The sequence below is a fragment of the Ursus maritimus genome, unplaced genomic scaffold (assembly GCF_017311325.1).
Source record: "Ursus maritimus isolate PB19 unplaced genomic scaffold, ASM1731132v1 scaffold_13, whole genome shotgun sequence".
Lineage (NCBI taxonomy): Eukaryota > Metazoa > Chordata > Mammalia > Carnivora > Ursidae > Ursus > Ursus maritimus.
The window spans coordinates 4,287,716-4,359,804 of NW_024423675.1; positions in this window are offsets into that span (position 1 = coordinate 4,287,716).

A 72,089-nucleotide genomic window follows, 5' to 3' on the forward strand; every position below is an offset into this window, starting at 1 on the left:
GTGCCATATCCTGCAACTTGGTGCTAATTGTCCAACTTCAGCTCTCCCTGAGGTCTGGGGCCAGTGGGCAGCAGCAGTTGCTAGGTGGGGACAGGGAGCATGCAGCTAAGAATCCTTCTTGGGAAGGTCAAGAAGCAGTGAGTGGTGGGAGGCCCCAGTATATGCTCCATTGTCTCATCAGCCTTCATTGACAAAATTCAAAGATAAAATTATTAAGAATTTCAAGATGGTGGTATTCTGAGTATGGGAATTAGTGTGACTCTATAGTATTGGTATAGGACTATTTTCTTACATTCTAGGGATAAAGTGTAGACATCTATATATAGATATATAAATATATATGATGCCAAATTAATGGATCATTTGAGTCACTTTAGCGAGTCAGTTTTTAAAAAAATATTTAAGAAAATTAAGTAGGAAATACGTAAGCAAACAAACAGGGAAAAATGTGGAAGGTTTAAATGGTTTCCTCTGAGTGGGAAGATTATTGTGTAATTAATATATATATCTTTTCACCTATCTAAACTTGATAATTATTCTAAAATAAACATTGATTTTATAAAAAGAAAGAATAAATTATAATATTTTTTATTAAAAAAAGCCCTCTGGAAGGGTTTTTCTGAAGTACTGCTCAAAAAAAAGAAGGTTGTAAGGATGTCTGTTCATAGCAAAAATGGGTATATTGAATCATTAGTCTGGTATTTCCAAAATAAACCCAACTTAGCAATGATTAAACAAAAATATAACCTAAAGTATTTGAATTTGTTTGCTAATAATTAATTTTTTATTTTTGTTTCTAGGTTTATAACTGAGATGAGAAAATTTATAGACTATTAATATTTTGTAGTAGAAAAATATTTTGAGAAGAGTGACATCAGCAAGATGGCAAAATAGGAGTATTTTACCATTGTCCCCCAAGAGAACTGACCTATTTTAGGAGGTGTATAGTTTGATGAGCTTTGACAAATATACAGTTATGAATCCATTACCAATATCAAATACTGCTAATTTTTGTTACCCCACAAAATTCCCTTATGTCCTTTGTGATCAATCTTCCATCCCCTAGCTTCTAGCAAGGAGATATCTGATTTCTGTCTCTATAGTTATTGATTGATAACTATTGATTTTAATTTAGTTGCACTGTGGCTAGAGAACACAGACTTTATTATAATGATTATTTGATATTTGGTAAGATTTACTTTTGGCACATTATGTGGTTAATTATCATAAAGCATCTTCAGTTTTGAATTACTATATGCAGAGTCCTATATATGTCAGTTAAGCCAAACTTATTTATAGGTTTTTCTAATCTTCTATCACCTTACTCATTTTCTGTCAATCATTTTGTCAATCATTTTCTGAGAGAGGTATATTAAAATTTTCCACTGTTGTGGTGGATTTGTTAATTTCTTGTTTCAGTTTTGTCAGTTTTTTTGTTTGTCTTGTACATGTTGAGATTAGGTGCTTACAAGTTTAGAATTGATAAATCTTCCTTGTGAATCAAAATGTTTATTATTATATAGTAACTGTCTCTTACCCCTAAAATGTTTTTTTTTTTAAATTTTTTTTTCTGGTATTAATCCAGCTTTCTTCTGGCTAATATTTGAGTGACATATTCTTTTTTTTTAGCCTTTTATTTTAAATATTTCTGAGTCTTATATTTTATGTGATCTTTGTCCAAAACCTAAAGCTGTATTTATATTTTAACACAGTCTAACAATTTTTGCTTAGTAACTGAACAGGTTAGGCCATTTACATTTATTATTACTTATATTTTTAATTTATTTCCTCTTTTTGCTTCATATTTTTTTTCTTTTTCTGCCACTTTTGAATCCTTTTGAGTTTTTTGTTTGTTTCATTCCCTATCCTCATTGCTTTGGAAGTTATATACACCTTTTTAAGTGATTACTCATAAAATTACAATATGTCTACTTAATTTGCCAAAGTTTAAATATAATATCTCTATTTTCTTCATGAGCATTAGCTTTAGAATTCTTTAAACATGATTGTACCCTTCCCATCTTCTATGTTATTGTTATATAGTATTTTAGTCCTCACCTGTTTTTGAATCCCTCAAATCAATTGTTTTAAATAATCCATTTAGATCTATCCATGTATGTGCCAGATTCTTTATTCAGTACCCCTAGCATCTCAGACTTTCCTCCTGAGATCATGTTTCTTCTTCCTAAGGTATATCTTTTATAAGTTATTTTAATGATACTCTGTTGCCAGTCAATTTTCCTATTTTGCTCTTGTTCTTTTTAGCTATGTATACAACAGTTGTTTTCTCTGGATGCGTAATGCTATTACATCACTGTCTTAGTTTAGGGTGTTATAACAGAATACGGTAGACTGGATGGCTTATAAACAGTAGAAATTTATTTCTCACAGTTCTGGAGGCTGGAAGTCTGAATGAGATCAGGGTGACAGTATGGTTGAGTTCTGGTTGAGGTTCCTCATCTGGCTTGCAGACTATAGTTATTGTATAGGATGGAAAGGATGAGACCTAATGACTTAATCATCTTTCAAAGGTCTCACCTCCAAATACCATCATACTGGGGGTTAGGATTTCAACATTTGAATTTGGGGTGGGGACACATACATTCAGTCCATAACAATCACTACCTTTTGTTTTCCATTGTTGTCATTAAGTCTTAAGATTCACTTATCTACAAATTCAATTTTGGAGAACCTCAGTCATAATTTCTACAAATATTCCCTCTTTTCCATTCTCATTATGCTCTTCTAGAAATCCAATTTGACATATCTTGGAGCCTCTCATTCTGTCCTACATGTCTCTTAATTTCTCTTTCATAATTTTTGTTTCTTTGTATTGCATTTGGAACATTTTCTTTAAGTTTATCTTCCAGATAATGCCTATTTTTTTCACTGGGAGTATAGCTTTTCAAGGATCCAGGCTTTATGAAGGCACTTTACTGCTCAGTTTAGGGACTGACCAGTGCTTAGGTCCTCCGAAGAGGTTGTTAAAAAGCAAATCTAAACCTTAAATTAGGTTATGGATAAGAGCAAATGCCCAAGGAAGCCAAATCTCACATTATTTTACTATACTGGTTTTCAGTTATCTTTTCTCTTTTTTCCCCCAGTCTGTGGGTATTTCCTTTATATTTTATGATCTCAGCTATACATTTCAATGGGTATTCATTGTATTTTATCCAGTATTTCTAGATGTTTCATTTGGAGGAATTTTTAGTATATTTATCTGCCATATTGCTAGAATTGGAAGTCCAGAGTTTATTCTTTACCTGAATTTCCTTTATACTTGGTCAGATTTTAATGCGTATGTACCTTAGTTTTCCATATCTTTGTGTTTTGCAAGAATACAAAGCATTCCACAATCCTGCTGTCTTGTAGTCACTGTTCTACACCTATACCCACAAGATCTTTTTGATCTATATTCTTTCTTAGTTTCTTAATTTAAATTTCTAATGACACTTTTTACTAACTAGCTCAATGTGGGGATACAGGCATTCTTAGATGCCATATAGCTTGAGGCAGAGTCAAGGGAATGAATGCACTGATCATTAATCATCCCAGTTAAGGGGTTATTTTTACTAATATTGAGATTGACATGAGAAGTGGGAAAATTATAATGTCTGTAAGTGTTTCCTTAAATGGAAATTCATAGATGGGCAAATTATTTCTACATAAGTATATAAGCCTTTAAGTATAAAAAGACCATGATACCATGCAAAATTAAGCTATATGGAACTGACAAGTCCCCATTTTGCTTGGACAACATCACTGGTAGCTATGGATCATTTTGGGGGACTAGGAGGGACTTGGGAAACTGTGAGGAGACATCCTGCATCTCCTACTGCTCTGTGTGATCCTCTCATTTCAGGTGAGTTTCTATGTCCTTTGCTTCTTGAAGTCTTCGTGATTCTTTGTCACCAAGCCAAGTTCACCTCAGATGGTACATTAACTTCCTTCAATGTAATAGGCTTTCTTTCCAACCATCCTGTCCATTTACAGTATGGATTTATAATTGTTATAATAAGACTTCAGATAAGACTTTAGATAAGACTTCAACTAGATGGTAACCTCTTTAAGGACAGCATTCTTTTCTTGTATCTTTCATAAATTGTATCACATTGCTATGGCTGGTGCTTAATACATTCTTGTTGAGTAAATGAATGAGCACATACATTTCTCAGTGCATCTTGAGTGGTCTGTCATGGAAATTCATATCTAGAGACTTTTGAAAGTGAATTTTATATCCATAAATGAAACTGTCTTAGCCCTAGTGGCCTATCATTTCAAGAGTTTTAGTACTTAGTGACCATTTAATATATGGATTATTGACCTGTTCACTCATATTGCAGATGCTTTGAGCTGTCCAAGTCTGCCAACAGAAATCTGATACAGACTTCAAGATAAATGACTTAAGAGTCTTTAATGGTTGCTGTTATGGATGGCTGTGCCCTTAATTGATAGTTTAGCAGATTAACAGCTCACTGAATAGATTACCTTACTCTGCTATACATTTTAGAGAATGAATGTATCTCTAATGGTTCAAGTCAAATCAAATATTTGCTGAACTTCCACTATGGGCAAAACACTGTTTAGGTACTAGAGTGGGGGTGATGTGGGGCTGAGAATCAACTTTTAAACACACAACAACAACAAAATGCGTGCAGTAAAAATGTCAAAATCAAGTGTAGGCATCTATAATGGATGCTTTCTATGAATATTTGCCAATTTTATATCAATGGAGCACTAACAAGAAATGATATCAGTCATTATTCTTAAGAATCTCTAAAACTGATATTTGTTGAGTAAATACTCAATGTGCATAGGCACATTTAATTGTTCTAAAAGAGGGTTACTGAATATTATTGTTCATAAAACATGAAATTTACAAAAACATTAATAACATTTGAGTAATTAAGAGATGTGTTAGCAGCAGCAGCAGCCGTGGTAATCATGGCCATGGTTAAAAATAAAAACAAATTGTCAAATACCATCCTATGTATGTTTTCTTCCTTGCTAGTAATGTCAAGTCTAAGAAAAGATTTGTTGCAAATGAGAAGAGGGGGGACTCCACTGTCTATTCATGAGATTGTGTGTAATGGTTAAGAAAATGGCATTGTTACCAAACAGACCTTATTTTGAATCTCCTATTTTTGACTATTGGCAGTATGAAGCTGGGCAAGTCACTGAACCTCTTTGTAGTTTTATCAGTTAAGAAATGAGTGTAATACCTACTTTTATGTGTGGTTAGTTTACCAGGTAGTAATGAGTGCCTGGCCATAGCTTACACACTCAGAGTGTTCAAAACATGGTAATGGGCTCCTGGGTGGCTCAGTTGGTTAAGCTCTGACTCTTGGTTTCAGTTCAGGTCATGATCTCAGGGTCATGAGATCAAGTCCCACCTCTGGCTGTGTGCTCAGTGCAGAGTATGCTTTGGATTCTCCTTCCCCCTCTACCACTCCTCCCACTCATGTGTGCTCTCTCTCTCTAAAATAAATAAATCTTTAAAGAAATAGCCACGATTATTATTCTAGTTATTTTATTTGTCCCAAATTCATGTGTCTGCCATGATCGTAAAAATCTAGCAAAGTCATTAACTGTTAGGGAGCAAGTGTTTGGAAAGTCAAGGTGAACTTTGATGATGAAGTGGACATGGGCACAGCTGGGAAGTTGGACTGCAAAAAGATAGGCTGTCTGTAGGACAAGCTGGTGAAAACTGGAGATCGAAAACTGTGGTTGCAGAAATTCAGTGTTGGTAATTGTGGAAAGAAAGGGAGGATTATCAGTGTTTTCTCCCAATAAGCCCATGAAGACTGTTAAATCTAGTTTAAAAGACAGAAACATTACCAGAGAGAGCACACTGGAGTTTTCTCTCTTTAGTCTGTCTTATAGAAATAATTACAATTGCAATTTAATACCTGAAAAATATTTCAGGGCAGAAAGATGCTTGCACTGAGAAGGACAGTAGGTGTGAAGTTTTCTGAAAAAATGAAGAAATACTATGCAAGGTTATAATATTATTATTGTTCTTCCTCACATCTCTGTGCATGACTTTTTAAACCTAATCAGGACTTACTTTTCTTGACTCTTTGGCCTTCGTCAACATTGCTGCAATTTACTGGAAGGTCAGAGGTCACAGAAATTCATGTGGTACAGAAAGTAAAATGAAGAAAGACTTTAGTTTCTCATTAATTCATTTTACTTACATAGAATGGAAACACTTGATAAATACAAATAAATCTTAGAGAGAGAATTGGCAGAGTGATAACCAGTTTTCCTCCCACCCATTAAAGGTGCATTTTGGATACTACAGAGGAACCCACTCACAAACTGTTGGCTCCAGCACCTCTCACCTAAAGCAGGAGCTGCGCAGCCCGGCTTGGCTCTAAGATTTCAAGTCCAGCGTCAGCTTACATTTCCCATTAGGCAGGGTAGTCTTGTGATTCATTGCCAGTAGCCTGCCCCTGGAGGGATAGTTAATGAGGTTTGAAGTTTCATTTAACTTTTCTTTTCAAAATCTTTTTCTTTCCATGAAGATGAAAGCCAAGAGTTTCCAGATAAGCTTAGCTGGAATGCATTCCACTTCTCTGAAGTTTAAGAATGGTGAAAATAAATGTGGGTAGAAATGCAGGGACCGTGTCTGATTTAACTGGGTGGGACTGCTCCAGTGTTACCTGCTGAGAGGTTTCTTGGGCAGGTACCAATTTGCCTCAGGCATTTAGAAGGTTTATTTCTTCAGGTGGGCTGGCCCATTATCTCCTCAGGGCACAAGCCTGCTTTCCATTAGTGCTGATGTGAAGGGCGTGCTCACTGAATCATGAGTGCACAGACACGAGTGTGAAAAGCAAGACTGGTGCTGTCGGAAGGGGTCAGCAGGGCAGGAGGAGGCTTTCTTGAAATGGTGGCAAACATTCTTGCCAGCAAGTATGCACTTCTTGAAGTTTCTATTCCTGTCTTTAGAAGTGGAATTGGGAGACTTTTAAGACATTATGAAGCCAAATGTAGAGCATGAAAGTTTTTACTTGGCCCACAGGGATCAACAGAGTAAGGAGAGAGATTTTTCAAATTGCCAGAAAAGCAGAACACAAAGAAGAAGAGCAATGAAGATATTATGGAATAGCTAGTCTTAGCCAAGCGAAGGAGTAAGAAACACAGGATACACTGTGAGTACAGGTATGGCTCGATGCAGCAGAAATCTTCTGACCTTGATCTGGTGGGCCACTCTTCACCAGCCCTGGAGAGCATGAAAGTTTGTTGCTAAGTAATAATTTGTCACAGTTGGAGGCTCTAATAAAAGTTATATAGATGCTGTTCTTTTGAAAAAGGTTGAAGTGGGGATGAATAGGGAGGGTCTGTAGACAAATTTTAGGTTGTTATGGCTTGGGTTTCATTATAGCTTACTTGGTAACCTTGATGCTATTTCCCAGGGACTTTTGTGTCAGCCTTCATTTCACTGGGTCAATTAGTATTTCAACCAACACAGATTAAGTTGACTTCATAGCAGGAAAGCAGTCTTCAGACTATAAGAATAATTATGGCCAGTGTCATCCTGTCATGTCTAGGTATGTGTTTTTAAAGCGTGAGCCCAGTTATCTACATCAGATATCACATGGTGTGTTTGCAGAAATGCCCCACCCCAGATCTGCCACAATAGAACTTGATGTGCACACATGAACACACACTCAGGGGACCCCTATAAATCTAATGTTTGAGAACCACTGTTTTTGTAGTTATTTATCAGTTTTAAAATATAGGTGGGCAATATGTATATATAGGCAGTCTTTCTTCCATACCTACCTTTATGTCAGTTAAGGTGAAATGCACAGACGTGGTAGCAATGATCTGTAATTCACATGGCCTCTCTAGAGGTTCAAACTCAAAGGCTTGTGCTTTCCCAGAAATCCAAACTGCAATAGCAAAATTTTCAGACTTAACAGTAATAATAATAATGTCTTTCCAAGTACTGGGCCTATCAAATATATATCAGTAGATTAAATAATCACCTTGAACAAGTCTTAAAAAAAAGAAATGACTTTTTCACCCATATTTCTTTTTATAGTTTAATATAACCATACTCTTCCATTTAGATTGATTTTTAAAAACTTGAATGGTCTTTCTATCTTTTTGGAACTGCATTGAAGAGGCATGCCATCATAACACATAATATGTGTAAAGCATGTAGCAGGATGCCTGTCATACAATGATGCTCAGAAAATGAGTCTGGTGTTTTGTTCCTTCCCCCCTTCTCCTTCTTTCCCCTCTAGATGTCTCCAGAAATTCATATCAACTTTGTGGTAACCACCTTTCTGATTCGTGATTTCCAATTTATGCCACAGGCAGTCTATTCATCCTATTTATAACATTGGAGGTAATTACAGGTACCATTTGGTTCTTAATTAAAAGCATCTTCTTTGCCTGACTTAATCCTTCATGTAAACTTGGAGGTGTATACTTCCTACTGAGCCCCTCCTCTCAACATGGCCAATGGAGAAAGAGAAGATAATTGTGGGGAATCCCTTAATGGAAAGTGTACAAATTCCACTTCCTTTTTGTCCCAAGTGGGGAAAAAGTAATATCCATGTTTTCTTTTTGAGAAAATGAAAAAAGCTGTATCTTCTCATCAGTGTGATTGCAGAGTTTTGAAGATTTTAACTAGACTAAGGACGCCTTCATTTATCTCTTGTGCTGACATTATTGCTGCCCTTGGATCAGTTTCCCAGAATCTTCTAATTGAGCAGCTCCCATTACAAGGTTTGAGGGAGAGCATTACATATTACCCTTTACTTTCACAGATATAATCATATGTAATCACACAAAAGCTCCTCAGGAGGCACAGGGAAACCATTTTTCTTTGCTGGGACAACCGCTCAGTTTGCCAAAGATCTTAAATTTCATTCCCTTCACTGTTACACAAATACTCATGAAAGTTACCATTTATTTTTAGGGATCATTTGGAAGTGTTTCTGGATTACAATTTTAAATCCGGAATATAGGTTACTGGCAGAATGCTATCAATACAGCTGTCTATCTCTAGCTCTATTTATATTATAAATAATTTTAACCCCATTCATGCTGCTCCTTTAAAATTATCTAAATTTTCTAGAGCAGAGTTAGGCAGATTACAGATCTCAAAGCACACCCATCTCTTTCACATGCTGCCTTTGCTCTTCGTGATCTCTAATTTATGTATTGGAAAATCCTATTAAACCAGACTTGACAAAGAAAACAATAGTAATTTGCTTTTTCTGTTGGTTGCAAATGTGGCTTCTGGGTTACCTGAGTACTAAGAGTTTCTTTTCTTCAGTTTGAGTTGCACTGGGATTTTAAATAAAAAAAGTCAATTTAATTTCCAGTGCCATTTGTTTTGAAAACAAAAAACAAAAAAGACAAGGGAAGTTGGGAATCTCTGAGGTCTTTACACTCGGAATTTCAATCTGAATTTGAATTTACAGTTTTTGGGGAGTAGGACCTTTTACATTCATTTAGAAACAAAGTTAACATTAATGAAAAAATTAAAGAAACACAGTGGAAGAGACCCAGAACAGTGGGAGAATTCTGATTTAGATGTCAACTGAGCTAATCTTGGGGTTTTAGATTTTTACTAGAAGCCAACTGGTTCATCATTTACAATTTAAGCCACTTACAAAGGTGAAAAATCACTTATAAAGCTCGTGATTTGGGTATGAGGCTGGAGAGGCTGATGTTCAGAGAATATGGCTAAATGGCAGGGGTTCTCTGAATTTCATATGCTTTAGGATGGTTACTTCTTCTTCTTCTTTTTTATTTTTTTAAGTAGGCTCCACACGCAGCATGGACCTCAACATGGGGCTTGAACTCACAACCCTGAGATCAAGACCTGAGCTGAAATCAAGAGTTGGGTGCTTAACCAACTGAGCCACCCAGGTGCCCCTAGGATAGTTACTTCTAAAGACTACTGTCCTTGAGATCACCAATGAGTCGGTGGAAACTTGTGGGAGAATGTCCTCATAATGATCCTGAGTCTTCAAAAAAAATATATTTAAAATCTTCTTGGCTTCTCTCCAATCTACTGTTTCTATTTATTTCTCCCTTGACTCTTGGTCTAACCTCCATGTCATTTTTTTGTTAACCAAATTCTGAAAACCATAAAGTTTTAAATAAAGTTTTAAGTAAAGTAAATAAATAATAAAGCAAACCATTATTTTTATTTCCCCACTGCCTGGTCCAGTATCAGGCATAAAGTTGGTTAGTTGTTGAAATTGTGAATCATTTTGTTTTCAAAGAAAAAATGCAAAGACTTACTGGAGTACCACCCATTTTTACTATACACAGTTGGAATGTCTTGGCTTTTCTCAGTGAGGACTTTGGGGTACATAGCTCTGTATATATGGTACTCTATACATGTCTTTCTGTCTCTAATGGGGGACTATCTCTCCCATTACTCTATATCTCTTTAATCTCAGCCTAGCCAGTGCTGCTCAGTGAATGGTAATGAGTGGTATGGAGAAGATATGAATGTCCCATGGGCCATTTTATTTGGCCCTTCCAGTGCCCTCTCTCTATCGTGGATACTGGAAGATGCTTATACTCAAGGGGTCTGCTAATAGCTGCCTGTGGTTCAAGTGTTCCTCCATATTTTATGTAAATTTAATCCAGTTGTTAAGACCATTCTCTAGAGTTAAAGGTGCTGGGCTTATTGCTTCTAACCCAGAGAGGAGTATTCCTATGGTAATAGATAACTTGGCCCGAGAGGAGAGCTGGGAGCTGAATCCAGAGTATGTTTCTTCTGTTCCAGGCCAAACTGTTTTCCTAAAGTAGGAGAAATGTTGTATTGGGGATAAAGTGTCCTCTTAAGTGTTCTCACCTCTAGTAGGAAAAATTCAATTTCCCTGAAAGATATGTCACCACTTTTCCTTTCCTGAGACTTTAATCTCTGTATCACAGTGGAAAAGGTGCTGAGGATCAAAGATGCAATACAAATTACTGGGTTACGTTTTGAACCCTACTTGTGTGGTCATCATCAGAACGTCTAGGAGCAGGAGGAGGCTGGCGGCAGATGGAGAGCTGTGGGAGTGTCACAGGAACAGCAGGGAAGGTTGGTGAAATTATCTCAACACAGAATGGTGATTTTGATACTGTGTTCTGCCACCAAGCTCAGGTTATTAGCTGTAAAAAATCAATTTTCTTTGATAGTGTCTCTATGTTCCTTACCTCTTCTCTGAAATTTAGGCAATGACCAAAGTAACTTGACAGTATACTGCATAGCGCATTATGTGTTTATTGCATTTAGTTGCTCTGGACATTATAAAATCAATAGATTATGATGCTGAAGCCAAATTTCAAAGTGTATACTGTATTTTTCCTATCTCCCTTGTAATTTCAATCAGATAAGGTTTTTTGTTTCTTGTCCAATGCCATTTGGTGAGCATTCAGTTTCTTGCAAAAAGCTAAGTGTAATATGTGGATATGCTTCAATCTAATCACAACATATTTATTTAGTTCATAATATGTGCAAGTACATAGAAGGTGCTGTGAAAGAAACAAACTTTGTATTAAACACAATGCTCTTTCTCTCTTAGAAAATTTACTCTTGTATGTTAAATTCCCTTGCTCTTTTTTCAATTTACGATCTTATCCTTTTTATAACAAAATTAATATAACTACATTATCAACAAATTGGAAGCAAGTGAATAAATATTTTAGTAAGCATAGTAAGTAGTAAGTAATATTGTATTCTAGTAAGAACTCTGTTTTCTTCCAGCCTTTTTTTCTGGGCATGTGGGTTAGAATCTCTTTGTTGCAGTGTACATGTATGCTTATAGCTGCTTTACCTTACAATATTTACAATATTATAAACACTGTCCATTTTATTACAAAATCTTCACATTTTAATTGTGAAAGGTTATGATACTTTGAAGAATAGATGAGAGACACTGTTTAAGTAGTCCCTTGTTTTTATAGCTGTAGCAGGAGCATGGGATGGTGAAGTGAGCATGGGCTTTGCCCAGAAACTGGGCTTGGGGACAGACTCAATTACATTTTTGCACTATGATCAGAGGCAAGTTATTCCTCCTTTATGAGCCTCAGTTTTTCTGCCTGTTAAAATCTGCCATGTATTTAGTGAATGTGTGATCTGGAAATGATAGTTATTATCACTTAGGCTCTTTCCAGTTTTTGTCATTATAAATAGTGAAATGTGGATCATCTTTGCATGTGTAACACTTCCAGATTTTATATTATTTCCTTTGGCTAGAACTCCAAAGTGGAATTTCTGGGTTGATTTATTTAAGGATTCTTGACTTGCTTTTTCATGTTGCTTCCCAAAAGAATTTACTAATTTAAATCATACTGTCAATGTATGAGAAAACCTCATCTCACTTCTTATTTTTCAGGTGAAACTTAAAGTCATCCATTTAAATTTCTGCTAATGCAAATGGGATTTTGATTATAATATTCAACCTTCTCAACTGGGAATATTGTATGTCTGCCCATTTACTAAAATATTTTCCATTTTTATAAACTTTTATATTTTTTCATATATCCTACTTTTCTCATCCAGAACATGCAAAAAGCTTTATGTGTCATTGCTATTGGGAATATACACATATTAGAATAATTACAGATTATATAACTGTAGATACTTATGTGATATGATTATTTCATATAATCTATATTTTTCACATTTCTTTAATATTCATACCTATTTTGTGTACTTTTGTGTCACCCTTCTTTTACAGTTAGAATTTCTAAGCCAATATAAGTAGCAATAGAGATAATAGGCATCCTTGATTTATCTGAATGTAAAAGGAACTTTTCTAGGACGACATTTCCCAAACTGTTCTGAGGCGACTATGCTTTGAGCAGAAAAAAATGGTTGCAGTCCATTGAGATTTGCAATTGGCAGTACTATATTAATGTTTTCAAGAAGTCCTATAGTCAGAAATATGTTTAAACTTTATTCAGCTCAGCATTTCCCACACTTTTTTGGACAAGGAATCCTCATACCCCATCCCCCACACCTTTTTTTTAGAACTGCTCTTATTAATATTTTAGATAACAGTATTTCTGAGTAACTCCCATTTGGGAGAAATTCTATAATATACCCCATGAAATATAATGTTGGAATTAATTTGGAAAAGATTTTTTAATAATGTCAAGGAAGTAGCCATTGATTCCTTTAAAAAAATGTCATTAACAGGAATGAGTATTAAGTGTCTTTTAAGTATCTGTTAAGCAATTTAGTTTTTGTTATTTAGCCTACCAATAGGATATAATAAAAAGTTCCTCAAGATTGAACCTTCTTTAAAAATCCTGGCATGATAACTACTTGGAATTGGTGGATTTTTTTTTCAATACTCCTTGGATTCTCTTTGCTACTATTTTACAGTAACTACTGTAATTTCAGTAATTTTTGCATGTACAGTCTTAAGTGAAATTGGTCTATGGTTTTTATTTTTGTGTTAATGTCATTAAATTTTGGTATCAGGAATATATATTCATTCCATTGAATGATATGAGTACTGTCCTATCTTTTCTCAATACAGTAACTGTTTATATTCAATATGGGAATCCTTTGCTCTTTGAATGTTTGAAATAATTCCCTGGTTAATGGGCTGAAAGCTTTTATGGGAGATATTCTTTAATAACCCTATCAATAATTTCCCCAGTATTGCTCTTGTCAGGTTTTCTTTTCGTTGTTAAGTCAGTTTTGGTAATTTATATTTTTCATGCAGAAAATTGTTTATTTTGTTGGGCTTGCCTAATTTATTTGCTTCTATATAAAGTATCCATAGTACACTTTATAATTTTCAAATATTTTCTGTACTAGTTTTTTATATTTTCTTTTTTTCAATTGTGCTTTATGTATTTTTTCTAAAAGCTATGCTTGAATTTATTAACTCTACTCTTTTTCTTTTTTTCTTCTTTTGATATTATTATATCTTTCTGTTTTCTGAAGCCACTTGTATTTCTTTTCCTAAATTATGAATTTGATTATTTTTCCCTTTCTTTTCTACTTTCTAAACAATGCGAATACTTGACCATAAAATTGCCTGTGAGTAGATCTATGAATTCTACAAAATTTAGTGTGTTTTATTACCATTTTGTTGTATCAAAATAAGATTTTATTGTATTAATATTTGGCCTATTGAAGATGTCAGGAAAAATCCCCTAAATTGGCCTGAGATTTGTGGCTGCCATTCTTTCCCTTGTTCATGGCTAGATTTCACAGGGCTAAGATGGCTGGTCAGAAACAAGCTATGCTAAAGTCACTGTGACTCGTGAAAGTTCTACTCCTTACCTACTCAGAGAGAAAGCTAGCTACGACCTTCAAACTGTCTATTTAAAGCCACTTTAAATTTATTTAACAAATATTGATAAATCAATTACTATATGCCAAGCATCACTTTAAGCATTTTGTGAATATTAAACCAATTAATCCTGTAACAGTTTTGTGCTATAGATATTATTCACCTCTTCACAGATGAGAAAAGTGTAAGGCACAGAGAGGCTGTTGAGAGTCAGGACCTGAACCCAGTGGGTCTGGCTCCAGAGACTGCAGTCTGAACAATTAAATTAAACTGCTCTTTTGTTTTGGAATTCTGCCTGCTTGTTCCTTTGATAAATAAGTTAGAGAAAAACGTCTCACTTTGTACCCTGTTTAAAATTTTTAAAAAGGTTATACCTGCATAGAGTTCAATACTTGTCCCAGGAAGGTAATAAAAAGGGTGAAGGGAATCAGGATATGCCACCCCAAATATCTCCCCTGAAGCTGATCACAAGACCCTCTGGTGAGAGGTGTTCTCCTTATATGGGGAGGAAAAGAACATCTTTATCTCAGGAGACTGAGGGATCCTGGGAGGAATCAAAACCTACAGTCCTTGCTAATTTCCCCCAGTTTAGTAACCTTAGCTCATACCCTTTGTCCCAGCATGTTTTCCCAAGACTTTCCATTCTTCAAGTCTGGTTTAAAAAGGCTCAGACTTAACTGTGTTTTCAAGTCTTCATTTCCTTACGAATGCTCCCATGTCACTGAAAACTTAAATACATTTGTGTGTTTTTCTCATGTTAATGTCTTGTCAGTTTAATTTTTAGGCACAGCCAGGTACCCCAAGAGGGTAGAGGGAAAGTTTTCCTTCCTCTCTAGAGGTCAGAACACACCCGCCTTATTCTACTTCTTGCTGGAATGACCAGAAAGTTTGATCATTTCCCTCCCTGTGGTAGTTGCAGGCTACAGACAAAAACCTGCATCCATGCTTATTGCCAAACCAGTCTTAACAGCTGCAGAGTCAAAAATGTTCAGATCATTGAAAGCCCCACCATTGACAGGAGGTTGCAAGCAAGATGGACTATGCTGAGACTGTCTTTGGCACTACCTTAGGTAGGGAATTAGAGGAGAGGAAACACAGATTGGTCTCTATTCTTGGTATTCTGAAGTTGTTGTCTCAAATGGATCAAAAGAATGAAAGCAAGATGTAGTTCAGTTAAACAAGTGGCCCTGAGTTTGGAGGTCTGACAACAGGAAACACTTACATGGCTCAGCAGAAACACGGGAACCTTGCTTCTGACTGTGGGTCACTTCGCACAGGGTGCCCCACAGAGCAGTTATGTCCTGGCCAGTCAACATCTACAATTCAGTCTCTCTTCCATATTGTAAATGAAGTTTTGAAGTTAATGTTTAAATGGCTGCTTGTTTTCTCTGACCAGGACATCAAAGTACACAAAGAACATCTCATCGGTCTTTTTATTGCTCTTCAGTTTCAGCTCCTCTGGAGGAAATAATTTATTTCAATAACGTGCTGCCTAGTAAACCACAACCCCCCCATAGCAAATTTTAGGTATACCTTATAGTATGTATTTCACTCAAGACCATGCCACATATAGCCTTCAAATTCTATAATAAACACACAGAAAATTAGCTTTATTTATATAGATTGAGTTCCTTCTTGGCCCAGTTGTTTGTAAGATAATTCTGTCTTTTTCCAGTGAATGGAATTTTAATTTAAAACTATCATTACTTTTAGTTTTAGTGTGTTGTGGTCAGAGAATATGTTCTCTTTTCTCTCTGGGTTTCTATACACATATCTTTTCTTTTTAGTGTCAGTATTTAACAAAAACATATAGCTTTTTAATTAATGGGGCAGTGATAGTAACATCAACCACACTCAATGAAACTACACAGCATAACAAATGTTAGCTGTGTCCTACTTAGCTAGCGAAGTTTTGCATCAATTGCTAAAATGATATGATCTTACATTGAAGATATAGATCATGTAGTCTTATCTTCTCCCAAAACAGTTACAGGTTTTAGTAGGCCATTTGTTTAATTTCAGGTTTTACCTAATGTCACTTGCTTGCGAATCAGCTCTAACATATGGAAGCTCATATTTCATAATAAAAGCTTCATATATTAATTGTAAATCATGTCACAGCTCTCGAGACTTTTTTGTATCATCTTAAATACTTTAAGTCATAGAGAACCATTCATCCATTTCAGCCAGTCAACCATTTCACTTTCATCCTTTGGTTCTTCATGATATCCAATTTCTGAACTACAATATTCTTTATAATAGACTAGAATGGGTTAATTTTTGTCCTGTGATTCTTCTGGCTAAGGGTGACTACTAACACGGTTCTGGAAACACTTGAGTGCCATTTCCCTACAACAGAGGTTTTCAAACTTCAGCAGGCATTAGACTCACCTAGAGGGCTTATTAACAAAAAAAAAATGATTGTTAGGCTCTACTCCCAGAGTTTCTGGTCTGGCAGATCAGCACAGTGCCCGAAAATTTGTATTTCTAACAAATTGCTGGGTGATTTTGATGCTGTTGGTCCCAATCTGTACTTTGAGAACCACTACTCTAGAATCCTATAAGACATGTACAGAACCCTTGCTCTAATATAAGCTAAAGGGATATTGTCAAACTTGACAAGTCCCAAGTCTCAATCGACTGGTCTTGATTGTAAGTCTGAAAAATCTATTCTTCTCCAATAAGTGCTTTTCAGAGTCCATCTTCTCAGCTTTCTGGCTGGCTGAGTCTTAATCTGGGAGGGTTATCCTGCTCAGACTTGGAAGCACAATCATGTACAGCCAGTGCTTGGCATGCTTTATTCCTGTGGCAGGCATCATTTGAAATACACAGACTCTTGCTCTCTCAAGCACCTGAAAAGAACTTTTCTATACTTTGATCTGTTTTCTTGCTTACAAGAGTGAGATAGACAAGAGAATGCAGAAATGGTGCAGCAAAGACAGATGCTCCTAGAAGCCAAACAGAACAAGTAAGAACGTTTAGGGCTGTCCAGGCTTTTGTTGAATTCCTTTGAATCTCTATTGCCTCTGGGTGTGCGCATTTTTTTTCATGCTCAGATTATATGATTTATTTTTCTAGTCTAGACAAGGAAGAAGAATTAAAATTCTTTTTTGGGGTCTTTTTGCTTCGTTGTATGCCAATCACAACATTTCTTGAACTTTATGGAGAATTAGGAAGGGTCCCTCATAGTAACCAGTTCTGTGTCATCCACAAATATGGTTACAAAGAGAGACTTTCAGGTTATATGACTAAGAGCATCTTAAACATGTTTAGGAAAAGATATTCCAGTCTAGGTAGCCTATTTTAGTGTTCATTCATCTTTATATTGATGACATTCTTCTCCTGAATTTATACAAATCTTTAAAATGTCAACCCATTTTTTTTTTTCTTTCTGATTCCATTTTTCTATCCAGATGGGAATCAGGTTAGGTGTCTCCTCATGGTAATGTAATTAAATTATACTTTTAAAGGCAAAACAAATTGAGATTCTTTAATTTTTTTAAATGGGTCTAGCTCCTAATCCTGTTAATGCTTTTTTTAAAGTCTTTGTCATCTCCTTAAATATTCGTAAGCTTAAAAAAATTGTTTTTTGTAATAACAACATGTTTTCTTACTTGCTATGTGTCAGACAATGTCCTAAGCATTTCACATGTCATTACATGCTTTACCAAATTAGTAGATATGCATTACTAAAACCTCATGGGTTTCTAAAAAATTAATCATTTTGCATAAAGATTCAGACATTTCTCTCAAGCGAACAGAAATAATTTTTCCTGGTCATTATTTCTTGTTTTCCTATCTTGTAAGGGTTCTCTGGAAATTGATTTTTGATTTGCACCAGTTGTTTTAATATTCTAGTGTTTTCCAATTCTGTCAGTGTAGTAGCTTCGATGAATACTGCAATTTTCTCTGGCATTCAGGGAAGCTCAATATGCTAATTAAAAGATGCTGATCAGGAGACGTTAAAATTTCTTTTAGGATCTCAGTTAAATATAACACAAAAATTTCTGACAGAAAAGAAATGGGTGATAATAAATATAGAAGCAGGTGGCAGAAACTGTTTAAAAGATTGCTAGATGTCACTCTGGAAGAGTAAGCAAAATAAGAACACTCTCCTGAACAGAAAAGTTTAACCCTTGAGAGTGATTGCAATCTTTGTGCCTAACCTAGAAGTTCATTCATTCATTTGGCCGCTCAAGCAACAATCAAGAGCAGTCCTTTACTGTGCACGTGGCCCTGCACTGAGGTGAGGCTATAGCCACAAAGTCCTGGTGCTTGTCCTTGAGGGAGAAACTCCCAAAGGGCAGGATGGTGTAAGCAGTGCTCACCTCACCACTGCATTTCACTTGTAGACTCTTAAAATGCTGGAGAAGGACATTTTCTCTTGGGATATTGTTATTAAGAACAAAAAGGAAATGTCCTCAGGGAAAATACTTTTTCTCAAGGGGCTCACGATAGGAGAGAGTATGAGGAAATTTGGTGGTGGTGGGGAGGAGTGACTGCCAGTGTAACGTGGGTGCTTAGGAAGTTCTGTCCTCACCTTTGGAGGCTAAGAAAGGTCTCCTCTTCCAATCTGCCACAGGTCCAGGGATGAGAGCTAAGTGGGTAACCCGAACCTAAGGCAGGGGGCAACATCTGGTCCTGGGGGTCTTGGGGACCCAGGGTTAGGTGGTGTCTGCTATATGAACGTGGGTGAAGATAATGCTCATCATGAGCTGAGGCTATCACACTCTTTCCATGTCAAATAAGGTGGACGGCTCATTGCTGCTTTCTCTTAATAAAACCTCTTCTGACATCATTTTCTTAATATGCTTGGTGGAATTATTCTGAAAGGTGGAATTTGTCAGGTTGGACAATAGCCTCATCCTCTCTCAAATAATGTGACTCCAGATCTGCCACAGACAACCCTGGCAATCGGATTATATACATATCCAGTAAATTATCATGATGCTTTCAGTTATGATACCGTTAAACTTTGAGTAAGAATTCCATAAACTGAACTTCATTGCACTGTATAACACAACATAATATAAAATAACACAGCTAACATAACATCCCTGTTATATCCTTGTCAATAAATAACAAGATTAAAAGAAAAAAACCCCGTTATCTTCTCAGCCATCTCAAAGTGTAAGATTTGAGCATATCAGCATCATTTAATCTTGGGCACCGTATGTTTCAGGTCTCCCTCTCTCTCTCCCTCTCTTTGCAATTCCTCTTCTGACCACACTTGATTGAATGTTATTAATAGTATTAGGAGTAGCCACATACTATGTGCCCCTTATGCACTGGGCATTTCGTATATGTTATTGCTAATACACAGAAACTCTACCAACATAGGTATTATTATCTCTCTTTTACACTGAACTCAGATTTGTTGGGAAGAGCGGAAGTGGGATTCAAACCCAAATCTGACAGGTGCCAGAGCCCAGAGCCGAGGCTTGCTCTCCCCAGTGCACAGCCTCTTCTGGAGAAGTGCTTTCTGCTCATGCTCACAACACATCTAATCAGGGTCATTGCGAACTGTCCTTGACACCTGATGAGACTGCAGATATGGTTATAAGGATCGAAAAGAGTAACTGTAACAGCAAATACAACGCTTAAAAAGGAAAGCAATGTTGTTAAAAATGATAACATGTTGCCAGTATTGTGATTTAAATAACCCTACTCTAGTATGGTTGTATTGAAGGTAGTGTAGCAGGAGTTCAGTAGTGCCAGGGATCAAATTTGACATTTACTTTGGAACCAGAGTATATATGGTTCAATTCTCTTCCCCAAAGAGACCAGTATGACAGGTTGCATATCCAGCCTAAAGATAGTTGGCCTGCTATCAGTAAAGATTTGCCCCAAGCCGGTGGTCTAGGAGATTTGACCATGCCCCCACTCAGCCGGCTCCGCAGCCCATGGTGTCTTCTAACTTCCAAATGCGGCTCAGCATTTGGCTGTTAGATCCATCCTCCTATGTTGAATCAGAGGGGTCAGGGAAGTCATTTGGAATGTTTTGTTCCAAATCCCTGCTGCTGTTACTAAGCATAGACGCAAATGCAGTAGAGCAGAGTCGGAGCTGGCCTCGATGCTTGTACTATGGTGGATGAGGTAAGTAGGACAATGCCAGGGATGGTTACCTGCTCATCACTTTCCTGGAGACTCGAAATTAGCATCATGGTCCCCCCTGTTCCACGTCATCTCCACCTGAGGGTGGCTTGGACCCAGGGTCATCTGAGCCCAGAGACAGCATGCCCACATCTTTAGGAGTCTGTCTTTTGTGTGTTTTTATGTGGGCCAGCCTCTGTGCCCTTCCCTTGCATCGTTAGCTAATACTCCTGAGATAAAAATATCTCAGAAATCAAATCACTGCTCTTCAACAGCACAAATGACTTGGTGGAGATAACCCTGGACATAGGACTTTTTTTTAAAGGCAGAAAAACAGTATGTTAAGAACTAATAGCACAAACGTTTGAAGATGTTTTGTCTTGTAATATGTGTGCATCACACAAGGTGGCAGAATGAGCATAAGGTGATCCTCCAGCGAGGCTGGACGCTGCATTGTTTGCAAGGCAGGGACGGATTACCAGCCCCTACCTTTGCAGCCTCAGCTTCAGCTGCTACTTCTTTCTGTGTATGCTCACACATTTGTGTTGAAGTAGAGTGTGGCGCATAGTTTCATAATTTGCCAGCACCCAAATCCTTTGCTTTCAATGAGAAGCTGTGTTAAATGAGTACTTCATTGGCATCTTGAAAATATGCACTGACTTCTGGCTCCGATTTATATGCCTTCTTTTGATTGAAAACACAAGCTTATTCTCTATCAGCATTCTAGTTCAACTCAAGGGTATTGTAAAAGCTCAGCCACAAGACAGTTTTATAACCTATGATATCAAATTTTACTTTTTTTCTTCTCCATATAGGATGTGAACGTGAAGTTAAATATTTATTAAATATTTGTCAAGCTTATTAACTCTGTTTGTTTTTCTCCATAAGGAGAATTAAAAGTCCCTGGATTTATTTTTAAATTTAATTGAATGGTTAATACTTAATTTTAATCATTATTAATTCAATTTTTAATGTAGTCATTTTTATGGCTGAATTAAATATTTTGCCAGACTCAGGCTTGTGAACAAGGCCATTAGTAGTGGACTACATAGGACTGTCACACCATGCATCGGAAATACTATAGAACAAATTTATTTGTACTATTAACCTATTCATTACAAAGAATTGGGTCATCTCTCAAAGTCATGAAACAAACATTTGATCTCTGGAATAAAAATATAGAAGCTATGCATATACCTCATTTCTCATATAAAAGTCACATGTCTTACTTAGCCTTAGATGTTTTAACTGATATATTTTCCCAAGTTCTTTATAGAAAATATTAGGCTGGACTATGGGATGGTGAAATGCTCATCCTTAATAAAGTGGGTCATGTAATTTACCAAGCTAGACCACCAGGTAGACCAATAACTGTGGCTGATCACCCTTGGTCAAGTCTCTCCTATGATCACTTTTCCAAGGGCTTTCAATACTTCTGGAAGTCCTGTTGGTTCCTGCATCTGTGTCCCTCCTTTCCTCGAGCTTAAATTATAATCCTTATTTCTAGGCCTCTTGCATTTGGCTGCATCTTGTCATTTCCTCCTCCACCTAACACCCACCAGAAAGTGTTAGAGCTAGCTCATAATGGCTTGGGAGAGTTGATTTTACACATCCTTCCCAATTCTGAGGTTAGTGACACCAGGTTGATAGCTTGGAATTGGCCATGATGGGAGAATTTACATCACAGAAATCAGCAAACACTACAAAAAATCAGGGCTCTTCCTCCTCTCCTTCTGAGCCAGTTTACCTGCACAGCACAGAATAGTATTGTGGATTCGAATGAATAACCCCAACTCCAAGTCAATTCTGTCGTTCCCCCCACCATCCCAAATTTTTAGTTAATGGCACATTGTATATAGTTACTGTTCAATGTGTTAACTTTCATAACTAGGAAATAAATATATTTATTCACAGAACTGATGGTATTCTTGTCCATGTTTAGGAATGACAGATGACTGTTATGCAGTTGGTGTGTCATTTGAGCCATCGTGCATGCAGCAGCTGGGCAGAGATTTAAATGGGAAGTGTCTCCACCTAAAGACCATGCCGAAATTGAACTCCGAATAGTTTAAACACCACCCTGAGTTTAGTGAAATGTCTAGCACTTCTTAAATTTACTGGCTACTCCTGGAGTGCTTGGCTCAGTAGAGCAGTACAGAGTATTACAAAGTCACAGGTTTGATTTTTGAGGGACTTATGAGCTACTTTATCTTTTTTTTTTAAGATTTTATTTATTTATTTGAGAGAAAGAGAGAGGGAGGGAGCATGAAGAGTGGGGAGGAGCAGAGGGAGAGGGAGAAGCAGGCTCCCTGCCTACTGGGAGGAGCCTACTGGGGCTCTAAGGCAGATGCTTAACTGATTGAGCCATCCAGGCTCCCCATGAGCTACTTTAATCTTGAGGGCTTTCGTCACCCTGGAAAGAGATGCTCTGATTTCCTGCACTAAATTTGAATATTGTCACCTGGAAGTCAAACAATCTGGTAGAGTCAATTATTCAGTGTTTAAAAATCCACAAAAATCTAGAACATTCTTTAACCTGAAATTGAAGGCCCTCAACAATATTTTCCCGACCCAACTTCCCAATCTGCCGTTCTCTGTGATTTCCAGTCATGCTATCTTTGCTCACTCTGTATCTTCTACCTGAAGATTCCTTAACCTCTCTTATTTTATCTAAACTTTATCCTGTTTGGGGATGGATGTGAAATTCCAGCCCTTCCCGAAAGCTTATCCTGGTCTACCCACTCGGAAATAAGTACATCCTCTACAGAATACTTACCCTATTTTCTATACAAACGTGAAGTTACTTATTAATTTTAACTATATTTACACACGTTTTATCTTTTCTACTAGAGTTGACAGCAGAAGTCACGTGTACCCGTTATTAAGCTATTGAGGCTTAGCTCCCAATTTCCCCTCCTCACTCTGCTCTGTGATGCCGGGGCTGGGGCTTCGCAAACCACATGTCTGCTTTGCCGGCTGCTCCCTGTTAGGTTCTGCCGTTAGTGGCACCAGGAGGAGAGACTGAAAGGCAGTGACCGAGAAGGGATGTGCTCCTTCCTGTTTGCTTGATGTTTCTGAGATTAATGGCCCAGGGATGGCACGTCACCTCATCAGCAACAGTTGCTTCCAGCCTCCAGCTCCTTCTCAAAATTCCACAGCCCACCTCACGCTGTCCCCCCAAGGCAGCAGCAGCAGCTGCTGCGCAGTGCCTTGTTCGCAGGCATCTCGATTCTGGCCCCTGCGGCTCCACCTCCACTTTCCCCAGCAGCCGCTGAGTGGTGCCCCCTACTCAGACATTGGAGCCCAGAGCCAAGGAGTGCCTCCTGTAGCTTCTAGGTTTTTCCCTGTGTTTCTCCAGCTCAAGGGCCCACTGCTTCCTCTGAGTATTAACTCTATGTTACCTCAGTCTTCCCTCTACAAGGCCTTTTCAGTCCTCCCAACACTTGCGTCACCAATACGCTATAATAAATATCCTGTTGAAATAGCCAGTGTGGTTTCTGTGCTCCTGACCCGACCATGATTACTACACAGTGGCTGATCCATCTGTGTTTCCTCCTTTGCCCAGTGCCCTGGCCCAATTCCTAACAGCCTGGTTTGAGCCCAGTAATTACTTAATAAATATTAGTTGAATGAATGAATGAATATTTATGAAGATAAAAGATCCTGCTATATTTCATTACTGTCTTTTCTCTGCCATTTTCATGCTGACTATGCTCAAATAGGGGCTTCAGTTAACATTCATGGGCATTTTTGGTTGGATCAGGAAACATTTCCTTGGAGATGATGGGATGCATGACTGTGCTTTACAAACAGCAGGAAACACCATCTGCATTTTGCAGTGCCCCTTAGTGTTGGCTACTCTTCTACTCCAGACTCGGGACGTTTTCCATACTGAGAGAGATACGACTTCCCTCATGTGTACTGGTAACTAAAACAGACATGATTTATGATGTGCACATCAAGAGGGAGAAACCACTGGCCACACTTTTGCTCTCTCCTAAAAATTGCTAAGGATATTTTTGAGGATATGATTTAAGGGCAGATTGTGTAGAAAACAGCTACTTTACAAGCATATGAAGAATTGCTGCTTTAACCAGAGTAAACTTTGCAGGAGGCTGGGGCATTATCCATTGCAGTACAAGATAAAAAGAGTGCTGGGGGTAATGTAGACCTGGGCCAACTGGGTAATCAGCAAGGATGTGATTTCTAGGCTGGATTATGAGAAATGCTCAAGTCTGGATACGTGGTATACCCATAGGAATGTAGTAAAGTGTGGACACACCTAGATCTCTTCCTCACCGCTTTTTAGTGCTTACATCAACTTGAGCAACAGATCTCTTAAAGTGCCTTTGAGAAAACTCCTTGAATATAGGTGTGAAATTTGTAGTTACTGCAGTGGCAGTGGTGTGAATGTCTTCTCTGAGTATTTTACTGATTTTGATCATTTTTAGCATATACAAAGCCAGTACTCCAGTGAATAAATGCAACATCATTATAAGCAGTTAAGGGAGGTAAGCCATACCCCATACCCCTTTTTCTCACCTACGCTATGTCGTTTGGGAATCATCTGAAAATAATTCCTCACCAAAAATGTGAGTTTGCTTAGTATACGTTTTGCTAATTATAAATAACTTAAATGTAAGTAAGTTGCAGCTCAGCAGTACTGGGGAACCTCTCCTAAATAATGGAAATCCAATCTTGAGCACCTATATTATAGACTTTGAATTTGGATCATTTTTATAACCAACAATATCAGGAAACTTCAAAAAAACATACCTTTGCTCTTTAAAAAGGACAAAGAATATGTATTCTGAATTGGACCAATCAGGTGATTTAGGGGTATGGATAGGCGACAGATTATGTCTGTCCATTGGGATAGTATGGCATGGTGTAACGACCACAAGCTCTGGATCAGTACAACTGTTTCAGCCTTATCTCTGCTCGTGAACCTCGGTTTCTTCTGTAAAATAGGGATAACAATATCACCCTCACAGGTTCCAGTGAGGATCCAATGCTATTAACTTCCTGAATGTTCCTGCGACAATGATGGCTTATAGTAGATTCCCAACCTATGCCTGCTGAGTTGGAAGGGACAGAGTAGAAGCAGGTGCAGGAAGTGACAGTGGGCTCTGCCATGTTCGGCACTGGTATGCAGAACCCCGACTGGCCTAAAGGGGTCTGTGACACCCTGTGTTCACCATCAGGAGGGATGGAACTTAATACTTGCCCTCTAACCTCTGGAGCCTGAGGTCAGGTGTGAAAATCAGTGGGGCCAGAATATGGAGCAGGGAAGGTGATCTAGGTACATGGCCTCAGAGCAAATAGTTTGTGGGTCATGGAATCTTTTCTTAGCCATCAAAGCTCCTCAAGTAAAATCTCAGACCTGCTGCTGTTGTCCGACTCCTGCAGCATCCCTGGATCTTTCTTCTATTTCTCTCAGGTCCATACTGCAAAAACATCATACCTCAAGTCTGAGCCATATTTTGCTGTGACAGAGCCAACTGTACCTATAAGCTCCACACTTCATTGCAGTTTGAATTCTAACCTTTATAGTTTTTTTTTTCCTTCTGGATTGCGTACTATTTCTTTTCACTGCTATAAACTTTCTAAAGTTGTCTATGCCTCAAGTAGTCTATGCACCATCTTCAAATTTGCTATTTCTCATTAACTATACAATTAGCAATCTGATCCTTACCTTTCAGAATTACATGGCAAATAAGCATAAATGGGTGATGATAAAATCCCAGGTGACTTTCTTATGGGTCAAATGCCTCAGCTTTAGTGCCTGGAGTTTGTGACCTATTTTGACTGCTCCGAGACCTCTTTAAATTCTTCCTGGTTTGTACCTGTTTTCTGGAAAGGTGACATTGCTTATTGTAGAGTTTTAGGTGAAATATTATTGAATTGTCCTTAATCCTCTTCCGGGAATACAGGGACGATATTACTGATTCACTGGGCACCTGCCATTAAGTGGAGAGAAGCAGCTCTGTGCCGCCTCATTTTTCAGGACTCCTGGTGTTGATAAGAGGCATTCGGAAGAGCTTGATACAGACACTAACTTATCTAGTTTCCTTGGCAATTGCTTAGGGATGAATAGGCAAGTCAAGTCCTCATAAAGAAAGGTCAGGATGAAGGTTAACAAATATATTTTTGAGGCTGGAGATATGAATAAGCAGAAACTGTCAGAGGTTGAAAGGGAAAAGAAAGGAGAAAAAAGGAATTCAGGACCATTTTCAGACAAGAGAGGAGAAAGAGAGCAGACAAAGGAACATATGGGGGAGGAAGTAGAGAAAGAATTAATGAATGCTGGCATACTGACCCTCAACTGCAGCGGGAGCAGCAGGTCCAGGAAACGTCCCCTGACTAAGACTGATCGCTGAGCACAGACACAGCATATAAGGTCCAGCTCCAGGAAGGTCCTTGGAGAGAAGCACGGTGTGATTAAGATGCAGTTCCTGCTTAACCCAGACCTGGGAAAGTGAAGAGAAAGCGAAAGGTGAGTCAACAGGAAACTGTGAGCAATACTGTGGCAAGGAAAGAAAGTTAGAGAGTCAGAAGGTGGAATAGTAGTCTGAAATAAACTGTGCAGCTTGGCAGGCTGAGGCAGGGTAAGCAGTGGCAAAGTGATGGAAAATAAGGACCCCTGGTGTGCTCTGGTGAAGTCTAGAAAGCTGGGCATGTAGGGGCTTGGAATGAAGGACTCCAGACATTACACTGACACAAGAGAGGCACAAGAGAGAGCTACATTTGGGCTGGAAGGGTCTCTAGGGGAAAAATACTGCTCATGGGTATGGCAAATCTTCTATGCTAACGTTATCCAGTGGCACTGCAGATTGCTTTTACCTCTTTGCCAGGTACTGTCCTAAGACTAGGGGTCACTACCACCTCTGATCTGAGCCACCATCATCCCTTGCCTAGATTATTTAATAGTTTCTTAATTGGACTTCCTGCTTCTATCCTTACCCTCTAAAGTCTTATTTCCAATAGATCAAGCCAGAATTACCTGTTTTATTTATTTATTATTTATTTATTTATTTATTTATTTATTTAAGATTTTATCTATCTATCTTAGAGAGAGAGAGAGCGAGAGAGCAGAAGCATAAGGAGCAGCAGAGGGAGAGGGAGAAGCAGACTTCCCACTGAGCAGGGAGCCTGATGCAGAGCTCGATCTCAGGACCCTGGGATCATGCCCTGAGCCAAAGGCAGATGCTTAATGGACTGAGCCACCCAGGCACCGCCAGAATGATCTGTTTTAAACTATAAATCAGATCTTCTCTTTTGCATAAAACCCTATGATGACTTCCCGTTTCACCCAGAATAACAGCCAAAGTTCCCACAAGGCTTTACAAAGCTTTATGTGATCTGCTCCCCAGCCCTATTCCTTCTGTGATTCCACTACCTACAACTCTTTCTCTCATTCACTCTGCTCCAGTTAAATGCCCCCCACCCCTTTGCTATTCCTCCACTATGGATCCTGAGGTCTTTTGCTCTGGCTGTTCCCTCTGCCTGGAATGTTTTTTCCCCCGGATAGCCACATGGATAACTCTGTCACCTTCCTGGAATCCTTGATCAAATATCATCTTCTTGGAAAGGCCTTTATTGACCACCTTACTTAAAATTGTAACCGCCATACGCCCTTCTTTGCATCCTCTCCCCCTTTCATTTCTTCCTTTTTCTTCTTTATTTCCATAGCCTTCATCATTCTCTAATATACTATTTAATCCAATTTTTAGGTTTGTTGTTTACTGTTTGTCTCCCCCACACTAGACTGTGAGCTCAACAAGGACAGGGATTGATATGTTACACACGGATGTACCCTGAGTGACCAGGCCAGTGCCCTGTCACATAGTAATAGTCAATTTCCCTTCAGTAATCTCAATCTCTGTGAGCAGTACCAGCATCTAAACAATGGTCCAGCTGGAAATCTAGAAGTCACCCTAGATTCCAGCCTTCTCCTCTACCTCCTGTATCCAGTTATCATATTAAAATTGATTGAAGGCAGCTGTATTTGCAAACTAAAGAAGAGTGATAGAATCATAGTTGTTCCCAGCCACACCTTAACCTGCTGAGGCTGTTGCTATCTCCCGGAAGTGAAGAAACAGTCTTCTCCTGGGTATTTCATGATCAGTGTGTGTAGTATATTTCTCTGGGAGAATTGAGATTTCTCGATCTCTCTACCTTTCTCTCTCTCTCTGTCTCACTTACTTTCTCTTTGTGAGCATTCCTCTGGGATTATAACTCTGCAACGGGGTGGTCAGAGGGCTCTGTCACTGGGCAGTGTCTTCAGAAGCAGACTGCAGCATTAGCCGTATTTGAGACTTGCCACGTGATGATGAGAGACAGTCTGTCTGCAGAAATAGCAAGGTTTGCTTCAGAGCCTTTTCTAGAATTTTCAGTGGCTATTTAACCTACTTTGTACCAACTGTCTATGGCTTTCTGGTCTGCAAAGCAGATTCTATAGCATTTTAGCATTCTAAATCCCAAATAAAATTCAAGAACTGAAGTTATACATAGACAAAAACAGTCTCAACTAAGAGAGGAATAAATGAAAGTTTTTGCTCCTCCGAATGTCGTCTCGAGTAACATCTCCTTTAATTATGGTTTAGAGCCTGCTGGACTTTGTTTTCCTTCTCTTAGACTTTCCTTCCTTGCAAAAGATCAATCTCAGATGTCTTCCTTGTGTTCCTTTTAAAAAACACCTATCTGTGCCTTCCTCCCTCCAATTTCCAGTTCTTTCATGGGTAGAACTTTCAACAAGCCTGAAGGCTGACTAGAGAACTCTGACATCTCGTTACTCCGTGCTTCAGTGGCTGTTAAATTGATAGTTTCAGAGTGGATATCAAACTATCCACTCTATCAATGTTTTTTAAAAAAGGGAAAAAGATTACAGTCTGTCTAAATCAATGTGACACCTCTCTGACATGTGTGTCTCGATCGCGTTCTCTCAACATATCCATTCCTTTGACTGTCTCCATTTCTCAATGGCTATCTAAGTCAAATAGGGCTTGTCATTTCATGAAAATTGCTCCCCATTTTACTTAGGTTTCTCTTAATTTTCTGTCTTTCTGTATTTATCCCAGGGCCAAGGATTCACCATGGGCCTTGCTTCCAATCGACATGGGTTAGAATTTCACAAGGCAGACAGAGTCTTGGTTTTTCTCCTCAGTAGAATTTCTATTTGTGGCACATGCATTTCCTTCTCTGCTGAATTCCCAGCAACAGTTCTCAGGGAGGGCTGCTGCTGCTCTGAGCCTGTTTGGATTTTTCTTTCATTCTCTCTTCACATATTGAACTCATTCTGTCTTGAAAGGTTCTCAGTCTCCACTGGCCGGGGGAAGGTGAAACATATCACAAGTTGGCAGAGTTGCAGTGTGCTGTGCTTTGAACTTGTAAAATTCTTTTTAAAAGTCTAAATCTTTAAAGGAAAGAAAAGAGGCTTCTGGTACATTTAGACAATGTGAGAACAGAAATGACCTGAGTTTAAAGATAAGGGTTAATGCTGTGATGTCAGTTCTTGGGCATAACTTCCCGGGAACCTTTAGCTCTGCCAAAGCTCTCTGATTTTAAATGTCTTTCAACGTAATCTTTTTGTGTCTGAAAAAAATAAGAAAATAGAAATAATGGGATTTATGACTGTTTTAGTAATTTATCCTAAGACATACAAACATGGTATTTTGTTATACTCCCAGAAGCCTCTCTTCAGAGATAAAATTCAGCATCATGCCCTGCTATTATGACTACTGCCCTTCCAATCTGACAAACTAGTTAGAGAAATGAAGTGAATGAAGATGTTCACTCTCTTCCCTCTCAATTAATCAGGCCCCGTTAAGAGGCATGGACTGTTAGCACATGCAGCAATTACTTCACACATATTCCTCATCCAGCTATGATTATAGGATCACATACTGACTGCTTGTGATTTAACTCAACAACCAGGGAATATCAATGCTGCCCTGACAAAGATTCACAGTGTGTCTGGGCAGAACTCTCTGGCTTAATATCATCATCTGAAACATAAGTATAAAAATAATATCATAATAATCATGGACAGCAACAGAACTTTTTAAAAAGCACATTACATATGCACTGAGTTGGTTCTAAACATGCGTATGAAGTCGAGTTTCTTGTTTTTTTCCCCAACACTACTCCTTAGCACTTGTCCTTAGCACTCTATGTGCTCATAGACCTCATTCCTATACCACCTCTAACCAGCCCCCATCCACCTACTCTGTCAATGTACTCATCTCAGTTATATATTAGAGAAAATATCTGATTCCATGAGCTGATCCTGGAGTTGGTTCCTTAACCTGGGGTTTATGAACCCCTAAGAATTATAGGCAAGTGTCTGTGTTTGGGGATCTATGTGCCTTATTCTGCAGAAAGGATCTACAGCTTTCGTCTGATTCGCAAAACATCCTAGGATTCCCAAATGTTTAAAATCACTGCAAAAATATTTTCCAATAGAAGGGCTTGCTAATTTGGTCCTGCATGTTTAATGGTGATACTTCAGGAAATTCAAGGAAGGTAGTTTGAGACATCGGGGGCGTGGAGGGGGGGCGGTATGGACAGTCTTCTAGTCTATTAGCTACACAATTCTGTATACTCATTGGTCTTTAGAATCTTCAGCTTGTTCCATTTTCGAACACTTTACTTTCAGTGATTTTGTTTGGTACATGCTCTGACAAAAGTGTACCTAATTCTTGCAGCTGAGTCTGTCCCTCACACACTCAGTGGTGTGCACTGTGGGTCTGGGGACAGTGTTGTTTGGCTGTAGACTTCAAGTTACTTAGGAGGGAGTGTTGGGGAGAGGCAAAAAATAATTTTTTGCCATTTGTTTGTTAATCTGAGGTAAAGGCCCTTTGCCTGAATTACTTAATGGCTAATAACTCAGTATTTATCCTTTGAATAAATGAAAGAGAAAAAAATAGCTAAGTCTATATTTTGTAGGTTTTAAAGTCAGCAAGTCCGTATAAATTGCTGAGAATCAAATTTTAAAAACTTTGCCTTTAGTTTGATGTAAAGGATGGACACAAATTAGGGTCCAGAGGCTGGGTCAATGCTGTAGCTCTGCAAACACAAGCATGGGGAGATATCATAATGGGGCAATTTTTCAGAATGGTTTCTTGCATGGCAACTCCAAAGATGGAATACATTTTTTTTCTAAAGCAGATCTTGGTCTCATACCTAATCATTTGAAGAAGACCCCTCTCTTGGATCTTTGGGAAGCCTTTGGAGGGAATCACTATTGCCTCAGGAAAAGGAAATCATCAGGTCTGACTTTTAATAGAGAGGGGCTGCCTACCAAGGCGCAAATCCACTTTCCTTTTCTCAAATCTGTTAGGGTAGTTTGTTAAGGAATTTGTCCTCGGGCAAATTAATCTGAAGCAAAATGAATTGGGGGAGGATTGAAGTTTGAGTCAGAGATCTGAAATAATTTCCTCCTAAGTTAATTAGCATACTTATTTTAGGAAAAGTAAACTGTATCAAGAACATTGCTTCTCAATCATCAGCTTATAAGTCATATCTGGTGACATGAATTCTCCTCCAAATAATGACTGCTTGTCAGAGAGACAGGCTTCCCTTACCTGGCTTTTGCACAGACTCTTAGTTTATAGACAGGTCTCAAAAAAGCTTTTGCTGTGTGATTTATTAAAAAAAAAAAAAGCTTGTCTCTTCATAACTGACCAAAAAAAAAGGGAATTTGGGAGAGATGGAGAATTCTGTCATATGCTTTATAGACATTCCAGACAAGCCTGGAACAACAGCCCATTTAAATAACCACTCTATGGATCCGTCAAACTGAGCAGAGACAAGCCTCAGCAACCTCTCTCCTTTCAAAACCAAGCTCTCAGATAAAGAGCAGGGTAAAGAAGGGTCTGCAGTCAGTTCATACCTGGGAACTTCTCTGAAATGAGGATGCTGGAAAAAGTTGAATGGAGCAGGCTGTGACAGAGGAGTTGATTTTATCTCTGCTGTTACACAGAAGCATATGGTTTCCGCCCACAGGAAAAATCTGCTTCTCTTCTGGCTGCCACACGAATGCATGCATGAAGGGGAAAGACTTTGCTATCAAATGCATCTCTAGGGTTGGCATCTGTGATTAAGGCTTTCTGCTTGCCCTACATCCTTCCTTCAGGAGGTTTAAAGGAGCTGCCAAAAGTTGTATCTGCTTTGCTCAGATAGTGAGAAGTTAGGTTGCTTATTGTTAGCAGTTTATAAATGTATCTATTGGTTGGGTCAGTGTCCTAGCTCCACGTATCCTTTACTTCTGCTTTTCAGCTAATGAAATAATTAGAGGACAGGCTTAGAACTTGAGAAGTAGAAATAGAGAAGTCTTTTGTGGCCAACACTGGTGGCAAACTATCTGGTTAGATTGACCATGAATGAAATTCTTGGCTCCAGGTGTTCTTTACTGTGAGATAGTGATCTTAGTACTAGGGTCTGGACGTAAAGTCTGTCTTCTCTATTTTATAGATGGGAAACAAACACAAAGGCTGTGTTACCAGAACACAAATGTGAGAGGACACTAGATGGCGTTGTGGATGGTCGCGGGTTTTAATAGCATGCCAGTGGAAGAAAATACAATGGAGTCTTTAAGGTAATGGAAGGAGGACTCTTATAGTCCGGGCTCAGAGAAGAATTTGCCCTCTTCCTTTCAAAAGCCAGAAAGGGGGGCGCCTGGGTGGCTCAGTCGTTAAGCGCCTGCCTTTGGCCCAGGGCCTGATCCCAGGCTCCTGGGATCGAGCCCCGCATCAGGTTCCCTGCTCCGCTGGGAAGCCTGCTTCTTCCTCTCCTGCTCCCCTGCTTGTGTTCCCTCTCTCGCTGGCTGTCTCTCTCTGTCAAATAAATAAATAAAACCTTAAAAAAAAAAAAAGCCAGAAAGCTTAATTTAAGAACTCTTTTAACTACACAGACACAAGAGAGGATTTGGCATCTGTAGCAGGCACATTTCATACTGAACTTTGAGGGCATGTGCCCTGACTTCCTAGCATTTGCACGAATAGTTAAAGTTTCAGAAATGCAGTTGGTTTAAACTTTGTGTTTTAATATCAGATATTGGAACTATTGCCCAGAGAGACCAAGAATTCTCTGCTACCATTCACACCGGTACTAGGAAGAGACCTGTCGCCTGGATGATATGGGGAGCAGAAGAGCATGAGGCAATGACACAGCACTGTAAAACAAAAGGACTGCAGGAGGCTTTCGTAGTTAGAATTGCAAGATATTCTAGTTTGCTTTTGCACGGGTTAATTGGTAAACGCTATGTGGTTCGTTTCAGAGTTTTCTCAATTAATTTTTTGGGCTGCCTTTATAAGTTTTTAAGTCAACAGTTTGGTTGCTAAGGGAAGCTTCTGCACCACTTGGACCCCTCGCTGACATCCAAGTTAAAAATTTGTAGAGTGGACCAGGTAAGTCACATCCCATATAGCTGAGAGCCAGAGCGAAGCCTGAAATTATGATCAAGTGTTATGAGGTGAAGTGCAAAATCAGCATTTATTTTGTTGTTGAAATTTTTCAGTCAGATTCTCAGTATTCTTTCTGTCACTGTCAGCAACGGCCTTCTAACAGTTTTTCCTGTCTCAGATCTTGCCCCACTATGGCCTCAGTGATCTTGCTAATTCCCTCACACGGCATAAAAGGCTCTTCTCTGTCTGGCTCCTGTTGTCATTTCCAGCCACAGCTCCCTCAGGTCTGTAACCCTGGCACTCTCTGGCCCATCAATCCTGAAGTACTTGGAGTTTTCCCAACACACCCTGCTGTGACTTGTCCCTTTGCAGATGCTTGTCTTTCTGTCTGGAATCCTTCCCCCTCTCCCGTTGGCCACCTGGCAAGTGCTGACTCTATCTTAAAGCCACAGCTTAAGTATTTCTCTTTCTGGGACCTTCAAAGCACATGTGGTTGCTCAGTATATGAATGAACAAGTAAATGAGCAAATAAATGCATGAGAGTGAGCGAATGGTCTTGGTCTTTACTTTGATTCATCAGAATTAACAAAGATAGTGCTACCTGGGTAAGCATTATGATAAATTTGTAATTTTTAGCCAAATGCTGTAAGGGTTGGAGGAAACTTGGCACTTTACTAGGCCAACTTTGACAAACTGCTTTTCTCATTCTGCTTCAGAATGACTTTAAGATTGATTTCTTCATCCTCTCTAATATCACTATCAGCATCTAACATCTAACCTTTACAAAATAAAAAATGATGAAAACTAAATAATTCAACACGGGGAGCTCACCAGAAGACAAATGGACTGTGTGCAATAAGTTTGGTTGGGTGGATGTAATCTCTCAGTAGTTAAGTATTTGTGTTCATGAACAGACTCCAAAATCTCTGAAGATTAGGTCTTCACAGGTAAAGTCAAAAGGACTGTTTTTTATTTCCTGTGTGAAGACTATATCCCCCAGTCATTTCTTCTTTTTTTCCCTTCAAGATGTTTAGTTAGTGAAACTTTAGCATTTTCACTGTAGAGGTTCACGTGTCACAGAGCAGTGAAGCACCAGGTATACTGGAGAAATATACCAGAGGGAGGGAGAAGATGAGCCCACCCGTGAAGAGGAAAAACGCACTAAGACATAGAGTGTGCCTTGCATTCCCGGGGCTGCATCTTTGTCCTGTTCCTCTTACCCTTTACTTCAGTGCAATGCCCCCAGGTTAGATTACAGTGTTTATCTGCAAGGGCTTCCCACAAGGTCAAATTGTGATCTTTATTCCTTACATGGCATTTTGTGCATTAGGGGTTGTCTGTGGAAAGTTAAGTCCTCAATTAATGTTCTTCCTAATACTGCATATTCTCTGGGTGGGAGTGGAGGCAAGGCGTCATCTTTAGAATTTAGAATATTTGTTTACAAACTGATTTTAATGTAGCCAACACAAAACACATGTGAAAGGGATGTGAATAACTACTGTCTCTGCTCGGGGTGTCCCAGAATATGTGTGCTATCCTACACTGTTAGGCATTTGAACTCCATGCCCTTCGCTTAGAGTTATGGGATATTACGAGCTGGTGGTGTTTTGCTCAGAGTGAGTGAGATAGAGAATGAGTCACAGGGCACACAAGGCATCAGTCCTGCTGGGCAGTGCCAAACCAGTGGCAGCCTGCTCCTGAGGGGCCACCCGTTAGCTCTTAGTGCTGGCAAGCCCCTGCACTGCTTCTAGGCTTTGGGCCTTGATGAGGGATGGTGTTCCCTCCAGTGAAGAGTGGGCCATCTGTGGATGACTGTTCTGCCCCCACTTGGCTCTTGGGCATTCAAAGCTCCCCTGGAAGCCTTTTGCTAAGATGTCTCTTGTTCTTGCCCGCATGGCTCCTCAGATCTTGCCCCTTCCCCAGGAGCTCCAAACCTCTTTTTTTCTTTACCTCCTTCTCTTCAACCCAGCTGAAACATTCTTTGAGTTTTGGTACCTGGTATAGTCTCTTAACTGGTTTCGGCTCTGGAAACCAATCCACATAGAAATCCTTTCCTTTTGACCATATCCTTCCCTTGGGACAGGTGACACAGAACTGAATAGCGGTTTTAATAGGCAATTTGATGGGAGAGAAGATAATTTATTACTATTCCATCAAATTGTGAATTTAATTCTGAGATAAATGTACACCATAATATATAAGTATCTGTGTTTACTATCATAGAGTCAAGGATAAATAGTTTGGGCTTAAATTTTGTTTTAGGTGATTGGCACCTATATGTTTAATTCATTGAAAGATATCTATGTGTTTTCCTTAAATGGAAGAAAATAATCATATTTTCATTCTTTTTGTGGTTCTCCCATGTTTCAGTTTCACTTTATAGGTAGGCAATGCCAGGGCAGAGATGTGCTCATGGTCTCCGACATTATGTTCTGTATACAGAAAATCTCTCTTAAAATTTCTAAGGCGGTTTTAATTGGTCGCCCTAAACAGACCTAGTTGTAAAGAAGCTGGACATTGGAATCCCAGAGATTTATCTGTCTGAGAAGCTCTGGCATCCTTTAGTCACTGTGAACATGTGTGTTGAGTAAGAAAGAGAGATTTTCTGTGTGCTGAGATTTTCTGTATATTTTCTGCAGAGGGAAAATATACAGTTCCTAAGAAGAGAAAAATCCATGAATACATTTAACAAATGTGCATTCCCTACCTGTGAAATAAATCATGTTATTTAGTAAACTACCACCAAATACATCTCAATATGTTAAGATATGAAAACTAATGACTATTCATAAAAATTGAAAGAAAAATATTTTGAGCAAAAGATCTGTAAAGAAAAGATTTCACTTTAATAAATGGGATTTGGAAGATGAGTTATGCTCTTATGCATTTTCTTGCATTTGTAAAATAATAGGCTTATGAATCTTCTTTTGCCTGACAGGGTCAAGTAGCATACGGATTTCCTTTCCTCTTTATTTCAACTATTTAGAGGCAGCAATTGAGGTTCACTTGAACTATTCTGGTTGCTCTGATGGAGAATTATATCTCAAGGCTGGTGGAAACATAAGAAGCACAATACCTTTACCAACAGCAGCATTCCAGAATTTATCCCAAATGAATCTTCAAGATATTCTCACTTAGGAGACTGGAATATACTATATGTTGAGGGTTTTTTTTTTTTTTTTCCATGAGGCCACACAGATTACTTTATTTTATTTTAAAGATTTTATTTATCCATTTGAGAGAGTAAGAGAGAGAGAGCACAAGCAGGGAGAGCTGCAGAGGGAGAGGGAGAAGCAGGATCCCCGCTCAGCAGGAAGCCCCATGAGGGACTGGATCCCAGGACCCTGGGATCATGACCTGAGCTGAAGACAGATGCTTAACCAACTGAGCCACCCAGGTGCCCCAGCACAGTTGATTTTAAACTATACCATTTACACTCTAGTTACTTTTTAAAAAGTCATCTTTAGTAACATAATAAAACCCTCACCACCCAAAATTGCTCGCTTAAACAAATACATAAAATTCCTTTGTCTTAATCTATAAATTGTAAAAGAAGAAAGTATTTTTTTCCCTAGAAAAGATTATCCCAGTGGTTATTTAAAACTAGAATAATAATGTGATATGAGAATTATAATGATTCAGAAGAGTCAAACATTTGTAATTACAGCATATTGAGAAAACCAATCTCATCATTAATTGCTGCATACCATTGCTAAGTAGAGGAAGGTTATTATTATTATTACTGTTTTTGATGAAGTCCCTTTTAATTATTAAGATTCAGTTCCTCTTAGCCACATACCCTATACCTAGAAAGTAGATACAGCATCAAAAGCTATTCTGCTGATCCTGCAGGGAATGCATAATGTTGCAATACCAATACTATAGTATTGATTTCTTTTTAAGATTCCATGCATAACTGTGTAGTGTTTTTTTTTTAAGATAGAAAAGATGAAAATATTTAGTTCTTCTTCTGCGTGTAAACACCTTTCCCCCATCTCTGTAGTGGCCTTTGCTCCCTTGTTTAGATCAAATTCTATTGCTGTCTTTTTGACATATTTCCTTGAGCTCATCATTTCATTTTCTCCTGGACTAGTTTGGAGATTGCTGTGTGCCTTACTGGCTTCAAGCCTTCCCACAGCCATTTTTATTTGCATCTGTGAAAAACAGGGTTAGTCTTCTCAAATTTTTCTATAAAGAAACCAGTATCATAAGTATAAACACTCATACCTTGGGTTTTGTTCTATATTTTATCATTCCCCAAATGCTCTCTTTGAGTCTAACCCCTTTCTAGGTGTGTTCTGAACATCAAACTCATTGTGCCTGAATTCTGCCTGAGTTCTTACTGGTAATCACTTAGGGAAGTTGTGCATGGTGTACGTATCTCACAGCTCTTTCTCTGATTTAATAAGGGGCAATCTGGATTTCTGTGCTAGGAAGGCTTCGGCCTTGAGAGTGTGTTTCTCTTCAAAATTTGATTGGGTTTTTCTGTTCCTAGCAATTCTAGTATGGCATAGAAAGAAAGTATAATGGCTATGAAATAAGAGTTATATTTTGAGCCAATAGTAGCTTTAAAAATCAAAAACTATCTGATATTTTTAAGTTGAAAAAGTCTCTACATGCATTTATATGATATAGCTCATTCAGAGAATATGATATTCTTAGTGCTCAGCGTCTTGCTATTAGTCTGATCCACAACTATATCATACATTAAATCTTAGGTAAAAGAAATATTCCGATGTATTGGATCCGAGGACTATTTCTTTCTCAATATCAGAATCCTCCAAGAGGACTTTCTTTCAGAACTTGTAGGACCTTTTGTAATTCTCTTTTTCTTCTTTCCAGTCCCACTTAAGTGCAGAAAATCTATATAATTAATTGTCCAATACCATTTCTTTTGGTGTAAAATGAACATGATAAATGGTAATGATTGCCAATTGACTTAGCATATTAGAAAATGCATCTGCCTGCCCTGACTTGTTTCATTTGTTTATTTCTTGGGAGAGAGTGACCCGGTCTGGTTTTGTAGCAGGCCGACAAATCTGGGCACCTGCTTACAAGTGTCAAGTCATGGGTCCTAAGTACCATACAATTTATAATAAAGTTCATTATACTAAAAAGTAAGAACTGCTAAAAGTGAGGATTGAATTCTTCAATAATACCTACTTAAAGTAAATTAGTTATAGAATTAGTTTTAAAATAGATTATTTGGTGCCTCAGGCTTTAATTAAATGAATTGAAGGCCCCGTTCAATAGCAGAAAGATAGCATGTGCGCCGTGTTATGCGAGCTTGTACGAAGGCAGTTATAGCCCCATCACAGGTGGAACATCTGGCCTGGCAAATCACATGCCACGGTGGTCACACTGCCATAAGTGAGCAGTACTCTTTAAAAAGATCCATGAATTTTAATCATACTTCTTATGACTACTTTTAACTGGAGACATATTAGAACTTCCAATTAAGCTTTTAAAATGAAGCAGAAAACTAAAGGTTGAAAGTTCGTATCTGCCACAGTCTTCTCATAGTGAGCGTTTTGGGGATACTTTTTAGTTTTATGAATTGCAAATGCAGTTGCCACTTTTCTTGGTTTCCGTTTGTTTCTTGCTATTCATCTTTCACAGCACTTTTCACTGTTTTGAAGGTTGTTTCCCCCTCATTTTCATGTTGTAATGCCTTTTTCTTAATTTAGTACATATCTGGAAAGTGATCATCTGTGTGAAGATTAATGGAAGACTTATTCCTAGAGACACACAGAGCTTCAGGCCTAGGCTTTGAAACTTCATGCTGTCACCCCCAGAAACCGCCAAGGAATCTGCCGTCAGGAGAATGAACAGGCTTGTGCTATGATAATGAAGCTACTTGATTTTTAAGCTTCTTTGGGGTGAGGATTACTTCTTTTTCTGAGTAGGCATCCATAATATATGTAAACCTCGATGTGACACCACACTGGTGGTACAGAATGAATGAGTTCATTCTTGCTTCCAACATACATTTATTTATTTATTTAGCAATTTCTTCTCTTGAAGAGGATCATTAATGAGCCAATGATTAACATCAAGGTTTTCAAACCCCAATATTTGACTCCTTTCTCTATACTGGCTAACTTACATCTAATTGGAGGTCCTTAAACATCCTTGATTTAAGATTTCAGTTATTAGAAGAGATCCTGTTTTTTATAGTGGTTTACTCTTGAACCTCTAGGACAGATGGAGAAATGAGTGGAAACACATGTTGAGTTCTAGATGGAGTAGTCTGGTTACTCAACATGGACGAATATTATGGTCTGTTTTCCCAGATGTTTGATATGATGATAGAGACTCCTGGGCTTGAAGAATTTCAAGTTATTTCTAAGAGGCACCCAAAAAGACCCAAGTCTTTTGGTATCTTAGGGTCCAAATTTCCCACTAAATGTCTAAATAAAATGATTGGAGTCCTTGTTCCACATACAGCTGCAGGGACATAACACTATTTAAAAAATCTGAGGACTTTTGGTTTAGACATGTCAGGGAGACAGGCTGGGAGTGTCAGTTACATTCTCATGGTGGCCACTTCTCATCCCATACTTCACCTCTGGCCTCAAGTCATGACTCTTCTTCATCTTATATTTTCTGCTACCGAAGCTACTTTTCACATAGCTCCACTTATGGGCGATCCCCACTTTTTCTCATCTCTCAAGGCAGTGTAATACAAGGCTGGTATTTGATGAGACTTCTACTGAAGGCTTGTTTAACTGAAAATATGGCTTATCTCTAGTTATCAGTGCTACTCAATCTATTAGAAAGAACATGAACTTGGAGACAGACATATTAGGGTGTGAATCCTGGCTCTACCTCTTCCTGGATGTGAGACCCTGGGGAAGTTATAGCTTTCAAGTCTCAGGTTACTGTTTGTTGTTGTTGTTGTTGTTGTTTTTAATGAGAATACAGATACCTCATAAAGTTATTAAGTAAGATAATGGGGGTAAATTCCTTGGCATATAGGAGCCATTTGATAAATGTTTCTTGATACCTTCTGAAAGGTCAGACTTCAGCCTCTCTTCTTGAACCTGGGAATAAGCTTTGTCTTTGTTCTTGGGGTGTGTATGCCTTTGTGTGTCTAGGCTTGTGTGTGTTGCATGTAGCTGGAGTAAGGGTGGGAGAAGACAGAAAACAGCTGTGCTCATTTTCAATGGTTTAATTCAAAACGCTTGAAATCCTTAGTAAGTACTTGGTTACACATTATTTTGTGACTCTTCTCTTTATGTATTGACTTCTCTCACCTGGTGGATTCCCTGAGGGTGACTCTGGGTCAAAGCCTCCTAACATAGCTATCGATGCTTAGCATATCTTTTTCAACTTGGTTGGAAGCTGCTCATTGGGCCATTGATGAAGATTAAAGAATTTTATTTTCCTGCACAGGTCATGAAGCCCATTTATAGTCCTCTTTTGAGAATAGTGGCTCCAATGTTCTTTCCTAAGGTTGATATGGCTCAAACCACATAGTTTTAGAGTCTGAGTCCTACCCTGCTAATAGCAGGTGTTTGCCTGTGGGGTCTGGGCACTGATGAAGGCAGCCACATAGAAGCTGGCTATATCAGATATCTGCCTCTGAGGGGGGTTTGCATGAATTCTGTCTTAAGAGACATTCCATTATAAGATGGTGGAAATCTATGCCTTTCTAAACTTCTCTAAGCCTTAGTCTCCTTATCTTTAAAATAAGCATAACTTTACCTATTTCATGTCATGTTGTAAGCATTAGGTGAGTGAGTTAGTGTAGGATAAGACTGAACAAAATACTGGATCATGATATCTATTTGATAATATTAATGAGGTAGATGTTATTATTGGTCCCAATTCTTTATACCTTCTGTGTCTAAAACCTGTCTTGACCTCAACCTGGGGTCATTGTACAGCCCACCCCTTGAACTGAGACTTGGCCACATGATTCACTTTGGACAATGGCATATGGGTGAAACTGACTATGTGTCAGTTCTGAGCTTAAGTGTTGAAAGTCTTGCTTATTTGTGCCTTCTTTCTTGACCACCACAATGGAAAAAATACATGCCAGACAATTCCTCTTTTCAAGAAGAATGAGAGACACAAGGAGAACAAATGCCCTACACCCATAATGAGAAGTGAGTCACCCCAACTTTTGGAGCTTGAAGTCGAGCTTGTCATAGAACTCAGCCCAGATCAGTTGAACTTCAGCCAACGTGCAGATGTGTGGATGATAGTAAATGTTCATCGTTTAAAGGCACTGAGGTTTGGGTGGTTTGTTATGCAGCAATAGCTAACCAGTGAAGTTAGCTAGTGTTATACTATTCTTTTTAGAAAACATAAGGACTATTAAGCAAACAAAGAGCAAAGAGTGTCCTTGAGCCAGCTGATTGTTGTGAATGACATTGAGCCTCCATCCCCAGATGGCGTCAGAAACCCAGGGATTCCTAATGCTCTAGCCACACACAAGGCAGTTTCTCAGGTTGCATCCCTCCTTCCAGTGTGACTGCAATCAACTCTCAAAATTGTGGGTGTCACTTTCTTGTGATTTCAAGGATCTTGACTAATACACCCATGAAAAATAGCAAAGGGAAGGCGAAATACTTATAGGTTAATTTGCATCCCCTTCCTTTTTCACAATTTCTTCTAAATTACAATTCTGCTGCAGTGGAAGCTTTTGGCCTGAGCATAGAGGCATTCCATTCTTGAGACATTTTCAGCACATAGTTGAGTTTCTTTGTGCTCCTGCTTCTCTCACTACTTTGGCCTAATAATACTTGCCATCACCCAACTTCCTCTCAGAGAGTTGGAAGGGATTAGTGAGACTGTTTGCAAAGCACTCCAAGTCTCTCTCAGGAAAAGACACAGTAGTCCTATAAATGTGGATATCTGGAGTTGGCACTCATTTATCCCTGTGTATCTATTTCAGATAGTTTGGTATCTTTGAGGCAATAATTTGGAAGGCACAACCTCATGCCCTTCTCTTAGTAATGCACAGCATTTTGCTTGGAGCCGCGATATTTTTTCCACCCTTTTGGCCTTGCCGGGCTTTTTAACGATCACTTCCATGCTGCCTGTCTCTAATCTGCTGAGAGATGCTGTCGGTACAAACTGTACTGTGAGACTGTGAGAAAATTACACCACAGCCCACATGGAAGCCCTGCTTTTGGTTCCAGGATGTCTGTTGGGACCGCTGTTAAGAATATGTGTCTAAAGAAGGAACTCATTCTAATTCTTGGTGCACAGGTGAGTTAATAAGTGTGTGCATTGAGACCAAGAGCTGATGTATCAAAGATGTGGCTCTCTATCACCTCAGGGGTGTTCTTAATAGTGGTGCCGGTTTTTTTCCCCTTTCATTTTCGTCAAAGTGTATCAAGGGCTGTCATTGCTTCTCAAAGAAAGCACTTATTAATATGTATAAGGTAAGACTGTTCCTTTCTAAGAATTAACTTTACTCACAATCATTACATCTAACCATAATGCATATGAAGAAAAAAGGTAAAACACACACACACACACACACACACACACACACACGTGTGCATGTGCATACACAAAACCTGAACAATAAAAGAGCACCATAGTTCTTAACTTTCATGAAACAGAAAATGTCATATATTAATGCAAAATAAAACACAGCCCCTTGCTTTTTATGGTCCTCTCTGAGTTTGTAGCATTTCCTAGGAAATGATTTTTTTGTTTGTTTCTGAGCCCAAATGTGCTTTATTTTTATTTACCTTGACTATGTATCTGTAGCTAAATAATGGTACGCAAACAATGTTAGAGCTCCATTTCCTTGCCTTGACTTGCTTTTTTAAAAAAATTGAGGTATAATTGACATATAACATTATGTTCATTTCAGGTATCCAACATAATGATTCGCTATTTGTGTACATTGTGGAATGATCACAAGTCTAGTTCCGTCAGTCACTATAAGCAGTTACAAATTTTTTTTCTTGTGAAGAGAACTTTCAGTTTTTACTCTCTTAACAACATGAAGCTATTGCAATACAATATTATTGACTATAGTCTACATGACATATGTTCTATCCCCATAACTTATCTATTTTATAACTAGAAATTTGTAACATTGTCTTCACCCATTCTGCTCACCCTACAACCTCCCTCCTCTCTGGCAACAACAATCTGTTCTCTGCATCTGTGAGTTTTGTTTTGTTTGCTTACTTGTTTTTTCCCTTAGATTCCACATATAAGATATATCATATGGTATTTGTCTTTCTCTGGCTTATTTCACTTAGCATAATACCTTCAAGGTCTATCTATGTTGTCACTAATGGCAAGATTTTCATTCCTTTTTATGGATGAATAGTATTCCACTTTATGGCTGAATATTATTCCTTTTTAGGCTGAATAGTATCATATATACACACACACACACCCATACACATATATACCACATCTTCTTTATCCGTCATCCGTTGATGAACACTTAGGTTGTTTCCATGTTTTGGCTATTGCAAATAATGCTGCAGTGAACATAGGGGTGCATATATCTTTTCAAATTAGTGTTTTCATTCTCTTCAGATAAATACCCAGGAATGGGCATTGCTAGATCATTTTCTATTTTTTTTATTTTTTTCAGGAACCTCCATACTATTTACTATAGTGGCTGTACCAATTTACATTTCATTTCATTACATTACATTTATAACAGTGCACAAGGATTCCCCGTCCTCCACATCCTCACCAACGCTTGTTATTTCTTGTCCTTTTGACAATAGCCATTCCACCAGGTGTGAGGTGATATCTCACTGTGATTTTGATTTTCATTTTCCTGATGATTAGTGGTGAGCATCTTTTCATGTGCCTGTTGGCCATTTGTATATTCTTCTTTGGAAAAATGTCTAGTCAGGTCCTCTGCCCAGTTTTTAATCGGATTTTGTTGTCGTTGTTGAGTTGCATGAGTGCTTTATACTTTGGATATTAACCCCTTGTTGGATGTATGATTTAAGAATATCTTATTCCATTTAGTAGTTTACTTTTTTCTTTTGTTGATGGTTTTTCTCACATTGCAAAGCTTTTTAGTTTGATGTGGTCCCGTTTGTTTGTTTTAGTTTTTGTTGCTCTTGCCTTTGGAGTCAGTTCAAAAAATCACTGCCAAGACCCATGTCAAGGAGCTTACTGCCTATGTTTTTCTCTAGGAGTTTTATTCAGATAGTATATTCAAGTCTTTGATCCATTTTGAGTTAAACTTTGTGTATGGTGTAGGATAGGAGTCCAGTTTCATTCTTTTGCATGTGGCTGTCCAGTTTTCCCCACAACATTTATTGAAAAGACTACCCTTTCCCCACTGTATATTTTTGCCTCCTTTGTTGTATATTAATTGATCATGTAAGCATAGATTTATTTTTGGGCGCTCTCTTCTGTTCCATTGACCTATGTGTCCATTTTTATGCCTAAACCATACTGTTTTAATTACTATAGCTTTGTAGTATAGTTCGAAATCAGGGAGCATAATGCCTTTACCTTTATTCTTCTTTCTCAAGATCGCTTTTGCTATTTGGGGTCTTTTGTAGCTCCATACAAATTCTTTGTTTTAGTTCTGTGAAAAATGTTGCTGTAATTTTGATAGAATTGCTTGGGTAATATGGACACGTTAACAATATTAATTGAGTTCTTTCCCCATGTGTCATTTTTTTTTTTTTTTGTGGAGGACAAATTCAGACCTCTATTTCTTTTTATTCCTGTTCAAGGCACATGAGGCAGATGGTGGGTTACAGGTATTTGTCATTTTTCCAGTCTCTCCTTTTCTTCCCTGGTTGGTGGGCAGATTTTTTTTTTTTTTTCCTTTCATCTGCTTTTCTGTGTCAGCAGCTATGAGGCCTGTTCTTCCAGAGGAGGTGTAATCTAACACTGCCAATTTCATCAGTTTACTAAATGGTCATTCAGGAGAAGGCTTGGCAGGCTCCTTGGCCAGTAAGGCTTCACTGACACTGAGTGGATTTCAGAAACAAATCTCTTGTTTGGTGGTGCCAAGTAACCATCTGTTTCAGGAGACTCCTCTGTACTTTTCTTTTCTACACTAACTAGGGAGTTGTTATCCTGGCTCTGGGCCCCTCCAGAGATGCAATTCAGAGTGGAGCACACTGGGGATGCCACTCCTTTCTGGAGCAGCAATGAGAGCCTGGGTCATGCCTTTTGGGGATTTTACCTTGTTCCAGGAGTGCCTAGGGTAGCTGGGAAGCTCCAGAACCCAGAGCAGCCTCTCTTCTGCTCTAGCTATCTCCTGGCTTTTCCAGGAGACACCTCACTGACCAAGGATGGCCCAAGATCTTGACCTTCCAAGGGCTCTCCTATATGTGGCCAACACAAGGCTTTTAGAAGTGTCCAAATTGAAGCTAAAGCTCTGCTACTTGATCTGATCTTGCTCCTCTTCAGACACCTAAAGTAGTAAACTAAGAATTTCTGAGGGCTAAGGGGTGATGTGACAATGGCTCTATTGTGTTGGTCAAATATCTATTGATGTGGTGAAATGGGCAACTCTTTAGGTAATCCAACCATTTCAGTTATTAACTTGCCTTCATGATCCCTGCTTTTGTTCTCATGCATGTGCCCTGTTCCTAAAAACATATTTTGAGGCTTGGAGTGAAACATGAGAAGCACAGTCATGTAGTATTTTCTCAGCTTCAAAATAATGATGTCAAATGATTACTTGGGATCGAGTTTCTCAGTGCCTGAAGAGCCATAAATTTGTCCGTTTGTGGAACTGAGTCCACCAGAGAATATGTCTAGTAGTTTGTAAATTCAACATTCCTATGATGATCAGTAATTCATTTATGACTTCTCCTCTTGTGCACACCACAGTAGAGAAACAATCACTCAATAGGAGAGATATTTAATATTCTCTGTTCTCAAGTGTCAATGGCATAGCATTGTCTGTGGCCTCCTGTTCCAGAACTTCTTCATTAAGTTAAAAGGGAAACCTACACACCTACTACTGAGTACACAGTGGGATAGCTCCCCATGCCTGGGCCCTTGTCCCTGAATCGGTTGGAGAGAAATATTTCCTCTGATGGAAAATGCTTTGAAATAAATGGTGAAGGGACCCAAAGAGTAAGATTTTCTTTTTATGCTTTTTGGGAACTTTTTTTTTGGTGTTTATTTCAAAGACTTAAGTGTACTTTGGGGGGCCCCTAATCATCATAAGCCCTGGGAATTTACTTCTCTGCAGCTGCTCCCCCTCCCCAAGCAGCTCTGCATGGAGCAAAATAATTGTCTGTTTCTGCAGGCAGCCTCCTGTGCAGATGGAGCCTGATTAGCATGTGCGCTTGCAGCAGTCCACTGCTCTAACCGCATTTGGAAATCCAGCCACTGAGAGAAATGTGGGCTTGACATTCATTAACATTCTTTGGCTCCCTGGGAAATACACATAATAGGGTAAAATTGCCATTAAGGAGAGCAACACTTGAGGGAAATATCTACTCAATAAAGACAGAGATTCTTCTCATCAACAGCTGAGGAAAAATCCAGTTGCCATAAAGGGTAAAAGAAACAGCCTCTTAATATGAGTGGAGATGACCAGAGTTCAGCAGGTCTGCCGCTCTAATGAGTCCCATCATCCTGCACTGGATTGCAACTGACTTGTTGGTATGCACATGTTTCTCAGGCATATTTTGGTCTCAGCAGATCCCAGAAACAGTGTAATGATTTCTATCCCCAGGGTTGTCTGTATTAACCTTAAGAAAAGGCAAACATGGAAGGAGCAACTCTGAACACTGATGTGGAGCACTTAGGTGAAAACTTTTTCCCCTAGGTTGGGGGAATAATATTCTTGGGTATTCTGTTTGCTTAATACTTGGAATTCTTAGTAGAATATGATGAAGTAACCTGTGCCATGGATAATTTCTACACTAGACCTAGATTCACTTTTACATCCCTAGGGTAATTTGATTTGACTCTTTGGTCTCCATAGTCCCTTGAATTTGAATGATACTCTAATAACACTAGAGGATTTTGTGTTGTATATGCTGAACCTGATAAAAGGAGTAGTTATTAACATTTGGCAAGACTGTCCAAAGAGCAGCACTAGAGAGTGTTTAAACCAATCCAGATTCCTGGACATTTTAAAATTCTCTTTGAAGAGTCTTGAAATTATATCTGAGTTAATTCCTTATTATTGGCTTGGACTCAGGTGTAGGTCCATGACACAAAAACTTAAAACCCATTTTTATTTTATCCTCACTTGACCAATGAAATGTTCCATTTGGTAGTTCTCACAGCTACTGTCCTTGATGATTGGCAGGGAGGAATAAGACTCCTTGCTGAGTCTCTGTCTTGCATAAAATTATTGATATATTGAATAAGTTATCTAAAGCAGCAGGTTCCTTAATGTCTGGTTGAGCAGTTTTAAATTCCTTCCTGGGATATAACACCAATTTGTGCACATACTATTTTGATTCTTTTATCTCCAAATGGTCTTAATTTGATGTTAGGCCATCTGCATTGCATTTCAATTTCATAGGAAGCAGAACCCTGTGCTCCTTATTAATAACAACAATACCTTGTATTTGCATAACAGTTTATAATTTGCAATACTTTTTCACATATATTCTCATTCTTGATCCTCACAATGTGCCTGTATGATAGGTGCTAGTACCCTCATTCTTTTAGATGAGGAAACTGAGGCTCAGGGAATAAATTCCTTAACTTTTCACAGCAATTTATTACGAAAGGATTTGGACCCGAAGCTACAAGCCCTTTGTGTAATACAGAGCTACCTGTTTTTGTTAGAGAAGCTTTTTGTTATAAATATTAATTTGCTGATACAAAATGTAAGATAGTGCTTTAAATATCTGCAGCTAGGTTTGGCTGCAGTTAGCTGAATTTAACATGTTTGCTGGACATGCAAACCTACTGAGGTAGTAAAAAGCCATTTTTTTTTTAAATCACAAGCAGATGATCATTAAAAAGAAACGTTTCTTGGGGCACCTGGGTGGCTCAGTTGGTTAAGCATTTGACTTTGGCTCAGGTCATGATGTCAGGGTCCTGGGATTGAGCCCTGCATTGGGCTCCCTGCTCAGCACCGAATTTGCTTGTCCCTCTCCCTCCACCCCTCTCCTCTGGTTGGGCTTTCTCAAATAAATAAATAAAATCTTTAAAAAAAAAGTGTTTCTTTAGTGGTCTGTAATGCTAGTACTCTTCATATACTGGAAGAGCTTGGTACTCTTAAAAGTTTACACTTGCATCACTGTCCCTTGAGATTTAGTGATGTATAGGATGTATTTCCTTTTCTTCAGGTCCAATGACATGGCTTGATTCTGAAGTAAAAGTTTGTCATCATTGCAATATTATAAATGTTATTTTTATTGGATTTTACTTTTTAGGATCAACCTACAGACAAAATACTAAACATTAAATTATAGTTATAGGACAAAATGTGACTGTTATAAACCCTGACAATATGAAAGTAATGGTCAAGCTGACAGAAATCGGGATGTGGGGATGGATAGTGGGAAGATGTTAAGGGGAGAGGAGGATTCTAATTTCTTCATCTAACATAGTGGAAGTTCAAGATATATAACCTAAAGTTGATGGAATAATACATATAGCTATATTATTTTAATTTATAAAGTTAAGCAGTAGAAGGGCTAAATATAATATAACTAATAAAGCCTAATGGGGGAAGGAAAGAGGGGAAAGTATAATTGATCTGCTCTCTTCAGCTTTAATATTATTGAGTCAAAAGTTAATGTCTATAATTAAGAAATCATGAAAGAGATGTTTAACATATTAATGATCACCAATCACTAAACTGGGACTCCAAAGCATAGTAGAACTCAGAGTGGAGATTGGAGCAGAAAACTTTCTTTTCTTCATAACATGCTATAACATTTGATTTTTAAATAATGTACATATAACAATTAAAAATTTTTAATCAATTAGGACCTTGCCATTGTCTTTCTGCCATAGTTTGGTTGGTATAGCTGTGTGAAAGTCATAGTGATTGACTAAGATGACAGATGGACAAGGCAGGCCAGACTTTGGATAGACAAATAAGTTATGACTACAGCCTTACACAGACTGTACTGGCTGAGCCAACAGACTCAGCAGAGCCCTGGACCATCAGATGCTGGCCTGAGCCATGTGATTGAATGTGACACATCTACAGCCTGGAACAGATGCAAGTGGATCATTTGCTAGTTGTGATTTCACCAATAACTGAGTATGTTACTTCGGCAAGTGTGAGGTCTCAGTCTTGTCCTCTATAAAAAGTGGGGGTTCAAATCTAGACTCCCTCCTAACTTTGACTTTTTGCTTTTCTATAATTTAATTTTATTTTTATTTGTAAGATGTGCAAAGTTATAAATCTTTTGAACCTGGAGTCACAGCCTCAGCTAGAAGATCCAAAAGACTACTTTAGAAAAACATGTTCTCTCTGAGAAAGACCTGTCTGTTATCAAACAGCTATCAGTCATGGTAATGTCCTGAACAGTGTTAATCAGACTCAAGAACATGTTAGTTTATTGCCAATAGAGGTCTTAATTATATTACTGAAATGGTTCAAAAGAGTTTGGGCTTTTGGGAATAGGATTCAAAGTACATACTCTTCCATCAATTTTTACAAATTGAGCTACTTTTCACTTATTTTAGGTATCTTTAGAATATGTCATCAAATTCCCTTAAAATAAGCAAGAACTTAAGCTTTACAGAGAGTGTAGTTTCATTGCTTGATTGTGCCTAACAAAGTGGCTTTGCTCTATCCCACATTGGAATTGACCCAATCACAAGTTCCTCAAACTTTTTTGCTTGTCATATCTCATGATTTCAGTTATGAGACTTTTGGTAACAAATTTAATATGAAAGAAGATGACAAAAAAATCAATTAACATTCTTTCATGTTATTGTTTTGCTTCTAGACAATCAAGTCTTAGATCAATTCTTGGAGAGTTTGAAGTAAGGTGAGGAAAGCAAAGCTGAATGAGAAGGATGCTATGTATATCAGGACATTTTTCCCCCTCAAATTTATTGCAGACTTTTGAAGTTTTAATATATTTGTACAGTTGCTTACCACAGTGGCTTTGGAGGTAAAAGTTAGCCAGAGCAGCTTCGTAAATAAAAAAAGACTTCATTGACCCATTTTCTGGCCATTACTCAGGTAGCTGAAAACTGCTCTGCTCATCACTAGGTGACGTTGGTTCCATCCCAGTAATTCTGGTTGATTGGGTACTACTGTGTAGGCTATTCAACTGTTCTCCTTCTCTTGATGTTTTGTCTTCATTGATATTAGTTTTCCCAGGCAGCCAGATATCCATAGACCTTTAGGCTGAAATGTGAACTAGGGCTCAGGTATGAGAAGCTGCTTAGACAGCCTTATACCACTTGGGGTGGGGCTGAGGAAGACAGAGGTCAGGGTAGCAGGAGACTGGCTGACGTAGGCTGAAAGGGTTTGGGGTTGCTAAGAATGGATTAGGGTGAAGGAGAGTGCTAGGTTCTAGTTCAAATGATTGTGTGACAAGACATTTACATACAATAATCCTAATAGCAGCGAAGGTAGGTACTAAAAGTGGTAAGTCTAGGTCTGGAGAAGTGAAATAACTTGCCCAAGGTCAAACATAAGTATTGGTTGGAGCCAGTATTTGAACTCAGTTCTGCCTGAATGCAAAAGCCTTTACTCAACACTACTTTATCATTCTGCCTCCCGTTAGTGACAGCCACCTGGACCTGGGTGTTGAGGATTGGTGAAATGCTCCTGTGTACTGAGGTGGATGTTGCAAATATGAGCTAGCTGTTCTTTTAAAGACGCTAGTTCTCACTTGTCCTTACCTGGCCACTTGCACAAATTGCAGCAGCAAGCCTCCATTTGCAAGCAAGAGACAGTCTGTTTTGGAAGGCCTGGATAGGGATGGTATGCAGAGAAAATTCCATTTCCCTTCTACCCCATTACAAAGCTTATCTTAATAGCACAAGAAATACTTGCTTCTCTGAAGGCTAAGTGAGTTAAAGATGCTTTGTTATTATTTTCTTTTTTTTTTTTTTGAATGAAATTAAAATATCCCATTAAAAGGAAATTCTTCACTTCAAACTGTTGAATGCTGTGATACTTAATTTCAGCTTGTTAAATTTAGGGTCTTGAAACAAAATTCCACACATAAATGTTCTTTGGGCTTATGGCATTTCCATTTGATTGTGAATTGGATTAATGTTCATTTATCTTAAGCTCTTGCCTCTCAGTCTTTTTTGTTTTGAGATACTTAAGCAAATGTTGACAGTTATGGTTGGCTTAATAAGCTGCCTCAGTTATGTAAATGATTTCTGTCTGTTATGTTATTGCTAGTTGAAGATAGCCTTAAATTTTCTGGCATATTTTTAGGTCTTACTAGTAAAGCATTCCTGATACCTTTTAACATTTTTTTGCTTCTTCAGGCATCAAGTTGACCTTTTTTTCTAGCTCCCTCTAGCCCTACACTTCCTTTTTGAATCTACTGTTTGCTTGACATGAAAAATGAACTTACACAATTATAGACCCAGTGGCCTTTTCTCAGTTCTCATTCTTCTTTGCTGCTCTGCTGCAATTGACACTGCTGCTTCCCCTCTTTCTTGAAATGTCCTTCTCCTTTGGCTTCCATGATGCTCTATTTTTCTGGTTCTTTCTTTCCTTTCTGACTGCTCTTTCTCCTCTTCATCTTCTCCACAATATTTACTGTAGATGTGTACTTTCCAATTGTAACACTTGTAGATGATAGTAATTGTGCAACACATGGGGGTTTCCAGATGAGGCCCCTTCAAGTCTGAAGGTTACTGGAGAGTGGGCTGAGGACATGAATTTCTTGGCATACCTGAAACCCTGTTTGGCACATTAGTGTGCTTCTGCATAACAACTGGGAGCTTTGTTACACGCATTCTGGTAATCTGGGTTATCCAGCTCCATTTCATAGTAGATAGAGGTTAACAGAATCAAGGTACAGGTAAATAGTGGGAAAACCTGGACTCCGAATAATGAAGTACCGGAAATAGGAATGGGCAGAAGGTCCAGGAAGTTTAGAGAGAAGTCAAGGAGAGGGCATTCAACAGATGTGAGAAACAGCAAGGATTCAAACACCAGGAGTTTTAACATGGGCCCAGGAACATCTGTGACAGCTGTCAGATATCAGGAACAGAAATTAGTAACCCAAACTCTCATTTGAGCTTGGCTGGAATCCAGGGAAATACCAAGAATGGCTGAGCACCAGAAATCAGAGCACAGTTGACTGCTCTTTAAAAATCAGCCTCAGATGTCTGCGAGAGCCATTCTGAGCTGTAGAGGGGAACAAAGTGATAGACTACAGACTGAAGAGCTTTGAATTCAGGTGAGATTCATTCTGGGTAAAACAAATTTGGGTTTCCTGGCTGCAGCTAGTTTAGAAAGCTCCTTTATTACCACATTACCTTTTGGGGGATGCCATTCATGTCTAAATTTAAGGCGATAGTTTCTTGCCCTGTGTTCTTATTTAAACTCTGATTGGATAGAAACTGAATGTTTCCACCTAGATATCTTGTTACCTCAGGGTCATGTCTTTCATATCTGAACACTGGCTCCACTTTCTACCTCTTGGTTTCTTCATTAACCTTTAGTCTCATCATCTTGTAGCCATATTTGACTCACATCTCCTCTTTGTTCCTCATCAACATTAAGTCATTTTCTGAAGGATCTCCTACATTTATCCCTTCCTCTCTAATTCAGACCCAAATCTCTTTACATCTGTTCCCTCTGTGGTCTTGCTACCTCTAGTCTCTTCTTTTCTCCAAAGCACTTGGCACTCTCTTTCCTGGTTAGTCTTTCATAAACTTAAATTTCATTATCTCACTCTTCTGATCAAAAATGGATTCAGGCATTTCCCATGTCCCTTCCCTTCAAGTAAACTATCTTTGACTATTTTAAGCAAACTTTCTAGCTTTACAAGCCACTGTGCTATTTAGAACAGTTTTCTCACTGGCTAATGGGTATACTCACTCTTTGACTCACCAACCCATCAAACCAATTGAATAGCAGCCTTTAAATGTGTCTACATCTAATCCACAGAACCTGTGAATATATGTTACATGGCAAGGGGGAATTAAGGTTACAGGTGGAACTTAGGTTGCTAATCAGGTGACTTTGAGATGGGGAGATTATGTTGGATTACCCAGGCAGGACTAAAATTATCACCAGGATCCTTAAAAGTGGAAGGAGGGGTTGAAGAGAAAGAGATGACAGAAGCAGGGTCAGAGTGATTCAATAGTGAGAAGGACTCCATCTACCATTGCTGGCTTTGATAACAGAAGAAAGGGACCACTAGCCAACGGATAGAAATAGCTTCTAGAAGATGGAAAAGGCAAGAAACCAGGTCTAATTCAGAGTCTACAGAAAAGAATGCAGCTGTACCAGTACCTTGATTTTAGCCTGTGTCAGACTTCTGGTCTACCAGATTATAAAATAATAAATTTGTGTTATTTTCAACCACTGAATTTATGGTAATTTATTACAGCAGTAATAGGATATCAATACAGCACCCTTCTCCCCAAATAGTTACTGAGTTACTGAATGCTCATTAGGAACCAGGCACCCCACTACCTGCTCATGAGGAGCTCACATTTGAGAAGTTCACAGTGGGGGATGAGCAAAGAGAGACTCCTATTGATCAAATTTGTTCTATTTCATTTATTCATTCACTCATTCACTCACTCAACAAATAATTAGTAAGTGCCTATCATATAAGGCACTGTGGATGGGATCATTTAGGAACTTAACAAGGACACAGTAATTGGAAGACCCACAATAAACTTAGAAAATACAAACACTGTCAATGGGAAGTAAGTGCTACGCGTAAAAGTAAAATAGGTTGCAAGAATTAAGACTAAAGAATTTATCTTTGTATATGGTATAAGAAAATGGTCCAGTTTCATTCTTCTGCATTTCATTCTTCTGTCCAATTTTCCCAGTACCATTTATTGAAGAGACTGTCCTCTTTCCATTGGATATTGTTTCCTGCTTTGTTGAAGATTAGTTGACCATAGAGTTGAGGGTCCATTTCTGGGTTCTCTATTCTGTTCCATTGATCTATGTGTCTGTTTTTGTGCCAGTACCATACTGTATCGATGATCACAGCTTTGTAACATAGCTTGAAGTCAGGCATTGTGATGCCACCAACTTTGGTTCTCTTTTTCAACATTTCTCTGGCTACTCAGGGTCTTTTCTAGTTCTGGTATGAATTTTAGGATTTTTTTTCCAGTTTTGTGAAAAATAATGGTATTTTGATAGGAATTGCACTGAATGTGTGGAAAGAGCTGGAATGTCCATCGACAGATGAATAGATACAGAAGATGTGGTATTTATACAATGGGATATTAGTCAGCCAACAGAAAAGATGAATATTTACCATTTGTATCAACCTGGATGGAACTGAAGGGAATTATGCTGAGTGAAATAAGTCAATCAAAGAAAGAAAATTATCATATGGTTTCATTCATATGTGTAATATAGGAAACAGCACACAGGATCATAGGGGAAGGGAGGAAAAACTGAATGGGAAGTCATCAAAGAGGGAGAAAAACCACGAGAGACTCTCAACTATAGGAAACAAACTGAGAGTTGCTGGAGGGGAGGGGAGTGGGGGGATGAGGTAATTGGGTGATGGGCATTAAGGAGGGCATGTGATGCGATGAGCACCGGGTGTTATATGCAACTGATAAATTGTTGAACACTACATCTGAGACCAATGATATACTGTATGTTGGCTAATTGAATTTAAATTTAAAAAAAGAATTAAGACTGAAGGGAGTAGCTACTTTTGGATAAGGTAGTCAAAGAAGTCTTCCCCAAATAAGCAGTATTTTAAAAATATAGAATAGCTCTGACCATGAATTAAATTGAAGTTATAATATACATTGTAAATTATATATGAAACTAAAATATCTGACATAGGTATAAACTTTATGAGTTTCTGTGCTTTATGAATTTCTACTCTTTGTGAGCTTCATCATTTTAGATAGAGTGACAGTCTAGGTCTTGGGCATGTTGTGATGGGTGACCCTAGTTTTTCCTATCTCCTGCTATAACCAGATACATTTCTGGAGTTTGGTTTAGAGTGTTTTAACTAAGTCTTGTTACTTCTGTCCAAACATGGGTTTTCTCTTCAATACCTTTGGCAGTATCTTTAATGGATTATAAGAAAGCCTTAATTTTCAACCCCATCCTTCATGCAGTTAGCAGGTTAGATGGAAAGCTAAGGATTATCCTACAGTTTTAATTCAGTTTCCTGTTTTAACCTCATGTTGGAAGTGCAGCAAAAACACAATTTTCTGTACACAGTCATGACTAATAATGATATTAATCTACTGTGAATTCCTTAAAGTTGGTCTTCAGGCCAAAACTTTTATGCTATGATGAAGTATATTGTATAATGGAGGATCTTGAGTACAGATGCCTTTTATTAAAATTGGTTTTTATAGTTAAAAGACCTTTTAGAGAGAGAGAAGGGTTGGCTTCAGAATTATCTATGCTGTATTGATTTTATTGTACCCTAAGGTGCTCTTGAAATGCAAATGTGGGTGTTCATTAAGCAGAAATGGTTTCAAAACTATTATGCTCTGGTATGTTAATGTGTGTGGAAATTTGAAAACTTCCTTCCTTTATCAATGTTTTCTCTTACTTTTTTGGGGAGAGAGGTATTGTCTGGAGAGTATGTACGGTCAAACTAAATGCTAGAAAATCTCTCAAGGAAATGTATTTATTTTAAGAGTAAGAATTTGCTTTGGCTACCTGGGCATGCTCGCATAGAAGTCATACCCCACTTCTCCCATGATCCTCCCAACGCCCAGGGTACAGGCATGTATTTTATAATTAACTGTGTATTTCAGTAGCTGCTAAGATACTGTATAATAGGTTAAACAACCAACAAATGTGTAATTCAGTATCTCTTCCCAATGCAAATACTTATAGGACTAGAGGAATTTCAGCTCTGATTCTTCTTGCTTTTCATGTTCATTCCTAGTGCTTCAGGTGGACGCAACAATGTTTAACTAGTTCTTAGCAAGTCATTTGGTCATTGGTTGAATATTTACTTTTAACTTGCCTCACATTCATACAATTACATACATATAGTCCTCGATATTCGCTAGTTTACAGCTAGAGCAATGAGGTGAATAGAAAGTACTGGGAGCGTTAACAAAATAAAGGATAAAGATCATATAATCATTTTAACAGATGAAGAAAAAGCATTTGACAGGATTCGACATCAATTGATGATAAAAATTTCAACAAAGTGGGTATAGATGGAATATACCTCAATATAATAAAGGCCAAAGCTAACAAGCCCAAAGCTAACATTATACTCAGCAGCATTATATTCCTTTAAGATCAGGAACAAGGTAAGGATGCCCACTCTTGCCACTTTTATTCAACATAGTATTGGAAGCCCTAGCCAGAGCAATTGGTCAGAAAAAAATAATAATAAAAAGCATCCAAATGGGAAAGGAAGAATTAAAATTCTTATTATTTGTGGAAGGCATGATTTTATATATAGAAAACCTTAAAGATTATACCAAAAAAACTATTAGAACTAAAAAACAAACTTGTTAAAGTTTCAGGGTACAATATCAATATACAAAAATTGGTTGAATTTTTATATGTTAGCATCAAACTTTAAGAAAGAGAAATTAAGAAAACAATCTCACTTATAACTGCATCAAAAAAGAATACACAACTAATGAATCATCGAGCCTTATATTGAAAACCGGGGATGTACTGTATGGTGACTAACATAATATAATAAAAAATCATTATTAAAAAAAAAAAGAATATAATACCTAGGAATAAATTTAACCAAGGAGGTGAAGACCTATACACAGAAAACTATGACACTGATGAAAGGAATTGAAGAAGACACAAATAAATCGGATGATATTCTGTGCTCATGGATTGGAAGAATTAATGTTGTTAAAATATCTGTACTACCCAAGCAATCTATAAATTCAATGTGACCCCTATCAAAATTGAAATGGCATTTTTTCACAGAAATAGAACAAAGAATCTTAACATTTGTGTGGAACCACAAAAAATCCTGATTAGCCAAAGCAATCTTGAGAAAGAAGAACAAAGCTGGAGGTATCACATGCTCTGATTTAAAACTATATTACAAAGCTATGGTAATCAAAACAGTATGGTATTGGCATAAAAACAGACACATAGGTCAATGGAACAGAAGAGAGCACCCAAAAATAAATCTATGCTTATATGGTCAATTAATACACAGTGAAGGAGGCAAGAATATACAATGGGGGAAGGACAGTCTTTAATAAATGCTGTGGGGAAAACTGGACAGCCACATGCAAAAGAATGAAACTGGATTACTGTCTTATGCCATACACAAAGTTTAACTCAAAATGGTTTAAATTGAATATAATACCTGAACCTATAAAACACCTAGAGGAAAACATCAGCAGTAAGCTCCTTGGCATGGGTCTTGTCATGGCTCTGGATTTGGATCTGAATCCAAAGACAAGGGCATCGAAAGCTAAAATAAACAAATGGGACCACACCAAACTAAAATTTTTGGAAAGATTTTCTCCCATTTAGTAGTTTGCCTTTTCCTTTTGTTAATGGATTTTCTCACTTTGCAAAGCATTTTAGTTTGATGTAGGGAGTTAATATCCAAAATATATAAATAACTTATACAACTTTTAATAACAACAATTAAAAATCTGATTAAAAACTGGGTAGAGGACCTGAGTAAACATTTTTCCAAGGAAGACATACACATGAAAAGATACTCAATGGCACTAATACCAGGGAAATGCAAATCAAAACCACAATGAAATATCACCTCACACCTGGTAGAATGGCTATTATCAGAAGGACAGGAAATAACATGTGTTGGTGAGAATGTTGGGAAAAGGGAATCCTCATGCATTGGGATGTAAATTGGTGGGAATGTAAATTGGTGCCAAAATTATAGTTAATAGTATGGAGGTTCCTGAAAAAATAAAAAAAATAGAATATGATCTATAATTCCATTTCTGGGTATTTATCTGAAGTGAATGAAAACACTAATTTGAAAAGATATATGTACCCCTATCTTCATTGCAACTTTATTTATAACAGCCAAAATATCAAAACAACCCAAAGTGTCCATTGATGGATGAGTGAATAGAGAAGATGTGCTATATATACACACGGAGAATAGAATATTACTTAGCTATAAAAGGAATGAAATCTTGCCCTTTAGTGACAACATAGATAGACCTTGAGGGTATTACGCCAAGTGAAATAAGCCAGACAGAGAAAGACATATACTACGTGATTCCACTTCTACGTCTAATCTAAAAACAAAACAAATGAACAAACAAAACAAAACTTATAGATCCAGAGGACATATTGTTCGTTGCCAGAGGGGAGGGGGATTGGGGAGTGGGTAAAACGGGTGAAGGGGATCAAGAGGTATAAGCTTCCAGTTATAAAATAAGTTAGTCATTGTGGTGTAATGTACATCATGGTGACTATAGTCAATAATATTGTATTGCGCATTTGAAAGATGCTAAGAAAGTAAATCTTAAAAGTTTCCATTACAAGAAAAAAATAATGTGTAACTTTGTATGGTGACAGATGGTAACTAGACTGATTGTGGTGATCATTTTGCAATGGATACAAATGCCGAATCATTATGTTGTACACCTGAAACTAATATCGCATGCCAATTATATTTCAGTAAAAAAAGATATTTTAGGGACATACATTAATGGATTGCATACTTAATACTCAGATTTATACCTTTGTGTAAACAAAATACTCACTCACTTAGGGGGATATGAATGAGTCATTTGGAAATGGTCATTGATGTCCTGGGGCACATGTTTCATTATCCATCATCACTATTACTACAATGGTCGTGTAATATTTGGACATGACAGATTACTCTGACTTGGCATGTTTCACTCTGAATTGGTACATCATAGTGCTGTTATAAGCATTAATATATAAGCATTAATTTGGATGCACTGCAGAAACAGACCGAGCTGTTTCTTTGACACTGGGTGAAAAAAATGTTTTCATTTGCCTGCTTAACAATTCCATGTTAAGAAACCTCATTTCAGGGCGCCTGGGTGGCTCAGTCGTTAAGCGTCTGCCTTCGGCTCAGGGCGTGATCCCAGGGTTCTGGGATCGAGCCCCACATCAGGCTCCTCTGCTGGGAGCCTGCTTCTTCCTCTCCCACTCCCCCTGCTTGTGTTCCCTCTCTCGCTGGCTGTCTCTCTCTCTCAAATAAATAAATAAATAAAATCTTTTTTTAAAAAAAAAAAAGAAACCTCATTTCTTTTTTTTTTTTTAACATGTTACTATATAAAGCAGTGTTTACTTGTACTTATAGAGCAAGGGCTGTATAAAATTACATATGGAAAACATTTCTAGCTGTAGAAATTATAGAACTTGTTAGTTATGATTGTCAGAGAATAATATGTAGAATGGTATATTTGAAAAGAATGACTTACATAAATTCTGGAAAATGGATTCATTTGGAGGCTTACTCTCCCATTCTCTACTTTCTCCTTCATTTGTATCTTCATATGTTGCAGCTGTTTATTCAATCACTGTTTTATAATAAAAACACATGTAGTGAAATATATCTTTTTATGTGAGGAACTAGGAATAAAGGGACAAGGGGACGAAGAAAACTAAGATGAAATGAGGGAGGGATTTAAAATAAATGCCAATGATCCACTTTCTTTGCTAGAGGAGTTTGAGCATCATAACAACCAAGGCAAAGAGGGAACGCTTCATAGTTATTCTTGTATGAAATTAGTCTCTTTCCAGTCTTCCCCTAAAAATCAGGTGATTCACAGCATCCAATTAAAACTTCCTTCCCTGCTTTCTGATCAGCAAATTCGCAGGACAGTAGGCCATAGAACTAACCATAGCATAACAGGATCTTGCCCCATCCTGCCTTTTGGGCTTTTTCCCCACGTTCTGTTTAGGTTCCAGCTGATTGGAATTGTTTGCCTTTCCATGAGTGTACTTTGTTGCTCTGCCTTCTCACACAGTCTCTCCTGCCGTAGGTGTTCTTGGACCCCATCCTCCAAGGCTGAGCCTAAATGCCACTTCCTCCATGAAGTATTCTAGAATCCCCACAGCCAGAACCGACTTTTCCCAACTTCTCACTCCTATGACACCTTCGTTTCTCTCTAGCTTAGGGTATTTATCCTATTATACTTTCTATTAGTAATGCATGTACAGATTTTATTACTCCTGTTTGAGTAATTCACCATTTAATTCAATGTTTTACATATAATTGGTGCTTAATACATGCTTTGTTAAGTGAATGAATGAATAAGTGACGAATGACTGAATGAATGTTAGGAGGTAAGATTTGAGATTCTCCATAAACTGAAGTGGTTTGGCCTTCTCCCCAACTTGGAGTGAGCTATTCTTTTAGAGTTGCATTTGATTGTAAAAACAGAATTAGGGGACTATAAAAATAGCCTGCAATGAGTTATTTGAGCAGTCTCACTGTTTTTTAAGAGTGGTAATGTTCCTTTTATGATGCTTTTCATTTACAGCATGGCCGTACAGCCAGCTCTTTTTTGAAACACAATCCCATTATTACAGCTGCCTTTTGCCTCAAACAACTTCCCACAACATTAGAGGTATTATATTGCAGGAATAGCTACTGACAGAGAGGTTTCTGGTTTGCAGTCAGGGGGATACATGATGTCAAATTGCTCATCATTTCTGGATCTGAAGGGAAGTAGTTTGAAGATTTTATTTTACCTATGTGGTTCCAGCCAACCATGTCATGGAAAACGTATTTCCCTATATAGAACAAGGAAATGGCTCAAATAATTCTCACAGTTTGCTGAAATCCAAACATGAAATAGGATTGATTTTGTTTTATTTTATTTCTTGGGATGATCCAAACAGAAAGAATGCATATAAGAAGAAATAAAAGGCTTAGATTCATTTTGAGAGTTTGTTGTTCTTGAACTTTTTAAAAAAGAGTTTTAAGTATGAGCCTTGACAATGTCTGCATCTGGATGTTTAGGCTGTGGGGTATAGATTTAGGCATGCTGGAGGGGCTGGAGAGAACAGTGTATAGAAGTAGCAAGTGCAGAAAAGACTAGAGGCTAAACCTGAAAAAAGGCAAAACCTGTGTTTAGAGTCCTCCTGGCTCCAGCTGTGTGGGCACCTCTATCCTCTGGGCCCTGTGGCACCATCCCCTCCACTTAAAAGGACTTATCTTCCAGGGTGCCTGGATGGCTCAGTTGGTTAAGCGTCTGCCTTCAGCTCAGGTCATGATCCCAGGGTCCTGGGATCAAGTCCTGCATCAGGCTCCCTGCTCAATGGGCAACCTGCTTCTCCTTCTCCACTGCTTATGCTCTCTTGTGCTCTCTCTCTCAAATAAATAAATAAAATCTTTTTTTTTTAATGACTTATTTTCCATTTAGTTCCTTTGGGGTCAGATTCTCCCTGTCTTCCAGGATAGGACTACCTTTTATCTGATGATCCAAATTGCAATAATTGGATATTGTGAGAAAGTTAAATAAAAACCCAAGAACTCTTCTTTGCCTCCTGGGCAAATGAGTGTGTGTGTGTGTGTGTGTGTGTGTGTGTGTGTGTGTGTGTGTTTTATGCTGCTGTTAAGGTAGTAGCAGGGCTGGATGGAAAGAGCAGGGGTTTTGGAATTATTCATTCATAAGTTTATGATTTATTCTGCTGTGTACCTTCTATGTGGCACTGGTTATGGTAATTATCTTTTCAGACTCCCCGTTGCCCCTTGCCCCATCTGTCAGACTGGAAAATTATTGTAAAGATTAAATGAGCTATCAGGAAAGGGTTGAGTACAGTTCCTGCCCTATAGTAGGGGCTCACTGAACACTGCTTTTGATGGTTGGTCTTACGTGTGAACTTGACTGGGCCAAGGGATGCCCAGATAGGTAGTAAAACATTCGGTCTGGGGGTGAATCTGTGAAGGTGTTTCTGGAAGAGATTAGCACTTGAATCTGTAGACAGAGTAAACAAGATTCATCCTCTTCAATGTCAGTGGGTATCATCCAATCTATTGAGGGCTCAAATAGAATAAAAAGGCAAAGAAAGGGCAAATTTGTTCTTTGCTTGGGCTAGGACCCACATCTTCTCTTGATTCTTGAGCCTTCAGACTGGGGCTCACATCATCAGCCCTCCAAGTCTTGGGCATTTAGATTGGTCCTGGCTTTCCTGATTTCCAGCTTGCAGATAGCAGATCATAGGACTTCCTAGAGTCTGTAATCGCATGGGCCAATTCCTATATTAAATCTCTTCTTATATCTGTTTCTATATCCTGTTGGTTCTGCTTCAGGGGAGAAACCTGACTAATATGCTGCTTCCCTTCACTTCCCTCTGTCCTTTTTAACACAGGCCTGGTGTATCTTTCCCACTTCCTCTTGTGGCATGTACCTATGTAAGAAATGGCATCTCCTTGCTTAGCTATCAGTGGGAGTATTTTTGCCTCTTAGATCACACTGTACAAATAGCCCACTACTCTTCTTTCACATATGGCTCTTTGATGATTTCTGCACTTTGAAGGTAAAAAATCACCAGAATCTGGGCTTATTGTTGGAAAATGATTTTTATGGTAATGGAACAATTATTATATCTATTTTGTATGTACAAAGATAAACGTTAATGCGCAATTCTTTATAATTAGCTTTCAACCTGCAGCATGTTTCCTTATTATAATGATATTTCAGACATCCAAGAAGAAAACAGGTATGAAAAACAAGTGAATAGATGGATGAAAGAGCCTATCCCTCATTCTTTAAAGAAGACAAAACAGTTCAGCCTGGTAGCGATTGGGGCAGCACTTAGCTTCAGTCATACAGTGTTTATTCAGAGATACATCAGGAAATCTTAGATGTTCTGCATATAAAGAGGCTAAAGCTAATAAACTTCAGCTCATGTAACATGGGCAAGTCACTTCATCTCTGTGGGTCTGTACTTTTTCCTTCTTATCTGAATCTTTCAGGTTTCTGAGTTCAGATAGTGAGACTTCAGTTTGAATGGGAAGAACTACCCTAACAAAATAGGTATGAGCTGCTGTCTAACACTCAGGTTCATTCCCCAAATTTAATTATAACCAGCTTGATACTCCCCTACTCCCTGCAATCTCTACCCATGTGGGCACCCTGTACTATCCTGTGGCCTGTCTGCCTGTATTCCTATCCACACTGTAGTAGGGATCTGTGAGGCCCATTCCTGGCCCAGGCCCACCAAGCCTTCCAAAGGAGTGTGAATCTAATTATAATTCCTCCCCCTTCAGGCCAGACCCAGGGCATGCCTGATGGCTTGATGAACTGCAGAAACAAGAGGCTGGATCTTGGAAATACCAAGGACACATTTATCCTGAGTGGGGGAAAATACCTTCCACACTTCATCAGCAAGTCACCCTCCCAGGGGTGATCTGAGAACTCTTGGCTTTTTCTCTTGTTAATATGGCAATAAACAAAACAGAGAAAATTCCTCAGAGGATCATTCAAATGGTTAAGGTTTCTGCTCAGCTACACAAATATAAGGTATTCATTCACAACTTATAGCACTCAATTGTAATTAGCCTTTTCATCTGGTTTTTAAAATTTTTGCAGTTTAGAAGTTTGGGTATAAGTCTTTCTAATAGAGTAGGTGTGTGGAAGAACAAATTCTTTCCCTCCTCGAACACGTGCTTTTATCTATTTTTTATTTATTTTATTTTTATTTTTATTTTTTTAGAGAGAGAGAGAGATGGGGAGGGGAAGGGCAAAGGCAGAGGGAGAGAGAGAATCTTAAGCAGGCTTCATGCCTAGGATGGAGCCTGATACAGCGCTCAGTTTCATGATTCTGAGATCATGACCTGGGCAGAAATCAAGAGTCAGACATTTAACCAACTGAGCCACCCAGGCTCCCCTCCAACACATACTTTTAAAGTATACTAAAATAATTTTGATTTTATAATTAATATATAGTGGGATATTTATAGATGATAGACACAGAGGGGAAATGTAAAGTTAAAGCAGTGGGCAATAACTGAAGCTCAAGCCGTTCATACTACATTGGATCTCTGTAAAGACCAGAGCTAGGGCTCTGGCAACTGTGTGTTGAAGGAAACCTAGAAACCACTTACACACAGGGATGGTATTCTGCTCATATCACTATGGATATGCCAGTGTTCCATTTGGTTGTGGCATCCACTGTGAGAAATTGGAGCTCTTATACTGGTTTCCAAAGAAAGTGCTAGAGAAAATGAGGGAGAGGCAGCTGAAAAGATAACGGTGAGGAACTTCTCAGCTTGAAAGAAGGCATGAGTCCTTACTAAAATTAATGGAGCTTATCAAGTCCTGAAGAAGAAACATAGAAGCAAATATTCATTTAGGTATATCATAAATAAACAGTAGACCATTAAAGTAAAGGCAAAACAAAACAAAAGAGAAAAGTGACGAAGTATAGATGTTTTTTTAACAAAGGAATGACCATTAGAGCGGTAGCCAACTTCTTATCAACAACCATAAATTCAAAAATTAAGTTATATACTGAAAGTGAGTTGTAGAGACAAGGAAGGGAATAGTGAGATTCAACAAGCAATGATGAATAAAGAAATGGGAAACACATTATGATATGAACTGCTTGAGCTTCAATTATTGCCCACTGCTCTAGAAATATGAAAAAATATGAGAAATGAAAAGGATGGCAGGGTGAGTTGAAAACAAGGTAAACCTAAAATACCAGACAATAATAACATGGAAGATGGACCCAGGAGATCAAAAATAAAAGTTCTAAGGTCCTTGAGTTGTTCAGGAGGAGAATGTAAACATTAATTCATTAATGACTTTTCTAATTCATTAAAAATTTGAATCTCACTATGAAAATAGTAGAAGTAGAAAGTGTAACTTCTGAGGTAGAGACAAAGTGGAATAAAAAAAAACTTCAAAAAAAGAAAGAAAACTTCATCAAAAGGGTAAAACGAGTTGGGGTGCCTGGGTGGTGCAGTTAGTTGAACAACCAACTCTTTGTTTTGGTTCAGGTCATGATCTCAGGGTTGTGAGATTGAGCCCTGTATCAGGCTCCACACAAGTGTGGAATCTGTTTGAGATTCTCTCTCCCTCTTCCTCTGCCCTTCCTGCTCATGTTCATTCTCTCTTTCAAATAAGTAAGAAAATAAATAAATAAATAAATAAATAAATAAATAAATTATCTTTTAAAACAAAGGGTAAAAAGAGATATTTAAGTAGGTTCTACCTTTTGCTCTTATAATCAAAGCTGCAATAAATATCCTACCTAGTACATGAGTCCTAGTTCACATACGCCAAAATTGTCATAGGAAATAGAAGTAGAATTTATATGTTATAGGGCATAATACATTTTTGTTTGATTGGTTATCATCAAGTTCATGTCCAAAGTCCTTAGGCCAATTTGCACTCTCATAGAACTCTGGTCTACCCACATTTTTCTTTTCTTTCTTTTTTTTTTTTTTTTGTTTCCTTTTTTTTTTTTTTTTACTTCTGAATTTTTGGTATGGAATAGCATCTCCTCATTGTTTTAATCTGCATCCCCTGATTAGAAGTGAGGTTGAGTATCATTTTAAAAATAATTATTGGCATACGGGCTTCCTTTTCTATGTATTGGCTCTTTTTATCCTTTGCTCATTTTCTCTTTTGGTTGTTTTTATATTTTGAATCTATGTACAGAAATTTTTTATATATTCTGAATTCCAGTCTTTTATCAATTAGATGCATTGCAAATATCTACCCTCAGTCAGTCTTGTCTTAACTTTCTGGTTTTAAGTTTCGAAGTAGCCAATCTTAAGTTTTCCTTTATAGATAGTGTTTTTGTGTCTTGATTTAGAAAAAATCGTTTCATACACTAATATCATAACTTTACTCCATATATTTTCTAATGGCAATTTAAAATTTTTATTTTTCCTATTTTAGTGATTTGAGTCTTGGTCCAATACTCTCTTGCTACTCCAGTCCCTTATCTCATGTGTTCTCCCCCCTCGGAAAAAAAGCATCAAGACTGAGAGCACAGCCAACCTTTGCCCTGAATCCAATATGTTAAGAGACAAAGACTACTGAATAGAATTGTTTTAGCATATGGTATGAGACAAGAATCTAAATTAATACTTATTTAGACAAAAATTCCTTTGTTTCATTATTATTTATTGCATAGTTTCTACTGGGCTTTGGTTTCATTAACCTATTGCTCTTTCTTTACATAAATAAAACTTTATGTCTTGAAATCTGATATGGAAAAATCCTTCTTTCCTTTTGTTCTTTATCTGAATTAACTTTGATATTATCAGAATTTCCTCTTCCATATGAATTTTAAAAATCGCTGTATCTAATTCCATTTAGAAATCCTATTGTCAGTGCCTTGAATTTATAGTCTGGTTTGGAGGAAGATTTCATGTCTCAATGACCATCTTCTCATCCATTAATATGGTATATCACTCTACTTATTCAGGTTCTAATTTGTGTCTTTCAATAGCATTTTACCATTTGTTTCTGTAAATATCTCTTATACACCTTTGGTTAGTGTTAGCAATTTATTCAAAGTTGTTATTTTTGATAGTATTCCTTTTCTTTTAGCTTTCTAATTGATTATTGCTAGTGCAGGGCTGGCTTCATGGGCAAGCAGCTAGTGTAGTAGCTCAGAAGGTGGCCTTACACAAAGGTTTAATGCTCTGTGGTGGCTGTCTTGAAATTCTTAATAATTTTACCTTTGAAGTTATGTTTTAATAAGTAGAGCCTGGTAGAAAATGGAGCTTACACCGGGGCTTAGAAGGCTCACAATGCATGCTCATGCCTCGTCTTTTTGCCTCCTTAGGACAGGTTATTTCCTTGCCCCTGCTTAATTACTGCTACTCCTCTCAGCCCCAGGTGGGGCCTGCATGTAGGAAGAATCAGGACTGCCCTTGCACCTTGATCACTGAGTTACTGGGCAGGGACCTGGAGTGCTCTGAAGATCTGTACTCTCCATAGGAGTATCCACATGTTCAAGGGAGTGCAACAGTATAGCCAGTAGAAACTATCATCATAGGTCAAAAAGGAGACTGGCAAAGAAAGAAGTTTTTTCTTCCCCCTTGCTTTTTTTTTTTTTTAAGATTTTATTTATTTATTTGACAGAGAGAGAGACAGCCAGCGAGAGAGGAACACAAGCAGGGGGAGTCGGAGAGGAAGAAGCAGGCTCCCAGCGAGGCAGGGAGTCTGATGCGGGGGCTCCATCCCAGGACTCCAGGATCATGCCCTGAGCTGAAGGCAGACGCTTAACAACTGAGCCACCCAGGTGCCCCCCCCTTGCTTTTTGAACCAGGAACCCCACATTTTCATTTTGCACCTGTCCAGCAAATTATGTAATCTGCTCTGTGCTGGTGTTTGGGAATGCTATCATTTGTGTACATTGATCATTTATTTCTTAATACTCACTGTCTCTTCCCATTCATAATTTTATGTTACAATGGGTATTCATAATTTCTATACACATTCTAAGATGAAGTTTGGTATCCATTTGAGAACACCTCCAGGGACAAGTGCCTTTGCAATAATTTAGTTCATCTGAACACATCAAAGCCTGATGAAATTTGGATACATTTTAGAAAACCCTGCTATCTCAGAGATGCATGTAGCTCAGACATGGGGATCAAAGTAACTTGTTTAAAGCTAGCAATAAGGGGCTGTTCTTGTTCCTACTTTTAGTTGAAGCCGGACTCACATGCTATTTTCTGTTTCAAGGAAAAAATGAAATCAGTGCTGGGAAACTTAAATACCCCCAGAAAGCACATTTATCATGTGTTTCTCACAACCCTCATGCTTTTCCCCAGCATCCCCCTTTTGGGTGTCCAAGGATTAATGAATTAGTGCTGAGAAATTATTTATACATTCTTGTACCAACGTGCCATAAAGAACAATACATATAGTTATTATTTGGAGTCAGTAAACTAAGGTTTTTTTAGGAATATAAAGCATATTTAATATATTATTTTTCACTTCTTAAGGGAGTCTTCAGAGAGGAACTAATTTATTGAGCTAAATGTCTTTGGTTATATTTTCTATTCTTGTTTTATATCCCACAGTACCCTGTCAAAATATAGCCTGCTTCACCTCAGACCTCTGTGGGAAGAGGTACATGTGAATATATAGCACAATTCACAGCCAGAAATGGGGAACAGTGTGTGTGTGGCCTCATTCCTGACCTCATCTTGAAGCCCATTATAGACATTTTTTTTGAGACTGTTCCTTCTGGAAATAAAAAAGGTGAGACTGAACCCTGATTCCAGAGGACAATAATATTCCTTAACTTGTTTTTGTTGTTTTTGCTTTTTCAAATTCAGAACTGCAGAAAACATTTTTTGTTGGTTTCATCATTTTTACAAACTAATATGCAACTTTTATCTATTAGTAATATTGTTGATCAGTAACAAGCAGTTGTATTCTGGGGTACTGAGACATCTATCTACCTTTTCCAAGAAATACAGAGCTACTGTCTGATATTTAGCATTCTGTAATGAGAACTTTAGTCATTTATATTATACTTACCTGGAAGTGTTGCTTTTCCTATTCTAACATATCCACTGCCTTTAGGGAGGTTAGCACACTAAACCTTACCTGACCTTTATACTTCAGGGTAAATGGTTTACCAGATCCTTCTCAAAGAATAAGTAATGGAGGTGTATCCTTGGAGACTGTTAGATAAGACTGTTCTAAAGGGAGAGAAAATAACAAGGGGGAGATAGGTTAAAGTAACACAAGAAACCAAAAAAACCTTAACAACAACAAAAAAAAGTAAAGCTAGGTCACAGAGATTAAAGGCAGGAATCAGTCACCCATTTCACAATCTTGCCTAAGTCTCCAAAATTAATAGGAATTTCTGTTCCTCCCATCTCTTTTTTAAAACTTGTTTCAAAATGATTCTAGGGAAAAGATTTAAGGCAGAGGTGGTTGACTCATGGACATCTACAAAGTGCAGAGAACCACTTAGTAAGTTAACATCAGAAATGGTATAAACAGGGGGCGCCTGGGTGGTACAGCGGTTAAGCATCTGCCTTCAGCTCAGGGCGTGATCCCGGCGTTCTGGGATCAAGTCCCACATCAGGCTCCTCCGCTATGAGCCTGCTTCTTCCTCTCCCACTCCCCCTGCTTGTGTTCCCTCTCTCGCTGTCTGCCTCTATCTCTGTCAAATAAATAAATCTTTAAAAAAAATGGTATAAACAGACTCTCTTACAACATTACTATGAATAGCCATCATTGTATGTTTCTCTTATTGTATCACAGATATAGATTGCTAGGTATAACTTCTGGAACTCATTCCTAAAGCAACTTCAATCTCTGACAGAAACGTGGGAACTAAGGTACCAAGAGGCCACCAATATGAACATTTTCCTGTCATCTGAAAGAATGATGCCTTACTAATGGTGCTGCAAGTTCATGTTGAGAGGAGATTCAGGAATCCAATTAAAAATTTTGCCTAATTTTAGGGAATATTGTTTGCCCTTAATGCCCATAACATGATTTATTTTAGATTTTTTTTCCTTTAAACTATAGGCTCATGCCCATTATCAGCTTTAGAGAAATGTGTTAGGCACAATCTCCCTGGAAATACTGAGAACATATGTGATCCAAGTCTATGGTAGTTTGGGGGATTTAGGTTATGATCAGATTTCTTGGATGATGGTTCTTTTCTTTATTCTTAAAGTTTCTGTTGACTTTGGCTTTTTTTTTGTGTAATAGGAAAATTAAACTGGGTATGGAACAGATAATAAAGAACTAGGTGTATAAATTCTTTCTCACATACTTGTAATGAATATTCCTTATAAAATTTCCTTAGAAATATAACCTCAAACATGTCTTTATTTTAAATAATTTACCTCAGATTTACTGTGTATAAAGTTGGGCTAAATAACATCCCAGGATCCTTTTAGTTCTAATGTCTGACTTGAAATATTAGACCTGAATATAGAGTACATATTGAGTACTCTATGATCATACAAAATTCCCTCAGTTGTTAACCTACAACTTAGTTTAAAAGTTGACAGAAAATATGTTAGAATATGTTTCTAATCTGAAAGAAGAAAACATCTATGTTTCATAGGAAAAAAGAAAAAAAGAGAAAAAAGGCATTGGCTAGGAAAACTCCAGACTTATTTTTTAGTTCTGACCTTGTCTTCTTCTTTTTTTTTTTTTTTTAAAGATTTTATTTATTTATTTGACAGAGATAGAGACAGCCAGTGAGAGAGGGAACACAAGCAGGGGGAGCGGGAGAGGAAGAAGCAGGCTCATAGCAGAGGAGCCTGATGTGGGGCTCGATCCCATAACGCCAGGATCACACCCTGAGCCGAAGGCAGACGCTCAACCGCTGTGCCACCCAGGCGCCCCTGACCTTGTCTTCTTTTGCCCAGTGTAAGGATGGCAGATTGAAATTAGAAATACCCTTCTATGAAGCCATAATTTGTAATAGGCTTTGAGGTTTTCTAAGATACAGTCATCTTTCCAATGTTTCTGTATTAGATCTGATCATTTGGGTTGACCAAGTTGTAATTTACATTCTTATTAACTATCCTAGAATTCTTGGCCTTTAACATTCTTGGGGAAGGGATAATAAGAAAATATTATAGGCATCCTATTAATCAGTATTTTAAATTTTACTTCTTGGTCAATAAATTCCATGAGCACTATCTTCCTTATTGAGTGAAACAATGGCTGTGAACTATAGAATTGAAATAAAGACCAAAATAAATTTTTGGCTAAATGACTTGGGAAATATATGAGAAGTCACACTCAATCATATACTACTTTCTAAGCAGAAACATAAAACAAGCTCAATATATTAGTAAGGCAAAGAATAAAAGAGACAAGATGGAGACCATGAATCATGAGAACATTGTAAAAGAAATCAAAGGCATAAAAGAGATATTACAAGAATCAGAAAACAAAACAACATTTTTAAATGGAAGATCTTCCGATAATACAAATAAAGTATTCCAAAAGTAGAAATAAGAATTAGAAACTGGAATTAAGAAATACCTTAAAATATATTTGTCCCAATTTAATCAGTAACACTGAATTAACTTACTAATTATTATGCAATGAGTACATTGCATAGATGTACCTCTTGTACTCAGGCAAATCTTACTTCCTGGTGGTTCAGAGCAATAGTCTCAGCTCTTCTACCATCATTTATAATGCAGTAAAATGGAGAAGTTACTGAACTATTTCACTGACAACCATGAATTTACAAGAGATTAAATTTCACTCTTTCCAATTAAGCTAACAGGGAAAGATAAAATGTGTTTTTAAAATTATGGCATTGCATATGTACAACTTTAATATATGGAAACTTCTCTATATTTATATTTTAAAAAAGCTGAATGGT